The sequence below is a fragment of the Dipodomys merriami genome, unplaced genomic scaffold (genome assembly GCF_024711535.1).
Source record: "Dipodomys merriami isolate MVZ:Mamm:240054 unplaced genomic scaffold, mDipMer1.0.p SCAF_435, whole genome shotgun sequence".
Taxonomy (NCBI): Eukaryota; Metazoa; Chordata; class Mammalia; order Rodentia; family Heteromyidae; genus Dipodomys; species Dipodomys merriami.
The window spans coordinates 665,080-735,458 of NW_027205993.1; the positions used below are offsets into that span (position 1 = coordinate 665,080).

The 70,379-nt window shown below is 44.1% G+C and overlaps 2 protein-coding genes and 1 pseudogene across 11 annotated transcripts in view; 1 reads left to right on the forward strand and 2 right to left on the reverse strand.

The window, feature by feature from the left end:
* Positions 1–636: 636 nt before the first annotated feature.
* Positions 637–45,608, forward strand: LOC138807824 (KAT8 regulatory NSL complex subunit 3). Of its 8 annotated transcripts, none has more exons than XM_069993611.1 (22): positions 637–712; positions 2,417–2,681; positions 5,365–5,535; positions 17,307–17,397; positions 17,517–17,702; positions 23,437–23,568; positions 23,767–23,883; positions 24,305–24,406; positions 24,493–24,564; positions 26,268–26,342; positions 26,536–26,693; positions 29,931–29,994; positions 30,411–30,611; positions 30,761–30,917; positions 32,258–32,335; positions 34,103–34,294; positions 34,969–35,053; positions 35,400–35,527; positions 36,958–37,067; positions 37,449–37,671; positions 37,929–38,062; positions 43,593–45,608. In XM_069993611.1, the coding sequence occupies exons 2-22, from the start codon at positions 2,467–2,469 to the stop codon at positions 43,611–43,613; spliced, it is 2,712 nt and encodes a 903-aa protein (XP_069849712.1). In that variant the 5' UTR covers positions 637–712; positions 2,417–2,466; the 3' UTR covers positions 43,614–45,608. The 8 variants fall into 8 exon arrangements, with proteins under 8 accessions (XP_069849712.1, XP_069849714.1, XP_069849713.1 ...); XM_069993615.1 differs by lacking the exon at positions 637–712 and adding an exon at positions 4,374–4,462 and having other exon boundaries at positions 2,602–2,681; XM_069993616.1 differs by lacking the exon at positions 637–712 and adding an exon at positions 4,374–4,462 and having other exon boundaries at positions 2,602–2,681; positions 5,373–5,535.
* A 9,356-nt stretch (positions 45,609–54,964) lies between these two features.
* On the reverse strand, positions 54,965–55,392 carry LOC138807836 (protein FAM136A pseudogene; annotated as a pseudogene).
* A 12,071-nt stretch (positions 55,393–67,463) lies between these two features.
* Positions 67,464–70,379, reverse strand: part of LOC138807826 (AT-rich interactive domain-containing protein 5A-like) — a 14,215-nt gene continuing 11,299 nt past the window's right edge. For all 3 annotated transcript variants that reach the window (XM_069993620.1, XM_069993619.1, XM_069993622.1), the window contains one exon: positions 67,464–70,379. This exon is cut by the window's right edge and continues 112 nt beyond it. In XM_069993620.1, the coding sequence (XP_069849721.1) occupies positions 69,286–70,379 (1,094 nt within the window). In that variant the 3' untranslated portion in view covers positions 67,464–69,285.

Here is a 70,379-nt window from a genome sequence, read left to right on the forward strand (position 1 = left end):
GAGCCACCAAGTGCCTGGCTTAAAGAGTAAATTCTTGGGGCTGGGAAGGTGGCTTTGCGGGAGAGCATTTTTGCCTAGCATGCATGAAGCCCCAGGTTCGATTCCTCAGTACTAAATACACAGAGAAAGCCAGAAGTGACGCTGTGGCTCAAGTGATAGAGACAGCCTTGAGCAAAAGAAGCTCAGGGACAGTGCCCAGGCCCTGAGTTCAAGCCCCAGGACTGGCAAAAAAAAAAAAAAAATACATGCATTCACATGAATGAGTGCATTCACTAAAACGGGCGGCTTGAATGCAGGTGGTTCTGGACCCTGCTTTCATCACTCTGTCTCTGGGGTAGTGGGGCACAGGATGGAAAGCAACTGAGAGGGGTAAGGGAATGGCAAAAAAAAAAAAAAAAAGCAACTGGAATGAGGGCGGCGATGATTGCACGGGGGCTGTCAGAGCCACGCGGCCCAGGCTCCCTCCCCGCCCCACCACCCCCACAACCAATACAGAGGCCGGAAATGACTCCCTGGGCGACCCAGGCGTCCTTCCCGTTCCTCTCTCCCCAGGGCGAAATCCACCCCTGGCTTTGCCGCTTGCTGCCTTCGCTTCCCAGGCTGTAATCTGTTTCCGCATTTTACTCGGTACTCGGGGCCCTAGACGCAGAGGCGGTAGCGCGCACGCGCGCTGGGGTCCGGCCCGGGCGAGCGCGCGGCGGGCCGACTGCGGGTGAGGCCTGGGTCGGCCTCGGCGGGAGCGGTCGGTGGCGGGTGGCGGCCTCGGCGAGGGCTTCAGCGTTCTCCCGGCATGCGGAGACCGCAGGCCGCGGCCGAGGGCCGGGGTCGGCCGCGCGTGTGGGGCCGGGGGGTGCGCGGGGACCGCGTCTGGGCCGCCGGGACTCGGGGCGCGGAGCGGGCCCGGGGCAGCGGGAGGCGGGCGCCGGGCGGCTCGTCCCCGCCGAGAACTCGCGGTGACCGGGGCCGAGTCGTTCCCGGAGCCACCGCCGGGGTCGGCAGACGGCGCGTTAAGCCTGGCGGTTCTGAGGTTTTTGAGGTGCCCTGGCAGCATCGCCCCTCCTGGGCGGTGGGAGCGGGGCCTTCCCGGGCGTCCTCCGAGCAGGCCTGGCGGGGACGGCTCTCCTTTTCGTGGTTCCAAAATGAAGGAGTTGCAAAACTTTTGTTGAACGTGAATAACCGTGGGGGGAGACGTGGAGGGGAGCACGGGCGTCCCTGCTGTGAGGCGCACCCCCGCGACACACGGTGCCCTGTTGTTTTGGGGGCGCCCAGGAGCGCCTGGTTCTCGTCGTGTGTGTGTGTGTTGGTGTGTGTGTGCGTGTGTGTGTGTGTGTTGGTGTGTGTGTGTGTTTCTGGTACCAGTCCCAGTGTTGTTGTTTGTTGGTCTTGGGACTTGAACTCAGGGCCTGGGGGGCTGTCCCGCGCAGCTTCTTTTGCTCAAGGCTAGAGGTGATTAACCGGAGATGAGTCTCAATGAACTGGGCCGGTTTCCAATGACCATTTTCCCATCTCAGCCTCCTGAGTCGCTAGAGTTATAAGATGAAACCACCAGCGTCCCGGCTTGGTCACGTTCTTTTCACAGAATGGAAATAAGAGACTTGATTTTTTTTTTTTTTTTGAAGAATTCACATCTAAGATTACTGTTGTTCGCCCAGATCCTCTCTACTCAAATGTAGGAAATTGTGGTGCCTACCACAAGTTTATTGTCCGTATAGATAGGTCTTTGTGAACTGTGGTGTCTGTTCAGCTTCCAGCTACCTGGGTGTGTAGCTTTTTTATTTTATTTTATTATTTTTTGGGGGGGGGGGGGTCCGGTCGTGGGGCCTGAACTCTGGGCCTGGGCGCTGCCCCTCAGCTCTTCAGCTCAAGGCCAACGCTCTACCACGAGCCACAGTGCCACTTCCAGCTTTTTTCTTTTTGATTAAGTGGTGCTGAGGAATCGAACCCAGGGCCTCAGGCATGCAAGGCTAGCGCTCTACCACTGAGCCACCTTCTCAGCCCCTGCTTTTTTTATTTTTTGATCGTGGGACTTGAACTCTGGGCCTGGGCGCTGTCCCTCAGCTCTTCAGCTTTTGAGCTACAGTGCCACTTCCGGTTTCCTGGTGGTTTATTGGAGATGAGTCTCACGGACTTAGCTGCCTACTCTGGCTTTGAACCGGGATTCTCAGAGCTCAGCCTCCAAAATAGCTAGGATTACAGGGGTGAGCCACCGGCGCCCGGCGGTTTGTAGCTTTTGAGTAAGGAAGAATTCATGGTCTCATCCTCTTCAGGGTTGTGGTGTGGGATCTTAGGCACAAGTGCTCTCTATATAGCAGGTACTCATCTATGACAATGGGTCACCAAAGTAAGCAGATTAAGAGATTCTAAGTTGGGTGACATTTAGAATATTCAAATTGACACATTTAACTTTTCACTGCAGGTGACTAGCATGCAGATACTCATGCTCTGACCAGCTGCCCCTCTTCTGAAATGGCCCACAGGGGCGGTGAGAGGGACTTCCAGACTTCTGCTCGGCGCATGGGCACCTCACTGCTCTTCCAGCTTTCAGTGCACGAGCGGGAGCTGGACCTCGTTTTTCTGGACCATAGCTATGCCAAGCCATGGAGTGCCCACCCAGATGCCAGTAGTGCCCGCCCCACGCGCATGCTCTTTGTTACACCAAGGCGGCAACATGAGAATACCATGTGAGTTTGGGCTTCCTGCCTAAGGGCTGCCTGCTGCTTCAATTGGTCAATAATCAGATGGTAGGGACTGGAGAGGATTTTCTTTTAGATGATTGGGGGATATCGTATAAGAAGCTTGGCTGTTTAGTTCAGGCATTTCTCTTAAGCAACATAAGCATATCAGACCAAAATGTAGACCTGTACAAGAGATATCTAACAAGAGTTAGAAAAATAAGGTGTGCAAAGGAAAGCAAACAACCCATTCCACTTAAGTTATAGGGCTTGTGTGGAAAGAGGAAAGTAAAGAGAAAGTCTGAAAAGTTGAGTTGTGAAAAATTGCCAGGACCCCTGTCAACTTCATTGTTGCATTTGGTTTGCTTTGACAGCAGCAAAACAGGCAGAAACAGCTTTCTTAGAGTACTTTACATTTTGCTTTTCCTAAGGTTAGGAGGGAATTCTCCAAACATTGTTTTCCCTCATTCCTTACCTTATTACAGAATAGCTACCATGAATTATTCTGATTTTTTTTTTTTTTTTTTGTCGGATGTGGGGCTTGAACTCTGGGCGCTGTCCATTAGCTCTTCACCTCAAGGCTAGTGCTCTACCACTTTAGCCACAGCGCCACTTCCAGTTTTCTGTGTAGTTTATTTGAGATAAGAGTTTCAAGGACTTTCCTGCCCAGGCTGGCTTTGAACCGCAATCCTCAGATCTCAGTCTCCTGAGTAGCCAGGATTACAGGTGTGAGCCACTGGTGCCTGGTGATATTTTCTATTCTTACGATCAATTTGTGTCCTTAATTATAAACTTTTGGAGAAGGATTTTGTTTTCAATCTCATCTAATGTTTAATCTTTTATTTTTATTTTTGTTGGTCATGGGGCTTGCTTGGGCACTGTCTCTGAGCTCTACCACTGTGAGTCACAGTGCCACTTCTGGTTTTTTGGTGGTTAACTGGAGATAAGAGTCTCATGAGGACTTTTCTGCCTGGGCTAGCTTTGAACTTTGATCCTCAGATGTTAGCCTCCTCAGTAGCTAGTATTACAGGTGTGAGCCACTGATGCCTGCCTATATTTTATCTTTTCTCAAGCACAGGTTTGTTTTTTTGTTTTTTGGGTTTTTTGGCCGGTTGTGGGGCCTGAACTCTTGGCCTGGGCACTGCCCCTCAGCTCTTCAGCTCTAGGCTAGCACTCTATCACTTGAGCCACAGCGCCACTTCCGGCTTTTTCTGCTTATGTGGTGCTGAGGAATTGAACCCAAGGCCTCATGCATGCAAGGCAAGCACTCTACCACTGAGTCACCTTCCCAACCCCACAGGTTTGTTTTGTTAGGGACTAGAAGTCTGGTATTTTGCTTCTTTAGATGCTTCCCCATTCCCATTAGTCTCCAGGGGTTAGCTAGAAGAACTATGCTGTAATTTTAGCATGTGTAAAACAGTGGTTTTTATTTCATTTCCGTAAGCTTTTTAGATTTTTGGTGTTGTGACTTTAGCATCATTCTGATGCCTCTGGCCTGGAATAAACTCAAAAGTTCCTTAGAGTAGAATTCAAAAATACTTTTTTCTTGTAATGAAAAGCTTCTTGCTGACATTGAAATTTGTATGTCCATTTTCAGTAGAGTTGGTCTGATACTTAGAAAAGTTTTTCTCAGATAAGCCTTTGTCTTCGTATATTAGCCTTGCACGTAGAAATTTGGCATATTGTAGTAACTCTTTTTAGGTCATTGTGGCGGAATCTGGTGGAAGGCTATAAGTGGGAGATAGAAGTTGGCAGAGGCTACCTCATGTAGCTATTTGATTCTAAGAATGGTAAGAAGTCATTGAAATGAATTATATATTTTTGAAAGATCACTTTGAATTTTCAAAATAGATTATAATAGTATTGTCTAAATGCTAGCCCAATGTCTGGCCCAGAGAAAATAAAAGATAATGCCCACCACCAGATCTTATGTACATATTTCTTTGCTTAATTTCATATTGATGTAATTGTTCTAATCACTGAGAATGTGTGCAATAAAAACATTGAGTCCCAGAAGTTAGTACGTTTAATAGACTACCACAGACCAGTGTGACTGACATAGTATGTCAAGTGAAGGCATTGGTGAAATGATATGTGAGTGAGGAAGAAACCTCAGGCTCCTTGAATTTCATTAATGTCAATTTTTAGATTCACTTTTCCATTTATATTCGTTTGTTTTAGTATCTGTACAAAATGAGTTAGTTAAGGTGTCTGCATTCCAAGTGTACTGTCTTAGACAACTATAGACTTTACAAGCATAGAATTAACTACCAGTTCATTTGCTAGCAGAAAAGGAAAGTTTTATGAATAATTTAAAACTCTAGACAGTATTGTCCAGCAGAAATCTTTGCAGTAGTAAGAAATGTTCTAATCCTGTGATATCCCTTTTGTAGGCAGATGCTACATATATCTGCTGAGTACTTGAAATGTGATCAGTGTGATGAACAACTAATTTTTCATTCTGGTTGATTTTGTTAATTTAAAGCCAGTCATTAACATATAGCTTACATTTGTCTTTTTAAATAGCTGCTTTGTCACTTTTTGTATGGTCTTAAAATGACTCTGTGTTCCTATAGCACATACCAAAAAGTGCAGAGGTCTAGGCAAGTTTGGGAAAGATGAAAATGGTTGTTAGACAGTTGTATTGTGTGAAGTATGGGTGGCCTGGTCCTATTTCCTCACCTGTTTACAGTGAATCAGACATCCCAATAGATGTGGAGACCGTCACGTCAACTCCTATGCCACTCTATGACAATCAGAAGGCACGCAGTGTGATGAACGAGTGTGAAAGGCATGTCATCTTTGCCAGGACGGATGCAGATGCCCCTCCCCCACCAGAAGACTGGGAGGAGCATGTTAACAGGTAGGCGTGTGGGTCTCTGTAGGGTTAATGGTCACCCTTGTCATTATTTTGTATCATCATCTTCATTGAAACACATTAGTTAGGAGTTTATTTGATTTTTGGCACCTAAGTCAGAATGTTCTCACTCTGCATTTTAACTCTTCCGCTCATTCTGCCATGAGCTTCTTGAAAGTAGGGCTTGCATTTCAGCTGTCTCACTGTCACTGCTATTAGAATACTGTCTGCCACACAGAAGGCATATAATGTTGATTGAGAGCAGATGCATTCTTGATATCTATAGTCCCAGCTACATGGAAGATTGAGGCAAGAGCATCACTTGAGCTCAGAAATTAGGAACCAGCGTAGGTAATATAGTGAGACTTCATCTCAGAAAAAAAGGAAATAAGGGTAGGCCAGAGGATGCAGTAGTTCAGTGAATGTTAGAGTGTTTGCCTGGATACATGATGCCCTGGGTTGTATTCCCAGCATCACAAGATAAACTAAAAAGCCCCACACAGTTTACTTTCTGAGATTAATAGCACATGTTTGTAATCCCAGCTCTTGGGAAGATGGAGCAGGAGAATTGCCAAGTTCTAGGTCAGCCTAGGATATATAAGATCCTATTTCCCATCCCCCCCCCAAATGTTTATGGAGTAAATAAATGAGTTAAATGTGATAGATATGACTAGTTTTGATCTTTGCACAATATAGGAGTCATCCTTACTACAAAAAGAATGAAAAGTATGTTTGTAAAAATTGCATTATCCTGGTTTGTGACCAGGATAATGAAAATGTTTTGGAATCACATAAAAAGTCAACATTTTAATAGCTTTAAAAAATATTTTTTCCCATGTAATTGTAACCCCTCTGTATGGTATTTTCACAATAAAAAAAGAAAAAAAAAGAAGAAAAAAATAGATTTTTGCCGGGTGCTGGTGGCTCACATCTGTAATCCTAGCTACTCAGGAGACAGATCTTAGGATCACAGTTCAAAGCCAGCCCAGGCAGGAAAGTTCATGAAACTTATCTCCAATTAACCACCCAAAAACCAGATGTGGCACTGTGGCTCAAAGTGATAGAGCACTAGCCTTAAGCAGAAAAGCTCAGGGACCGCACTCAGGCCTGAATTTAAGCCCCATGATCTACCCCAAAAAAAAGAAGAAGAAAAAAAGATTTTTTCCGGTCACCAGTGTTTGATGCTTGTAATCTTAGCTACACAGGAAGCTGAGATCTGAGGGATTGTAGTTCAGAGCCAACCCAAACAGGAAAGTCCATGAGACTTTATCTCCAGTTAACCACCAAAGAGCCAGAAGAAGAGCTATGGCAAAAAAAGCTCAGGGACAATGCCCCAGGCCCTGAATTCAAGCCCCAGGACCAACACACACAGACACACACACATACACACATTTTCAAGCCAACCATTGGTGGCTCTTGCCTATGACCCTAGCTACTCTGGAGAGTCCTTGTGATTCTTATCTCTAACCACCAAAAAGCTGGAAGTGGAGTTGTGGTTTAAGTGGTTTAAGTAGAGCACTAGCCTTGAGTGATTAGCTAATGAATAGCACCTAGGCCCCGAGTTCAAGCTCTAGTATTAGTGTACCTGTGTGGACATGCAGCTTCTCCCCCCCCACTTGTCAAGAAGTTGGTTGGAGTGTTTAATTGAAATTAAAGTAATATCTTAAGAGGAATGCTTCTGATAGAGGAAAATTGTTGTGAATGAAAGTCTGGAATATTGTCAGGATCAAGGAGTTCAGAAAAAGTGTTTATCCCCATTGTTATAGTCAACAATAATAAACTATACAAAGATAGTAATAACAAAGAGCTACTACTTACTGAGTGCCAGACATTCCTCCAAGTGCTTCATATGCATTCTCTTTTTTAAATCTTCCCAGGGACTCTTGGAGATCTATCCCTTTTTAATCTGTTTCACAAGATGAAGCAGCTCAGAGATAGGAAACCTTAAAAAAACTGTGGGGCAGGGATTTGTCCATCTGGCTCCAGAGTAGAGTGTCCTTGACTGCCAAACCCTCTGCAGTAAAGAGTTAGGCACAGCTCACATCTTTAATCCTGGTTATCAGGAAGCTGAGCTCTGCGGATCACAGTTCAAAGCCAGCCTGGGTAGAAAAGTCTGTGAGACTTTTCTCTAGCAGAAAGCTAGAAGTGGAATTGTGGCTCAAGTAGTAGAGCATTAGCCTTGAGCAAAAAATCTAAAGAGACAGCACCCTGGTCCTGAGCTCAAGCCCCAGCTTCCCCTCACCCCCTCAAAAAGAGACCCAAGGGTAGCCCAGGTTCCTTCTGTCTCTGTCTCCCAAGTGCTGAGGGAAATGGCATGTACTACCTTCATACTTGGCTCACAGTTTCTTAATTTATTTTATCTTTTTTTGGGGGGGAAGGGGGGGTCCGGTTGTGGGGCCTGCACTCGGCCTGGGCACTGTCCCTCAGCTCTTCAGCTCAAGGCTAGTGCTCTACCACTTGAGCCACAGTGCCACTTCCAGCTTTTTTTTCTTTTTGCTTATGTGGGGCTGAGGAATCGAACCCAGGGCCTCAGGCATGCAAGGCAAGGGCTCTACCACTGAGCCACCTTCCCAGCCCAATTTATTTTATCTTTTAAGGCTGACCTTAAGTTTGCTCTGTTGAACAGGCGATCCTTCAGCTTGTGATCCTTCTACCATAGCTTCCCAAGTGCTGGGATTATAAATGCATACTACCATGCCTTCAGCAAGGCAGAAGTGACACTGGGATATTCTGCCCAGAGTGTTCATTTCCAGTAGGAACATCTTGAGCAGCCATTCTATTCCAGAAGTGATTGGTTAGAGTCCAAGGAGACAAGATTTTTTTTTTTCTTTTTGGTCCGGTCATGGGGCCTGAACTCTGGGCTTGGGTGCTGTCCCTCAGCTCTTCAGCTCAAGGCTAGTGCTCTACCACTTGAGCTACAGCACCACTTCCGGCTTTTTTCTTTTTGTTTATGTGGTGCTGAGGAATCGAACCCAGGGCCTCAGGCATGCAAGGCAAGTGCTCTACCACTGAGCCACCTTCCCAGCTTATTTTAGACAAGATAGGCACACTAAATAGGCCAGGGTACCACTTCACCTGACCTGTAGAGAGAAACATTGTAAAAATCTTTGGCTTGTTTTTCTTCATTCTCTGTGTGGACCTCCATGATGTTATGACATTACCACAGAGGGATATGATTTTTTTTTCTAAAATAAAATTTATTTCAGAATTTGTGTGTGTGATGAGATTTAGAGGTTAATAAACTACTTTATTTAGGTCACTTGCGCATAACAGCTGTCATCAGTTGATTTCATCTTCAGAGGTCACCATTTATAACCTGTCTCTGAATTTGTAGCCTGTTTGGAGTTTGCAGATCTGCTTCTCTGATTATTGCCCTTCTTACCCTTGACTTGATTGTTAAGTTGTTGTTTCCTTTGTTTTTGTATAAAGCCATGAAAGAATTACAGTTTTCTACATTGAGAACTCCATGAACTATAGGACAGCTCCCTACAAACTACATTTTTGTTCCTAGAAAGCATACTGATTGCCTTTTATCTATAGAGTCAGAAACTTTTTTTTTAAATTAGAGCTCCTCTTGTCCAGTTTTAAAAAAAAGCCTATAATTTTAGCTACTCAGGAGGCTGAGATCTCAGGATTATGGTTCGAAGCTATCCTGGCAGAAAAGTTCCTGAGACTTTTTTTGGGGGGTCCGGTCGTGGGGCCTGAACTCTGGGCCTGGGCACTGTCCTTCAGCTCTTCAGCTCAAGGCTAGCACTCTACCACTTGAGCCACAGCGCCACTTCCAGCTTTTTTCTTTTTCTTGCTTATGTGGTGCTGAGGAATTGAACTCAGGGCCTCAGGCATGCAAGGCAAGTGTTCTACCACTGAGCCACCTTCCTAGCCCCCTGAGACTCTTATCTCTAATTAACCAGCAAAAACTGAAGAGAGGATGTGGTTCAAGTAGAAAAGTGTCAACCTTGAGCAGAAAAGCTAAGTGACAGCACAAAGCCCTGAGTTCAAGTCTCAGTACTGGCACAAAAAGAAAAAATCCTCACCATTACCAGTTTTCTGTAGCTGATACTTTATTAAATTAGTTTAAATTTCTCTGCTTGATTTACTTTAGGTTGGGGGTTCTCAAACTGATCCATGGGCCTAATGTGGCCCATTGCTTGTGTGTGTGTGTGTGTGTGTGTGTGTGTGTGTGTGTGTGTGTGTGTGTGTGTGTGTGTGTGTGTGTGTGTGTGTGTGTGTGTGTGTGTGTGTGTGTGTGTGTGTGTGTGTGTGTGTGTGTGTGTTGCTGGTCATGGGACTTGAACTCTGGGCCTGGGGTGTGTGTGTGTGTGTGTGTTGCTGGTCATGGGACTTGAACGTGTGTGTGTGTGTGTGTGTGTGTGTGTGTGTGTGTGTGTGTGTGTGTGTGTGTGTGTGTGTGTGTGTGTGTGTTGCTGGTCATGGGACTTGAACTCTGGGCCTGGGTGCTGTCCCAGCTCTTCAGCTCAAGGCTAGCACTCTATCACTTAAGCACAGTGCCACTTCCAGCATTTTCTGCATATATGGTGCTGAGGAATCGAACCCAAGGCCTCATGCATGCAAGGCAAACACTCTACCACTTAGCCACCTTCCCAGCCTTGTTTTTTGTTTTTTAAATAGCTCATAAACCAATAATGTTTTTTGTTTTTAAATGGTTAGACACAGATGAAGAGAAGAATAGTATTCTGATAATACATGAAATTCACACGTCAGGATTTATATTAAATAATTCATTGGAATACAGCCAAATTCATCCAATAAGTATTACCTGTGGCACTTTTCCACTAAAATCCCAGTTAAATAGTTGTGTCAGGGAATATATGTCCAAAAAAGCCTTAATGTATTTACTGTCCAGTCTCTTATGGAAGAACTTAGCTGGCTGCATCTGAGTCATGTTCTTAGTCTGTGTGCCATAATCATATGACTTGGAGATCTTTTAAATTATATTTTTTTGACATAGTAATATGCTCCTGAAGATGTTGGTCCAGCTTTTTTCTCTTTAGATGTTTGGCCCATGGCAAGTTTCACCAGATGCTCAGCTTTTGAAAGATTTTTAACACATGATACTTTTCAGCACTTGCTTAGATGGATTTTGAGACATTTCTCACATTTTAATGAAAGAATCTAGTGTTGAAAAGTAGGCTGACTTAGAAATCAGAACTTCTGGATTCTAGAAAAAAAATACCCATTCTCCTTTTTAAATTTTCCCTAATTATTTCAGAAATGGTACTACATATCTGTGGAGAAATCTTAGGTTGGAGTTTGAAATTTTGAGTTTAAGATCTTTGAGATGCTTTTTCTCCCTTCCCTATTCTTTTTCCTTTTCCCGTTCCTTTTTTTTTTTTTTTTTTTAAAGAAAACTTAGGGGGCTGGGAAGGCGGCCCAGTGGTAGAGCACTTGCCTTGCATGCTCGAGGCCCTGGGTTCGATTCCTCAGCACCACATAAGAAAAAAGCCAGAAGTGGCGCTGTGATTCAAGTGGTAGAGCACTAGCCTTGAGCTGAAGAGCTGAGGGACAGTGCCCAGGCCCAGAGTTCAGGCCCCATGACCGGACCCCTCAAAAAAAAAATTAGAAAACTTAGCAGTGCTTTATTGAGTAAGCAGGCAAGCAGAATCCCATAGACAGAGTTGGGTGATCAAAAGGAGAGACACCTTTCCTTCCTTTTTGAAACTTAATTTTTGTCAAGTTTCTCTAATGTTCAGTTTAAAAATAATTCTATAGACATTTTACTGTTGACTTAGTCTCACTTGAAACAGGGAAATAATGATTTTTTTTTAAACTATCAAGTTTGTCTAGCATGGTGGTACATTTCTGTAATCCAAGCACCTGGGAGCTGGCAGGACAATAGAGTTTGACATTACCAGGACTCTTTCACCAAAAAAGGGGAAGGCAGGAAGGAAGAACAGACCGTGTTTTTCTACCACAATGTAGAATGTTTTGCCTACTTTGAATAGGATGAGCCACAGGTTACTATATCATTTGGAGTTGGTCAGAGCATGGGAGACAATAGATTTCTGATCTCATCTTAGAAATGAAAGGAATTTTTGTCACTCAGGAAAATTGAATAGGTTTACGTGGAATGAGGAAGAGCCAGTTGACTCACCAGTTCCCATCAGCTATTTAACTGTTTAGACTTGTATTTAAAATTCTGTCTCCTGTTTTTAAAATTTGCCTTAATTATATCTTTCCCATGCTCTTTATCTTAATCTTGGGTTAGATCACTTTTTCTGCCCACTTAATTTTATAGCCTCCCACGAAGTTGACAAAATAAAGAGAACATGTTTCAATTCTTAGGATCACTTTGTTATATATCAGTAACAATCCTAAGAACTTTTTCTAGGATTTTAGACTGAGCATTGTGGTTTTAAAATTTAATTTCTGCTCTCATTAGTGTATGGTAGTAATTTCTAAATGTCTTTTAGCTTAAATCACTTTTAGCTTCCCCTGTGTTCACATCATTTTTCTTGTTCTCATCATTTTGTGTTTCAGTAAATATAGAGCAAGAAAAACAAATAGAGAAAACATACCCTTGGTGCTTCATAAATTGTACCTTTTCTTCTGTTTTTCTTTCCTTGGCATTTCTGAACTATGAACTCAGGGCCTTGTACTCATTCAACTTGATTTCTTGGTGGGCACTCTGCCACCTTAGCAATGCCTCTAGCCCAGCCTTTTCTGTTTTTGGGGGGGGGGAGGAAGGAGGACTCTAGCAGACTTTTCTACCCTGGCTGGCCTTTAGCTGTGATCCTAAGGATCCTGGCCTCCTGAGCAGTTAGGATTGCAAGTGTGAACCACCAGTGTCCAGCTTCATTTTCTGTTCTGGAAGCTGAAATTTTCAATGTAAGTAAGTTTTGAGAAGGCTCTAGAAATTGTGGGACAAAACAAAATTCCTTACTGAAACCAGTTGATGATAAATTATTACCGGAAAGTAAGGTAGAGGGAAGAGAGGAAAAACAGCTCAAAGATGTTGCAGTAAAGATTACAGTATAGTACCATTTTAATGATGCTGTGGATTCTTTGATAGATTATTTTCACAGAACTTGAAATTCTGAAATTTTAATCATATAATCTTTACTCTTTCTATTTGACTTTGAGAAAGACTACAATATAGTACCATTTTAATGATGCTATGGTTCCTTTGATACATTATTTTCACAGAACTGGAAATTCTGAAATTTTAATCAGATAGTCTTTACTTTTTCTATTTTACTTTGAGATATTTGTTCTGCAGAGGTACTTGCACAAACTTATAAATGTATATATGTGAATGGAGGGAGAATGGAAAGGTGATCACTACAATTCAATTAAGACTCAACCGCCAGGCACTGGTGGCTCATGCCTGTCTTACAGCTCTGGAGGCTGAGTTCTAAGGAACTCATGATTCAAAGCCAGCCCAGGCAGGAAAGTCTGTGAGATTATTATCTTCAATTAACCATCCTCCCCTCCCCCCCCCCCAAAAAAAACAACAGAAGTGAACTATGGCTCAAGTGGTAAAACACTAGCCTTGAGTGAAAAAGATAAGGGACAGTATCAAGTCCCTTGTAGTTCAAGTGCCAGTACTGGCACAAAAACAGAACAAGAAAAAGGGAGGGAGAGAGAAGAAGGAAGAGGAGGAGTGGGCGAGAGGGACAGTGGAAGAGAGACTTAACCTAAATAGGACAGGACATTAGAGGTCTATTAATGTGGAGGTAGATACTTGTGTCTCCAGAGAGGTTTTCCTATACTATTTGTGAGCATTCTCTCTCTCCTGTTATCCCATCCAATCCTCAATCTTACCCAAGAAGCAGTATACATAAAAAGCATGCTATTCATGTTAGTATGCAATAATATGAAGGAAAATGGGATTGTAAACCAGTGGTCTGGAGCTTCTGGTCTCACAAGCCTCTGAAGTAGTCTGAATCCAATGTGAAGTTGAAGCTTTCACTTTCCACTTTCCAAATCGAGTCTTTTGAATTTTGATTTTTATTTGTACTGGTTCTTGAGGGCTTGGATTGAGTGCCTGGGCACTGTCTTTGAACTGCTTTGCTCAAGGCTAGCTCTACCACTTGAGCCATAGATCTATGTCCAGCTTTTTTGGGTAGTTAATTGGAGATAACAGTCTTCTTACAGGCTTTTCCTGCCCAGACTGACTTCAAGATGCGGTCCTCAGATCTCAGTCTCCTGAATTGCTAGGATTACAGGCATGTGCCAGTGGTGCCTGGCTAAACCAGTCTTTTAATATTAAACCACAACAAAAATGGACTGGATCCTGATGAAGTAATGGGAATTAAACCAGGAAAACTAAAGCACAAGAAGAGAAAGGACAATCCCCAGAAGCCTAGGATTGCTTCTAGCATCCACAAGTGATTATAAAAGGCAAAGTAGCTTTGGAGGTTCAGGAAGGATTTAGCTATAGCAAGCTCTGATGATGCATGGGAAGGCACTGCCAAAGAGGTTACCTGGTTCTATCTCTGCAGTCATGGATTTTAGTTGTTATCCTTACCAGTGGTCATGCTGACCCGTATATTTGATAATGTCAGGGTTATCTGGTCCATATCTATTTTATATACAGGAGACTCAGGTCACACAACCAGCCCTTTATAGATCTGGGTAAAGTCCTGGTTCCTAGTTTAGGATTCTCTTAAGACTGTGTAACTGGTAAGTTGTAAAATGAGAGATGTCTTAGGTAGAGATTCTATTTTAGGGAGAAAATGAGGCCACTGTCTGGTCATGGAGGTACATGCCTGTAATCTCAGCTACTCTGAAAGCAGAAGGAGGATTGTATTCCATGACTAGCTCAGGCAAAAGTACAAAGTGCTTATTTCAAAACCAAACTTAAAAAGTAAAAAACTGGGGCTGGGAAGGTGGCTCAGAGGTAAAGTGCTTGCCTTGCATGCCAGAGGCCCTGGGTTCGATTCCTTAGCACCACATAAGCAAAAAAAGCAAAAAAAAAAAAAAAAAAAAAGTAAAAAACTGAGACATTGTTCAAGTAGAAGAGTGCTTGCCTCGCTAGCATTAGACCTGGATGAGATAAACAGAAAGAATATGGAGGATCTATTAATTTATTATATCCTCATAGCACAGTGGTATTAAACTTTTAAGTTTTTACTTACTTGGTAGGTAATTGTGTGTGTGTGGGGGGGGGTACTACAGAGTTTGAACTCAAGGCCTTGGACTTGTTAAGGTAGGCACTTTACCACTAGTCCTTTTTGCTTTAGTTGCTTTTTGAATAGGATCTTGAATTTATGCCTGGGCCTACCTAGACAGACCTCCGTCCTCCTAGCTATACTTGCAATACAGCTGGAATGACAGGTGTGTATCATTAGGTCCAAGTTTTACTGATGAATATGGGGGTCTTGAGAACTTTTGCACTGGCTGGCCTTGAACCCAAATCCTGAGGAGCTAGGATTACAGGTGTGAGGTGAGATGCTATACCTACCTTTTTTTTTCCTTTAATACAGTCTCATTAAATAGCCAGGTTAGCTTCAAATTCAGGATCCTCCTGCTTTAGCCTTCCAAGTGATGCAGTGACCAAGCAGGCATCTGGCTGTGATCTACCTTTGTATGTTGTTTGTCTGTTGAGTATTTTTTTTATTGTTATTACTGAGGAGTTGTACAAAGGGGTCAGGTTATAAGCACAGTGGTTCTTGGTCAGTGTCATCCCTTTTTTCTCCCCCATTTTTCCTATCCTATTTCTACCCACAAGTTACATAGTTTAATTTTTATATAGTATCTATTGAATATAATGGACTACATTTGCTTACTCCTTCTCCATTCCTATGCCATCCTTTACCCCCTCAAAAAACATGTTTCTATTTCTTAGTATTCATTTTGATAAACAGTACCTTATAGTTTTTCAGAAGATGTATGCCTTTGAATTCTTCCCCTAAGTATACCCTCCCTTAGTTTGTTTGTGTATAAATGTATTGAGCCTTGTATATGTTATCATACATAAGTTGTATTTTAGATCTAGCTTCCACATTTGTTTCATCTTTTTTTTGATAATTTTTCTAGCATTTAAAAGCACTGTCAATTATTTTTCCACTGTTTTGACTTTGTTTATGATACTTCTTTAATAGAGGTTTGAAAAAAAATTTTTTTTTGGGTCCGGTCATGGGGCTTGAACTCTGGGCCTGGGTGCTGTCCTTCAGCTCTTCAGCTCAAGACTAGCGCTCTACCACTTGAGCCACAGCGCCACTTCCAGCTTTTTTTCTTTTTGCTTATGTGGTGCTGAGGAATCGAACCCAGGGCCTCAGGCATGCAAGGCAAGCGTTCTACCACTGAGCCACCTTGGGTTTGAAATTTTATGCAGTTATATTTTTCTCTTTTTACTTCTAAGTTTGGGGTAATCCTTAGTCTTATTCAAAGACAGACAGGTAGAAGTAGGTAGGTAGGTAAGTAAATAATCACTGTTTTTCCCCTAGAACTTTGATAGCTTTATTTTTTAATGTTTAGCTTTTTGCTAAACATTTGAAATTTATTTTGATGTAAAAAGAGGCGTATAGGAATTTGAATTTATTTATTTGTTTTTGTCGGTCATGGGGCTTGAACTCTGGGTCTGGATACTGTCTCTCAGCTCTTCAGAGCGCTCTACCACTTGAGCCACAGCACCACTTACAGTTTTCTGGTGGTTATTGGAGATAAGAGCCTCACACAGTCCTCGGATTTCAGCCTCCTAAGTAGCTAGGATTATAGGCGTGAGCTACTGGTACCCGGGCAGAATTTAGATTTTCTACTGGTTGTCTCTACTTAATAACTTTAATATGAAATGCTACCTTGATCTATCTCACTTGTGTCCACTCTCCACTTCAATTTTCAAAAGTTATTACCAGTTTCTTTTTATTTATTTTTTAATGGCAGAGAACGTTGGTAAACAAATACTGAGTTTCTTATTTTGTTATCTTGTCTCAAAAAAAAAAAAATGTAGATGAAACTGTATATAATGACACATGCCTGTAATCCCAGCTACTCAGGAGGCAAAGGCAGGAGGATTTAAGCCTACACACAGTTAACAAGACCCTGTCTCAAAAACACAATACAAGCAGAAGGGTAGAAGGTCTGGCTAAGTGACAGAGTAAGTGCTTGCTTAGTATGTGCAAGACCCTGGATTCAATCTTCAGTACTATAGGAAAAGTAAAGATATTTCCTGATCCTTTCTGCCTTGGTGTGAAATATAAAACTTAAGAATTTCAACCTCAGCATGGTGGTGTATGGTGTAGTCACAGAATTCAGGAGTCTGAGAAGCAGCACAAATTTAAGGCTGGCCTGAGCTACATAGCAAGATCTTGTCTCAAAAAATAAAATATAAATATAAAAAAAGTGAAGAAATTAAAAATGTCTGCAGTGGAGCCATTTCTTTATTATTGTGATTATTTTAGTTGTTAATAATTAGGTTTATTAGTATTGAAAGACTTGTAGTGATTTTGATTTTTAGTGTGTTGTTAATACAGAGGTGTTCTGATTGGGACAGAAGAAGAGAGAATGATGGAAATGGTAATATTGATCAAAACACACTACTTACAAACTGACATATTGAAACCTCTTTGTACAACTACTTAAAGATAGGTAGGTAGATAGATGGATGGATAGATAGATAGATAAAAAGGTGTGTTGATGTGAGTCATTGGCAAGATTGGGACCAGAATCTGGGTCTCATGTTTTAGTGATTTTAAGCTATCTCAAGTTACACGCTTTCATACTGAGAGCAAAAATGTGGCAAAATCTTCTTTAGGTAAACATACATGGGAACAACTCTAGGGTTTGATTTTAATTCCTCAGAGTTTCCATTATAGGACGGGCTGGACAATGGCCCAGAACAAGCTATTCAACAAGATCCTCAAAGCCCTGCAATCTGATCGGCTTGCCCGCTTGGCCAATGAAGGGGTAAGCCAGAAATCTGCCCACAGTGGGCCTTCCTAGTTCAGGCTTCACTGGCTGACTGACTTGTCTTCCCCATTTTCTAACCAAGTAGAACTCTTGTTCCTTCTGCTTACATCTTTCAGGCTTGTAATGAGCCCGTGCTGCGCCGTGTTGCTGTGGACAAGTGTGCAAGGAGGGTGCGTCAGGCTCTGGCAAGTGTGAGCTGGGACACCAAACTGATCCAGTGGCTGCACACTACCCTCGTGGAGACCCTGAGTCTGCCCATGCTGGCTGCCTACCTGGATTCATTGCAGACACTGAAAGGGAAGGTAAGCTGAGGCTTAGGATGTGGGGTGGGACAGGGTTCCCCATGGATAGCTTGGAAGGCATGGTTGAAGTTGACAGATTTACTATTAAAAGCAGAAGACAGAATCATTTTACATTTGCATCTGGTATAACTGTCTTCAGCCCTGCTTATCTCCAGGATGAGGTTTGAGGCCTGAAAACCAGAATACGCCTTGCAGGTGGTGCTTGAGCATTTGCTAAATTGAATAGTCCTGGAGGTTTACCTAGGAGTAGTGTTGATACAGGTGTGAGAAGCAGATCTGTGGCACTCCAGGCCAGGGGATTATACTGTGAGGTGGTACCTGACACTTAATCCTCTCCTTGGCACCAACCTTTAGGAGCAATGCTTAGACTGCAGTAATTTATTATGAATGTCTCATTAAATGTCCCTGCTTTCATGCACTCAGTATTGTACATAAACTATTTTCCTTGAGATTCTGCTTGATTGTGATGTTAAGGCAGCACTGGACTAGTGTGGTAGAAAGCAGGTTCTGGAGGCAAGGGCTGCTGTGTATGTTTCTTCATCTCCAAAATGTGTCTGGTAACAGTTCCTACTAATTATTTCTTTACGAACTAAGTCAGTTAATCGAGGTAGCTTATAGGAAGGCAACAGCAACTGTTCAGAATTATTTGAGGTATTCTTATAGGACATTAAAATTGTGCTTTGCTCCAATAAATGACGTTAGAGAACTTGGATTCATTCTATTATTCACTTCCTCTTCCCTCCCTATGCTTCCTTTCCTCTCCCCTTCTTACTGGGGCTTGAACTCAGGGTCTTTTAATTTTTTCACTCAAGGCTAATGCTCTAACACTTGAGCTATAGCTCCACTTAGGGCTTTTTGATGGTTAGTTGGATGTAAGAGTGTCATGGACTGTTCTGCCTGGGCTGGCTTTGAACCATGATCCACACATCTCAGCCTCCTGAGAAGCTAGAATTACAAGCATGAGACACAATTACCCTGATAGCAAAAGCTTTTTAAGTCAACTCTGATTAGATCCATTGTCTCAAAGTCATCATTAGCTCACAATTAAATAGGGAATTGTGAACCTACTGGGCACCAATGGCAATTATCTACCCCATAAGCTGGATTGGAACTGTGGCTCAAGTGGTAGAACTCTAGCCTTGAGGTTAAAAAAAAAAATGCAGGAAAAAAAAATGCAGGGTACAATTTATACCTGCAATCCTAGCTACTCTGGAAACTGAGATCCTCAGATCATGTTTCAAAGCCAGCCCAGGCAGGAAAGTCCATGAGACTCTTTTTTTTGGTTGGTCGTGGGGCTTGAACTCTGGGCCTGGGTGCTGTCCCTCAGCTCTTCAGCTCAAGGTGAGCGCTCTACCACTTGAGCTACAGTGCCACTTCCAGTTTTCTGGTGGTTTATTGGAGATAGGAGTCTCACGGTCTCTCCTGCCCTGGCTGGCTTTGAACTGCGATCCTCAGATCTCAGCCTCCTGAGTAGATAGGATTACAGGCGTGAGCCACCAGCGCCCCGCTTCCGTCCATGAGATTCTTATCTCCAATTAACTACCAGAAAACTGGAAGTGAAGCTGTGATTCAAAATAGTACAGCACTAGCCTTGAGCAAAAGAGCTCAGGGTCAGTGCTCAGGCCCTAAGTTCAAGCCCCATCACCAAAGAAATTATGATTTTGTTTTATTTTTTTGTCTGTCATGGGGCTTGAACTCTGAGCCTGGGCACTGTCCCTCAGCTCTTCACTTCAAGGCAAGTGCTGTCTACAACTTGAGCGCCACTTCTGGTTTCTGGTGGTTAATTGGAGATAAGAGTCTCAAGGATTTTCCTGCCCGGGGTGGCTTTGAACCATGATCCTCAGATCTCAGCCTCCTGAGAAACTACGATTATAGGCATGAGCCACCCAGTGCCTGGCTACCAAAGAAAATATAAACACACAAACACACACGCACACATGCACGCACGCACGGTAAAAACACCAGCCAAAAGCAAGAAAGTGTGAAATCCAGAGTTCAAGCCCTGGAGTTCAAGCCCTGGTATGGGCACACAAACACATGATGGAAATTTGAGAATAAAGCTGATTGGAGATGGAAGCAGGGAGTAATTTGGACTGGAGTAATTTGGTCAGAAGCCAAGGGATACCTGGTGCCCCCAGAAGCTGGGAGAGGTAGGAAGGACCTTCCAGAGGCAGGAAGGATCCAGGTGCTCCAAATACTGAAAGACGTGGGAACCACCCTTACAGAGACTCTAGATGGAAGACTTGTGGCCCTACTATTAGACTTCTGGCCTCAGCACTATGAAAGCAGATGTTTTTACTCTTGTATCAATCCAATTTGTGATGCTTTGTTGAGGATGCTCCAGAAACTCAGGGATCTACAATGGCTGGCTGGGTAAAGGGAGCTCCAAGCTGAGAAAATAGCGGTGCAAAGGCCCTTAAGTAGAGTGAGCTGTGGATGAAGATGAAGGTGGAGTATTTGGTATAAGGGTCCTGGAGGCAGAAAGCATGAGGCTGCAGTAGCTAGAAGGCTCAGCTGTCAACATCATACACACACACACACACACACACACACACACACACGGACAGCACACACACACACCCAACACACCCCCAACACACACACACCCAACACACACACACACCCAACACACACACACACCCAACACACACACACACCCAACACACACCCAACACACACACACACACACAAAACTCAGGGACAGCACCCAAGCTCTTAAAAGGGGGAGGGGAGTTACAAAGAATATCCTATTGTGGTAGAGAGCTTTTACAGTTGGGCTTTAACCTTCTTTATTAGTTTACATTCGCCTTCCTGAAGTCCTTGACTTCAGTCCACCTGCCTGGGTAAGCCCCACACATTCTTGCCTGTTACTAGTATCTCTTCTCTCATCATCTTTTGGAATCCTGCCGGTTCTAATAGTCTATTTTAGTGCTTCTTTAGATGAGAAATACCTGTTAACCTCCCCCCTCCATTGAGTGATTCAAATCAACAGTATGGAACTTCTGTTTTTCTCATGGCAGTTATCCAAGCCCCAGTGTTATTTGTGAGTGTGTCTTTCTTTCCCCGTGTAGATTAAATTCCTCTGCAAGGGGAATTTAGCTGGGTGTAACAGCAGCTGCCACACATTTAGTGACTTGAGAGTTAACTGGGACAGGCTCATGGTGATAATTCCCTAATTTCTTGTCCAGAAATCTTTTTTTTCTGTCTGTGTATTCCCCCACCCCTATGATATCCTTGTGTAACCCAGGCTCTCATGAACTACCCTAGCCTTTCAGGCCCTGGGATTACATGCACCTACCAGCATGACTAGTTTTCAAGCCTTACTAAATTTATTTATTTGAAACATACATGTGTATAGGGGACAAACAGATACAAGATTCTGAGTAAATTATACTATAGTGCATTGTCCACTTTTGTTGTTTTTTAATTTCTTTTTTATATTTTTCAATGCTGGAGATCAAACCCAGGGTTTTACAAATGTTAGGCAAGTACTCTACCACTGCACCACATTCCTAGCCTCTAGTGTATTTCTTTTTAAATTAAGAGCAGTTTATCTTCTACCTTTCAAATTTTGCAACATGAATCAAACTATAGTGCTTTTTATTCTGCAGTCTCTAGCCCACTTCCCAATCCCTTTTTTTGGTAAAATTCTGAATGTGTCCTCTAATATTCAAAAACCTTTCCTTGCCCTGAGACTGTTTTGAGCTTTCTGTGGGTAGTGTGGCGTTCACACAGACACTTTTTAAGGTATAAGCACCAGCATATCTGAAACCTATATTTATACACTTGTGAGGTAACATTTTGTGTGGATACTAAAAACACAGGATATAGTATAAATCACAATATCTATAATATAGTAGGATTTGGGGAGGTGGATACAATAATAGGTTTAATTAACATGCTATAGCTTGAAGGCTGTACTCTAGAAGAAATTGTGGATTTTAAAAAAATTGGAAAAATGAACTGTTACTTACTGAAGAAATCTAGAACACACATAAATCTATAAAGGAAAAAGATCAACCATAATTCCATAGAAATAATTACATTAATATTTTGGCAAATTTTCTTACAGCTTTTTTTATTTTGTTTTTGTTTTTGTTGGTCAGGGGCTTGAACTCTGGGCCTGGGTGTTGTCCCTCAGCTATTCAACTCAAGGCTAGTGCTCTACCACTTGAGCCACAGTGCCACTTCCGGTTTTCTGGTGGTTTATTGGAGATAAGAGTCTCATGGAGTTTCCTGCCTGGGCTGGCTTTGAACTGCAATCCCCAGATCTCAGCCTCCTAAGTAGCTAGGATTACAGGCCTGAGCCACCAGTACCCGGCCTTTTAATATATTTTAATTCATCCAGCTCTTACAGCTTTTTTTAAGTAAAGGTAACTTTTATATCTTTTCTATTCTTTCTTGGCAGTACTAGATTTGAGCTCAGGGTTTGAGTCTACTAGGAAAATCCTCTACCACTCAAGCCACTCCTAACCCTTTTTGCTTTAGGTATTTTTCAGACAGAGCCTTGTGCTTTCTGACCACCTAGCTTCTGATTGTGACCTTGCTACCCATGCCTCTCACATAGTGAGAGGAATGCTCCAAGCTAGGAGTGGTAGAGCTAGAGTGGATTTGTCTGCCTGGACTGACTCCCAAAACCTCTATTTTCAGATCTCAGCCTCTTGAATATCTAGGATTTTATGCATAAGTCACTGATGCCTGGCTCCTAGTTTATTTGTTAAATTGCAAGTCTCTAACTTTTTTGTTAACCTCAAACTTGGTTCTCCATATCCTGAGTGGCTATGATTACAGGTATAAGCTACCATACCCAGCCTATATTTTGTTTTACTTATAACATATTAACAAAATTATTTTTGTGTTGCATAAATTTTTATAAATATTTGAAAGTAATTCTTAATACCTAAACATAGACATTTAGATTATTTTTATATTACTATTTACTATTGACAGTGAATTGGTCTCTATATAACTGTCCTTACCCTTCCTTCTGTGTGGGTATATTTCTGTGTATGTATGTGTATGTGGTGGTACTAGGATTTGAATTCAGGGATTCATGCTTGCCTAGGTAGTTATTCTAATACTGAGGCACAAACCTTCAACCCATATTTGTACTGCTGGTTATTTTGAGATGTGGTCTTGCTTTTGGCTCAGGAACTTGCCTGGACTACATCTTCCTGTTTTACGCTTCCCTCTATAGGTGGGATGACAGACATGCTTGTTATTCCCAGCTTCTGTTGAGGTAGTCTCCCAAACTTTTTTCCTACAAGTTGGCATGGAACTATGATCCTTTGGATCTTACCTTCATAACAAGGATGACAAGAACATAATCATTTAGAAAAGGAATGGGAATAAACTTAAGTCCCAAGATGCTTTTTAATGGACAAACCCACTTTCATAGCAGGAGCACTGTTTGTTGGCCACTCCCTTATTTGTATGTTTGCTCCCAAGAAAAGTTTGACAGGCCTCTTGCTGACTCACTTTAATAAGAAAGGTTTAGCCAGATGTGGTAGGTCAATCCTGTAATCCCAGCTGCTCAGGAAGTGGAGATTGGAAGGTGGCAATTTAAGTCCAGTCTGAGCAAAAAAGAAGTTTGAGTGACTCCCTCTCAACTACTGGCTGAGCATGATGGTATGTGGCCGTTGTTTCAGCCACAAGGGAAGCACAGTGACTTGGCATAGCGTTGTGCACCTGCCATCCTGCTTCACACTGGAATCTTCTTTGCTCATCTTTCTAGATCCCAACCTTGATTGACCGGATGCTTGTGTCATCCAACACAAAGACTGGGGCTGCAGGAGCTGAAGCCTTGTCCCTCCTCCTCAAAAGGCCTTGGGACCCTGCTGTGGGGGTGCTTTCTCATAACAAACCAGTAAGTTGGATACTCAGACTTCACTGTGACACATGAAATATTTAGGTCATCTAGAACCGTGGCTAGAAGATGATAAATAGCTTACTTGTTTCATTAGTAAAAAGGTGAGGATGAGAAATGTATTGGGATAGATTCATTGGTATTTTTGTGGATGAATACTTCTCATTCATTTGTTTTTGGTTGGGATTCTCTCCTCAGAGCAAACTTCCTGGCTCGCCTCTGATTCTCATTGCCTCCTCTGGCCCCTCCAGCTCTGTGTTCCCCACTTCACGCCGCCACCGCTTCTGGCAGTCTCAGCTCTCCTGCTTAGGCAAGGTATGTGTTAGGCAAAAGAACTCGGCTAGGTGGGAATGTGATCATGAAGGATTAAAAGAAAGGAGCTTGCTAAGGGTGGGAGTATCAAAATGGATAAATCTAAGGGTGAACAAATGTAGCAATGCTACTCTGTAAACACTGTGTTGAAAATGAACTATGCAACTTGTGGGCAGGGATAGGAGAGAAAAACTTGGAGGGAGCAAAGAAAGGAATGACATTGTTCAAAAAGGAATATACTCATTACCTGACTTAGGAAACAGTAACCCATAAAATTTAAAAACTTTTTTTTTTAATGATGAATTCAATTGTGGAATCGCCCAAATTCATCTTTTATTTGGCATTTGAATGGTGATTGTTCAAGATCGAAGGGATTCAAGGTAAGTTAAGCAGAATAGAAAGTTTTGAAACTTACTTCTTTTAGGTCATCCCTGTGGCCACACATTTGCTGAACAATGGCATTGGGGTTGGAGTTCTGCAGTGTCTGGAGCACATGATTGGTGCAGTGAGAAGCAAAGTATTAGAGGTGAGAATGTGCCATGCCCAGCCTTCTAGGTAGTATACCACTGTTCTGTGGCTTCCTGTTTTACCAGCTGCTTTCCCTTCCCACAGATTCATAGCCATTTTCCACATAAACCTATTATATTGATTGGATGGAACACGGGAGCTTTGGTAGCCTGTCACGTAAGTGATTTCCATCTTATTTAGAGGTCACTGAGAACTGCTGTTACTACTCGTGGCTATACTGAGTCCTTTACTGGTTTCTGTTTATATGGTGCTGAGGAATCGAACCCAGGACCTCATGCATGCGGGGCAAGCACTCTTATCACTGAGCCACCTTCCCAGTCCCATTTACTGTGTTTCAATCCCTATGTTTAATGCTTTGCTAGTATAATTGCATAACAAACTGGAAGATAACCTTTATTCTTTTAACTTTATTTTGGAAAAGCTTAGGCAAGAACAAAGGCAAGGAGACTAGACTAATAAGCCTCATGGGTCTCACACCCAGCTTTACCAGCAGTCATCTCACCAAAAGGCTAGTTTCTTCTTAGCCTGCCTAATTACTTGCTTATTCCTCCTCCCCCAACCCCCATTCCGCCCCCCTTTCCCCACCTCACCTCACCACACACACACACACACACACACACACACACACACACACGTTATTTTGAAGACAGTATCAAGTATATTTCATTTATATATGTTTCAGTATGTAAGATTTCTTTAAACAAGTACCATATGATTTCCCCACCTAAAAAATGAATAATTCTATTAGGCCCAAATTATTAGCTCTCAAATTTCACATGCTCATGTATAATCCCTTTATTAGATACCAAAGAACCTTTTATTTTATTATCTTACATGTATTCATATACCTGCTGCTAGTTTGTGTGTTTCTGAAATGTCCAAGCCTCCATCCTTCTCAGTCTAGTTTAGTATGAGCCCTAGAACGACAAGAGAAAGACAGCACCTACCCATACTCCTTCCCCCCAAGGACAGCAACAGAACTCCATCCTTAGTAGCTGACTGCTTTGAGAAATCTGGGATGTGTGAGAGCTAGCTCCTAAGCCCAATGGAAGAGACTTTTCTTTTTTTCTTTTTTTTTTTTTTTTGTCGACCGTGGGGCTTGAACTCTGGGCCTGGGCGCTGTCCCTCAGCTCTTCAGCTCAAGGCTAGCACTCTACCACTTGAGCTGTAGCGCCACTTCCGTTTTTCTGGTGGTTTAATGGAGATAGGAGTCTCACGGTCTCTCCTGCCCGGGCTGGCTTTGAACCACGATCCTCAGATCTCAGCCTCCTGAGTAGCTAGGATTACAGGCGTGAGCCACCAGCACCCCGCTTTGGAAGAGACTTTTCTTACAAGAGAAGAGCACTATTAGTGTTCTTTCTTCCTCTCTCCCTCCTTTCCCTCCCTTCCTCCTTTCTTTCCTCTCTCCCTCTTTCCTTCCCTTCTCCTCCTCTCTACTGATGGAACCCAGGGCCTTATGCATGTTAGTCAAGTGTCATTTAGCTGTCACTGAGCCCACAACCCAAGCCCAACATTTGTAGTCTTTTTATTGTATGCGCACCTAGTGGAGAAAAATAAAGCAAGAAGGCTCTGGTCTTGGGGATTGACAGAGTTGAAGTATTATACTTCCCATCCTTTGGTACAGATGTGACCTGGGTCCTTTCAGAACCCTAGTTCTCTTAAGTAGTAGCTGCTTGTGGGATAGCACACCTTATATTCTGTATTTTTACTGCTGTCACCATGGCTTATGCAGCTGGGGGTTAGAACAAGGGAGGAAAAGATGGGACTGCATGATGGGTCTGGGCTACTCTTTGATCCTGGGTAGGGGGAGGTGCAATGAAATCACTTGCCCTTCAAACATATGGTGTCCTTATTTACAGGTGTCAGTAATGGAGTATGTCACTGCAGTCATCTGCCTTGGGTTTCCTCTGCTTACCGTGGATGGTCCCCGGGGGGTAAGAGTGAGGTGAAGTTGGTTGCTGGGTCATCAGCAGTGGGATTGGGGGACAATAGGAGTGCATGTCTCATCCAAGTTGGGGTGAGGAACCCAGCTGGTACATAACCTACTCCTTGAAACATCCCCAAACTTTCAAGGTCAGTGCTTCCTGAGTATGAACTGGCCAAATCTAAAACCTGTACTTGTTTTAGGATGTAGATGATCCCCTCTTGGATATGAAGACTCCAGTCCTCTTTGTGATTGGTCAGAATTCCCTACAGTGTCACCCTGAAGCCATGGAGGACTTCCGGGAGAAGATCCGAGCTGAAAACAGCTTGGTGGTAGTTGGAGGAGCTGATGATAATCTCAGGTAAGTAGGCTTCCCCAGAGCTGCAGGGAACAAGTTACAATGTAGAAGAATGCCCGTTAGGTAGCAGTGGAACTATAGACTAATCTGGCTCAGTTAGCAAAATCTGAAAATTAACATTAGTATGATAGCATTATCTAATTTGCTGTTGTCTTCTGATTGTTATTTTTCTGGTATAGGTTCTAGTTCAAGAACACATTAGTTGCATTTTTAATTGTCGAGCCTCAGTCTGTGAATTTGATGTAGTTCCTCAGTCTTTGTCTTTCATGACTTTGATATTTTTGAAGATTACTAGCCAAGTATTTTGTAGATTGCCCCTCAGTTTACGTTTTTTTACATTTTCTTTTGATTATGTTGAAGATACACATTTTTGGCAACAATGTCCATAAATGATTACCCATTTCAGTGCATCCCTTCAGGGGATATATAATACTGATTCATCTTAAAACTACTGATAATAACCTTAGTCACATGATTAAGGTAGCTTCTGCCAGGTTCTCCAGTATGAAATTTCTGTTTTTTCCATTGCAATTAGTTAACTTGTGGGAAGAAGAAACTTGAGGCTCTATAAATACTTTATTTGCTATAGACTTTGACTAGAGTAGGCATTTAAAAATATTTATGCCTTAACTGAGGTGGAATGTGAACATAGATGTTACTTGTTTTAAGTCATATTTGAGAAACTTCGGAGTATAAATACAGGCAAAGTTTGAGAGAGGTTTTAGGAAGATGACTGGTCATTGAGACAGACTTTCCTTGTAGTGATGAAGCATGTAAGATTGTAGTTACATGTTTTGGGGACACTAATCATGTTCAAACTTGGACTTTTGCTTGCTAAACAGGTATTCTACCACTTGAGCCATGCTTTCCCCCCAGCCTTTTTGGCTTTAGTTATTCAAATGGAGTCTCACATTTATGCCTGAACTGTCATAGACCTATGGCCTCTGTATACCTAGGGGGACTGGCATGTGTTACTATGCCCAGCTGCTGACTGAAGTGATGATCTTGTTAATTTTTGCTCAGGCTGACTTGAAACTGCAAGCTTTCTGATCTCTAATTCCCGAGTAGCTAAGAGTTTAGGTGTGGGCCTCTACAACTGGTCTATAGTTACATTCTCATCTAATGTACTGAAAAAGAGGTTGTAGGGGCTGGGAAGGTGGCTCAGTGGTAGAGTGCTTGCCTTGCATGCATGAGGCCCTGGGTTTGATTCCTCAGCACCACATAAGCAAAAAGAAAAAAGCCAGAAGTGGTGCTGTGGCTCAAGTGGTAGAGCACTAGCCTTGAGCTGAAGAGCTGAGGGACAGTGCCCAAGCCCAGAGTTCAGGCCCCATGACCGGACCCAAAAAAAAAAAAAAAGAGGTTGTATTATCTATTTGGCTTCCTTTTTCTATATATTCAGCCTTAGAGATTAATTTTCAGTTACACACTAGAAAACTAAGTACTTGCTCCGAAGCTGTTTTTTTTTTTTTTTTTTGGTCCTTCTGGCCTTGTCATTTGCCAGCCTGCCTTTCGATGCACTGAACAATGTTTTTTATGTAAATACATTGCTTTTCTTGGTAGTTCAGAAAATCTTTTCTTTTTTGGGGGGGGGGGGTCCGGTCATGAGGTCTGAACTCAGAGCCTGGGTGCTGTCCCTCAGCTCTTCAGCTCAAGGCTAGCGCTCTACCCATTTCTGGCTTTTTTCTTTTTGCTTATGTGGTGCTGAGGAATTGAACCCAGGGCCTCATGCATGCAAGGCAAGCGCTCTACCACTGAGCCACCTTCCCAGCCCCAGAAAATCTTTTCTACAGGGGAATAGAGTTTGTTTTGACTTGCTGTGAGGGAGTAAGGAGAACTAGGAATGCTGTTTTCAAGAGTTATGAGGTAGGGCTGGGAAGGTGGCTCAGTGGTAGAGCATTTGCCTTGTGTGCCTGAGGCCCTGGGTTCGATTCCTCAGCACCACATAAGCAAAAAGAAAAAAGCCGGAAGAACTGTGAGGTAGCTTATGAAACATTTCTGCATGATGCCAAGGTCATTGGACTGAGAAGTGAGAGACCTTTTAGGACTTGACCTCTTTGCTTAGAAGTTTGTGTAACTCGAGAAGTTTGTGCAACTCAAGAAGTTTGTGCAACTCCCAGTCTTCTAAAAAATGAAAGTGTTGGGCTGAGAATGTGGCTTAGTGGTAGAGGGCTTGCCTAGCATGCATGAAGCCCTGGGTTCGATTCCTAAGTACCACATAAACAGAAAAAGCCAGAAGTGGCACTGTGGCTCAAGTGGTAGAGTACTAGCCTTGAGCAAAAGAAGCTCAGGGACAGTGCCTAGATCCTAAGTTCAAGCCCCAGAACTGGAAAAATATATATATACAAAATCAGAGCCAACAGCCAGTCAATTGGCTTATCAGAATTTAAAGGTTCAATAATGTTCTCCATCTTGTAACTTGGGGATCTTGTTCTCTTTGCTAGGAGTCTCAGTTTAAAAGTCAGTGATATATATTTTTTTGAGACAGGGTCTCACTATGTAGCCTAAGCTTGCCTTGAACTCATTATATAGCCCAGACTGGCCTAAAACCCCAGATTTTCTTTTCTTAGCCTCCCAGGTGCTAGATTATAGGTATGTATCACCACATCTGTTTTGAAACCAGGGGATTTTTTTTTTTTTTTTTTTTTTTTTTGGTTATGGGGCTTGAACTCTGGGCCTAGGCACTGTCCCTCAGCTCTTCAGCTCAAGGCTAGCACTCTACCACTTGAGCCACAGCACCACTTCTGGCTTTTTCTGCTTATGTGGTGCTGAGGAATCGAACCCAGGGCCTCAGGCATGCAAGGCAAGCACTCTACCACTGAGCAATCTTCCCAGCCCAAAACCAGGGAATTTTAAGGCTAGCTTTTCAAAGAAGAATGCCACTAAGTGAGGTCCTTCCTCCCCCCCCCCTTTAGAACTAACAAAGGGCCCCCTTGAATCTTCTTCCACTAATCTAGTAATCTCGGAGTTGGGAGACTAGGGAGGTAGAAGGTATGGAATCCCTCTATGTGGCCCTGGCAATCCAAGTCAGCTTTACTTGTTAAGTTAGAAGTGTAGGCCTTCTGAAGTGGATAGTCATTTTGTTTAATCCCCATATCTCCCTGAATGGGGTGTTACGATGCAGATATGAAAACAGGCTCATAAAGGTCACATCACCTGCTTTAGGACTCATGTAGTCTTTCCAGGCCTACAAAGTAACACAGAGAAGAAAAGTAAACATTTTTCTCCTTTTTTATTTCTTAGAATAAGCAAAGCGAAGAAGAAATCAGAAGGGTTGACTCAGAGCATGGTGGACAGGTGTATTCAGGTAAACAGGTGTCCTGTACGTGTTTGCCTTTTGGGTTTCATGCTGTTGGCAACAGGCTCATTGGCTTTGGAGTATGAAGGAATATCCACTGAGCCCTCTGTGGGGCTAAATTATAATCAGAAAAAAGAGAAAAAGAGCAAAGGGGAGGTAACCTGAGACATAAGCAAGGCATCTGGGAGAAAGGGTTTGCTGGAGGGGGGGTAGAATGTACCTGCTTCCTCACAGAGCAGAGGTACATGCTAGTCTTTTTCAACCACAGTCATTCAGAAGCATGGGATTTGTATATGCTTTGTGAGTGAGAAAGGACCAGCACATCTAGGAGCCAATGCCCAGGAAGAATCTCGCTTAGTTGCAAACCATCTGGGAAATTCCTGCTCCCCAGAAGACTCATAGACCTGGATTCTTTTTTACATTAGGATGAGATTGTGGACTTTCTGACTGGAGTGCTCACTCGAACTGAAGGTCACATGGGCTCTGAGCCTCGGGATCAGGATGCTGAGAAGAAGAAGAAACCTCGTGATATAGCCCGAAGAGACTTGGCCTTTGAAGTGTCTGAACGGGGCAGTCGGCCTACTTCTCCAGCTGCCAAGCTCCCTGCCTCACCCTCAGGCTCAGAGGTAGTTCAGGCAGGGTAGTTCAGTTCCTGGGTACTGAAGACTACATAGTTGACTTCCTAGGGATACTTGGGAGTTCCAGGGGAACATGCTGACCAATGTCTAAATTCAAACAACATTGGCTCATCTCTTGGCCTTCGTATTCTACCCAGGATCTCTCTAGTGTGTCCAGCAGCCCCACATCCAGTCCCAAGACCAAAGTGACCACAGTGACCTCTGCCCAGAAATCTAGTCAGATTGGGAGCTCCCAGCTGCTGAAGAGACATGTACAGCGGACAGAAGCTGTGATGACCCACAAACAAGCCCAAGGTATAAGCTTCTGGCCTAGCAGTCCCACTGGGGTTCTACGGTTCCATCTTCTGAAGCTGATGTAATGTGGTAGCTGGAAAGTATTAGATCTGCAGCTTTTTTCTGGTGGATATGAGAGACACCCTTTCCCACATTCCTGTCTAGACAAAATTAGACTGAAATGAATGTACGTTAGTGGGGCTTTGTGGTCACTAGTTACAGCTTTGTGTTGGTATATTAGAGAGGTTGGGTTTATAAGCTGACTGTGTGTGTATTGACCCAGCTTTTTTCTAGGGAAGCTATGTCTTTTGCTCCAGGCACTCCTAGCCACTCATGCAGTCAGGGAGCTTTCTAAGTCATGCAGACAGCATGACTAATTTTATTCATCAGATTCTGAGACAGCTCACCTGGCATCATGCCCTTTCTTTGTTTTGCCCTTGAATAGTTAGGATTTCCACACTGAGACCTTTCACAAAGTTGATCAAGGTTTTATATAGGTTTTAGGGAGGCATGTATGATAGATGTTCGGGGCACTAATAGTGCAATATGGAAATCTATAGAGAAGGGATCAAGAAAGAAGTGCACTTGAAATGTACACACACACAGAGTAACTGAGGTGGGTAGCCTTGAGCTAGGGCCTCTTGCACAGTGATATTGATGATATGTCTATGACCATGTATCATCTAAAGTTCTTAGGAATTCCAGTGCCTAGGAAGAGGCACAGCCCTTGCTGACTGTGAAATAGAGGATGTTAAGGGTTGAGAAAGATGATCTACTCACCTCTGCTGTGACTTTTAGTGGAGCCAGAATATTAGAACTTAATATTAGAACTTAAACCTAGGCCTCTTAAGAGTTTTCTCATAAGAGTGGTACTAACAAGAAGCAAAGAAGCCTGGCTCTTCAGGCTTCCATGGATGAGGAGTGGTCAGAGCCACATTCTGGGTGAATGGTGTCCCCTTAGATGATTGAAGATAGCTAGTGATTAATGGAGAATCTCTTGAGCTCTGGAAGGCTGTGACAAACTGGGTCAAAATGGTTCCCAGAGTGTCATGGGGTCAGCAGCAGCTATATCACATGTCTTTAGCAGATATGGGCAAGCAGGAAGTGATAGTTAACATAAACAGAGCCCTTATCAAGTGCCATGCCCTCTTGCACTTAACTTGCCCTCAATGGTTGAATCATGACAATGACCTTTAGTTTGTAGATGATTCCGTGGAACTGCTACATGGCAGAGTCAGGTTTCAAGCTCAGTGACCTCAGAAGGAGCTCCTTTAAGAGACTATTTTCTTCTTTTTCTTTTTCCCACTCTTCTCCTTTTTCTGGCTGGCCATGATTCTGTAATTCTTTCTGATTCATTCCAGCACAGTTTGCTGCTTTTCTGAAACAAAACATGCTGGTGAGGAAAGCTCTTCCTCCCGGCGCCCCCTCCTGTCTCTTTGGTGAGTATCACTCCTTTTCTCACCTACTTGTCTTGGGCTTACTGCTTTTTACCCCCTCCGCTTTATTTCCCCCTCATCATTCTTCAGTGTCTACTTTCTTCCTATTTTTTTCTCTTCTTCTGTTCCCTGTTTCTTTTTTTTTTTTAATTTCCTTTGCTTATTTATTCATTTTTTTCAATTTCTCATGGTGTTTTTCTTTTTTTTTTCTTTCTTATTGTGGTTCTTTTACTATGCTTCTTGATTTCACTTTTCCTTTGTATGCCCATTGCCTGTGAATGAGCCTGAGTTTCCTTGTCTGTTTCTCTACTCCGAGTTCTTGTTTCCATCCTGGCTGCTGCAAGCATACCAGCTACTTAGCAGCCATATGCCTTCCTCTTTTGATTTATTTCCTAAGCAGTGATTTCCTAGCTAGTGATGCCTTGATTGTGGCTCCATGTCAGAATTCTGCCCCTCCCTCCTTCCTCATTGGATTGCTGCCTTCCTCCCTGCCCCAGAACTACTTTGTGATAAGAGTACTAAAGATGACTTCTAGGTTGAAAAAGGAGGAAACCTGGCCAGCCACGGTAACACCAGCCAGTAATTCCAATTACTTGAGAGCAGAGGCATGAAAATCATGAGTTAGAGACTAGCCCCAGCAAAGTTACTGAAACCCTATCTCAAAAACAAAATATAGCTGGGCACTGGTGGTTCACACTTGTAATCCTATCTACTCAGGAGGCTGAAATCTGAGGATTATGGTTCAAAGCTAGCCCAGGCAGAAAGTCCATGAGACTCTTATTTCCAATTAACCACTAGAAAACCAGAAGTGGAGCTGTGGCTCTAAGTGGTAGAGAACTAGCCTTGAGCAAAAAAAAGCTCAGGGACAAGACCAAAGCCCTAAGTTCAAGCCCCATGACTGATTTAAAAAAAAAAAAAAAAAAAGGCTGGGTATGTGACTCAGCCTGTAAGAGTCTAGCATATGCAAAGCCCTGGGTTCAGTCCTCAATGCCAATAGCAACAAAAAAACAAAGAAGGAACCTGTGAGGAAGTCTAAAGGCTTTATTCTGTGCACAGTGAGTCTGTTTGAGTCAATGGAAATGGAGGCTCCTATGTGATAAATGACCTTTCTCTGTCATGGGTACTAAGATGACATGGGTACTAAGTTGTAATATAGCCTGCTGCTCCCCTGTTACCTTTGAGCAGGAGTTGTGAGCTGCCTGTGCTTCAGTGGTCCCTCACCTAATCGCTACCCAGAGTCAGCTTAAAGTTCTGGTAATAGTCTTTCTCTTTGCCTTCATTTGGCAAGCCGACCCTCAACCTTGGGCTCTTAAGAATGGAAGCGCTCCGAGGAGTCCTGTGGAAACTCCTGTTTGCAGAGGACTAGGTAGCCTGCTGCTCCCTGAGTTCCTGGAAAAATTTCCTACCTCCCACCTGTGGAGTGATAGTAAGGAGAGCCAGCAACAGTAATATGATCACATTCCTTGAGTTTGGGAAGGGCTGTTTATAGCCACTGTGGTGAGTCCTCTGTTTGGTGGTACTGGCAGGCCCAGAGTATCTTCTGTCCTCCAAAGCCCCTTCCCATCTACCACTAGGGAAGGGTTCTAGATGGAGAAGGAGATATCCTCTGAGAAGAGCCTGGTAGAGTCTGAGGTAGAATTGTGAAACAGGGTCCTACTTGAGGGGTGGCTCTCCTGTTCCCAAATGGCTGGTCTTTGCTGGTATTGGCTGGCAGAATCCACCGGGCCCTGTTTTGGCTTGTGGAGATTTCACCTCAGCTCCATCTCTTAGTTCCCATTTCATCAGAACCAGTGGAAGAGACAGAGAAAGAAGAGCTTAGGGTCCAGCTGAAACGACACCATCCCTCCAGTCCTCTTCCTAGCAGTAAGACTTCCAAGAGACCGAAGATCAAGGTGTCCCTTATCTCCCAAGGGGACTCGACTGGGGGACCTTGTGCTCCTTCCCAAGGAGGAGTTTCAGAAGGTGAGTTGCTCAGGGTCTGTTTAATAAGAGTTGCCCAGTTCTTGTAGGAACATACAGATCCCCTTGGAGGCTACTTACCAGGTGGGCAGCTCAGCCCCTGCTTCAGAATGAGAAGCCTGGAGCAGAAAAGGCATGAGGTTACACCTGCTGAGTAAGTGGGCGGTGACCTTGCTTAAATAAGGACTGGGGAGGTAGAGTCTGGTGGGAACTGTAGGGCCATTCAGAGTACCATACATTTTCTTCCTTTTTAATTTTATGAAAGATAATCTTGATTAGAAAATGAAAGAAAAAATGATCCAACACTTTCCCTTTTCTAACAAAGCTTCCTTTTTTCATTGTCCAATCTTTGCCTATAATATCTTTTTTTTTGGGGTGGGGGGGTCCGCTCATGGGGCCTTCACTCTGGGCCTGGGCGCTGTCCGTCAGCTCTTCAGCTCAAGGCTAGTGCTCTACCACTTGAGCCACAGCGCCACTTCCGGCTTTTTTCTTTTTGCTTATGTGGTGCTGAGGAATCGAACCCAGGGCCTCAGGCATGCAAGGCAAGCGCTCTACCACTGAGCCACCTTCCCAGCCCCTTTGCCTATAATATCTTATATTTAGCTTGAGTTGTGGAACTCAGAATGGTATGGGCCAAGTAGGACTGACCAGTGGCCTTGGGATTTTCTCTTTTGCAGCTACAGGAGGAAAGCCCATCACCATGACACTGGGGCAAGCCTCAGCAGGGGCTAAGGAGCTCACTGGGCTTCTCACCACTGCCAAGTAAGTGCTCCTTTGTCTGTCTCTAGTTCCTTTTTTCCTTTATCCCTTTTCATTTAGTGCTTCAGGAAGACGGTAGATTCTGGAGTCTTATCAATTATGGGGTATGACTTCTTTCTGACTGGGATCTTTGTCCATTATTTGGGTTAGTTCAGAGGTCATTACAGAACATCCCTGACGTTGCTGTAAGTCCTTTTAGGAGAACAGAAGTAGAGTTCAGAAAAGCGAACTTAAGAAATTGCAGGTTCTTGTGTGTGTCCAGCCTTGCTGTCCCTACTCTGGCCATTCCCTGTGTTACTGGGGTCTGCTGCCTTCTGACCTTGGGATAACAGAGTTCCTTTGTTTCCAGGTCAACTTCTGAAGGTGGAGTTTCAGCCAGCCCAGCCCCCTCAGTGGCCTCCAGCAGCACCACACCCAGTGCCCTGCATACTCTCCAAAGCCGCTTGGTGGCCACATCTCCTGGCAGCAACCTGCCAGGTATCTTAGAGTCTATTGTTCCCCCTACTGGCAAACTCTTTTTGGTCTGCTGCCAGAGAGTGGTCTTTGATGAGCATTCTTGGAGGTTGTGCCTCTGGGCCTCACTGTGGTCCTAGAGGATGCCAGAAAGCTGGAATTCGCTTGAGTGAGGGGAATTCCATAGACTTAACACCCATAATATATAAATGTCCAAATGTGCAAGAGCTGTATACTCTGCTGTAAAAGTGGGAAATACTAACGAGTAAAGTACATGTTTCTTTATTTCCTCTTCAAAAGATGTTTACATTGTTATTACAAAGGTATTAAGCCGGGCGCTGGTGGCTCACACCTGTAATCCTAGCTACTCAGTAGGCTGAGATCTGAGGATCGAGGTTCAAAGCCAGCCCGGGCAGAAATATCCATGAGACTCTTATCTCCAATAAACCACTAGAAAACCAGAAGTGGTGCTGTGGCTCAAGCAGTAGAGCGCTCGCCTTGAGCTGAAGAGCTCAGGGACAGTGCCCAGGCCCAGAGTTCAAGCCCCGTGACCAACCAAAAAAAAAAAAAAAAAGTGATATACAAAGGGGTTACAGTTCATACTGCAGGTAATGAGTACATTCCTTTTTGGACAATGTTATTCTGTGTTTCATTTTGATGCTTTTGTCTTTTTGTTGTCTTTTTGTTTCCAGTATTGGGGCTTGAACTCAGGGCCAGTGTGCTATCCCTTAGTTTTTTTTCCTCAAGGTTGGTACTCTATCACTTGAGCCATCTCTTCACTTCTGGCTTTTTACTTTTGGTTAATTGGAGATAAGAGTCTCATGTCCATTCCTACCCTGGCTAGCTTTGAACCGCTATCCTCAGAGTTCAGCATCCTGAGTAGCTAGGATTACAGGTGTGAGCCACTGGTTCTTGGATTATTTTGATGTTTTAAACATGTCTGATTGAATAAAATTGAAAGCAGGGCTAATTAGCACACCAAGATGTTTTTCTGACTATTCTTGTCCCTTACTTTCTCTAACCCCACTCTGCACAGAAAAGCTAATTGCCCGAGCCCAGTGGGCTGGAATGTAGCAGCTGCCCCTCTCCTTTCTCTTTGCCTTGAGGATTGGTGCTGTGTGTGAGGAAATCCATTTGTCTTAAACAGTTCCTCCTTTTCCCTGGAATTAAAGGACTATGGGGAAATTTTAAGTTTCTAAAAAGTTGGGTTTTTTTCTGATATTGTCCAAAATGCAGGTCTGGTAGTTTGCAACAGGATGGGTATACAGGGAAAATCCAAGGCAGAATCTGGCACTACTGTGCATGCTGGGGGAGATACTCTTGGTGTCTTTTTGAAGGTAGAGAAGGTGAGGGCCTTGGATTGAGTTCAGTATTGGTGATGGTGGGCAGTGTGGATGCTTATGAGTATTTGCAAATGATTGACTAGTGCTGATAACTGCTATGTTCTGTCTTAGGGGCCACATCAGCCAGTAGCCTCCTCCAGGGCCTCAGCTTCAGCTTGCAGGATATTAGCAGCAAGACCTCTGGCCTCCCAGCAAATCCCTCCCCGGGGCCAGCCCCACAGGTACACATCTCCCTTTCACTGGGCAGGCAGGTACAGGGAATAGGTCTCCTCAGCCTAATTGCTTTTGGCAGGGAGACTGGATCAAGAGATAGTGGGTCAAGGACAAACAGCCTTTCCAGCTCCCTAGCTGATGAGCTAACAATAGTTATGGCCCATCACTTACTGTGTGACATTAGGCAAGCTTCTTGACCTTTCTGTCTTGTTGCCTTGTCTGTGAAATGAGAGTTAAAGAAAATGTTTGCAAAATGCCTGGAAGGGTTACCTTGCATGTAATAGACACTTAGTATGTGTTAGCCTTTAATAATATGCTGTGGGCTCTCCAGGCTTGAATTCTGCTGTTGGGTGCTAGCTTCTGATCACCTGGGCTTGTGTGTCCAACAGGCCACCAGTGTGAAGTTGCCCACCCCGATGCAGAGCTTGAGTGCCATCACCACGGGCACCAATACCATTGTTCGTACCATTCCTGTGGCCACCACTCTCTCCTCGTTGGGTGCCGCTCCTGGTGGGAAGCCTACAGCCATCCACCAGTTGCTGACCAATGGGGGCCTTGCTAAGTTGGCAAGCAGCCTCCCTGGCCTGGCTCAAATCTCTAACCAGGCATCAGGTGAGTCTCATGAGAATTGTGGGGATTCCAAGATTGGGTCTTCCCTAGTACCTTCCAGTATCATGAAGTCAAGGTCTGAACCCAGCCCACAGGGTCTTCATTGCCCAGAAAGGTCAAAAGACCACAAACTGTTTCCTGTTGCCTTTCAAAAACAAACAAAAACAAAGTCAGGAAAGGAAAACCTTAGCAGAAACCGAAGGCTATGACCAAGAACCCCCCGCTCTCCCACCTCTACCCCCCCTCTCTTTCTCTCTCAGGCTTGAAGGTCCCCACCACCATTACTCTGACCCTCCGTGGCCAGCCAAGCAGAATCACAACACTGAGCCCCATGGCCTCAGGAGCAGCCCTGTCTGAGGAGCCCACCTCCCAGGTGTTACCCTCTAGCTCACAGGTGAGTCTGTTTGGAGAAACACAGCATGGGCTCCAATACTAGGAAAGTTGGAGCTGGCCAACCAGTTGACCAGAATAGGTACCATTGCACTAGGCCATATTCAAACCCAGACTTTTGGATTTATCACTTTGTCACTTTGAGCAAGTCATGGACCTCTTTGAGTCTCCTTTTTTTGTGACATTCCCTGACTGTTGTGAGGATTAGAAGTAAATACTTTAGAGTAGCTGTGGCTAATATGTAATGTTTCTGTGTACTTTCACTCTTGTTCTCTTTCTCTCACTTCTTGTTTTTAATCATTCACAAGTTGTAAGCTACTTGGCTAGTATTTTGCTTCACTAATCATTTTTCAATGCTACACCTTCCTAGATGTACCATTTATTGCTGTCATTTTAGTGCACAGCTAGGTTTTCATAGCTCTTACTCAGGAAGTCAGTTCTTCTTAGATAACCTAATTACCATTGTGACCTATTCAAGTAAAAAATTTCAAATGGTAGTCTGAGGAGCAACCCAAAGATTGGAGGTTAAATTTAAAAAACAACAACACAAAGATGGTTCTAGTCCAATACTGAATGTGCTTTTCTCCAGTATGCACTGTTAAGCCAGGTCTTCCTTTGTGTGTGTGGACAAGGTGCAATGCACGGGTCATGTAGCAGCAGGCTCCAGTTCCTGAGCCTTTGTTGTTGTTGTTGTTGTTGTTGGTCATGGGGCCTGAACTCTGACCTGGGCACTCTCCCTCAGCTCTTCAGCTCAAGGCTAGCGCTCTACCACTTGAGCCACAGTGCTACTTCCGGCTTTTTCTGCTTATGTGGTGCTGAGGAAGCGAACCCAGGGCCTCATGCATGCAAGGCAAACACTCTACCACTGAGCCACCTTCCCAGCCCTCCTGAGCCTTTTTGCCAGTCCTTCTGGGTCTAAGAAGAGAGATCAGTGCCTGACATTCTTGGAATCATAGTACCTTTGTTTGCACAGATGTAGAAGTGCTTTTATTTATCTTACTCCTTTTTTTTCAATTTCACACAAAGTTGTGTCTATTCAAACACTACAGATAATAGCATTATTTAGGAAGTGACCATAGTGCTATCCTACAGATTATAATTATACTGTAATTGCTTAATATGACTGCCAGCCTTTTTCTTTCTTTCTTTTCTTTTCTTTTTTTTTTTTTTGGTTGGTTGTGGGGCTTGAACTCTGGGTTGGGCACTGTCCCTCAGCATTTCAGCTCAAGGCTAATGCTCTACCACTTGAGCTACAGCGCCACTTCCAGTTTTCTGGTGGTTTATTGGAGATCGGAGTCTCACGGTCTTTCCTGCCTGGCTGGCTTTGAATCGTGATCCTCAGATCTCAGCCTCCTGAGTAGCTAGGATTACAGGTGTGAGCCACCGGCGCCTGGCCAGCCTTTTTCTTATATAATTTTATTTATTTTGAACAAAAAGAGAATCTAGAGTATGGATTATTTTGTATATAGACTTTGTTTTTTTTTTGGGGGGGGGAGTAGGAAGAGTACATTTTTTTTTTTTGGTAAAGATACTATACAGAGGGTTACAGTTACATGAGTGAGGTAATGAGTACACTTCCTCTTGAACATTGTTACCCCCTCCATTGTTTTATAGACTTTGTTTTATAGGTCATTTGTAATGTGTTCCTATTGGTTGCTTAGAGACCTTTCCACATCATTCCAGAGATTGACTGGTATTTCACTGTGTGGGTGTGTGAAACATATATCTCACTGCCTCCTGCTACATAGAATGTTGGAGTATGTCTTGTTTTGTTTTGTATTTGTAAATACCTTTGCTCATGGTTCTTCTGGGAGTATTTCTCAAAGTTGGAAACCAGTCAGTAGAGATGTAGAATACATCTCACATCTAGTCATATGCTGACTAATTACCCTTCAAAATGTTTTGCTTGCTGGGCACCAGCGGCTCGTACCTATAATCCTAGTTCTTGAGAGGCTGAGATCTGAGGATATGGTTCAAAGCCAGCTGGGGCAGGAAAGACTCATCTCCAATTAGCCATTGGAAAACTGGAAGTGGTGCTGTGGCTCAAAGTGGTAGAGTGCTAGCCTTGAGTGAAAAGGCTCATGGACAGCACCCAAGCCTGCCCTGAGTTCAAGCCCAGGACCAAAAAAAAAGAAAAGTTTTGCTTATTTCCAGTTGTAGCCACATTGATGAGATTATGTGTTTTCCTATACCTTTGTCAATTGTGGAGATGGGGGTGGGGGGGTGCTGGGCTTGGGGGGAGGGTTGTTTTGTCTTGTTTTTGTGATTCTGGGGATTGAACCCAGGGCCTCACACTTGCCAAGCAAGAGTTCTACCACTTGGGCTACATTCCCAACCTTTTTTCTGTTTTGTTTTTGTTTCTCAGATAGGATCTTACCAACTTTACCCAGGCTATCCTCTCAGCATGATCCTTCTGCTTTAGCCTACTGGAGCTATAATTATAGGTGTCCTCGTGGAGCTGCTTTCTATTCTTTTCCTTTTGTATATCCTCTCATTAATGTTATTGTGCATTACAGAAAAAAATAAGACTATCTAAAACAACACAAAAGGCAGGCACTGGTGGCTCACACTTGTAATACTAGCTCCTTAGGAGGTTGGGAGCAACAGAGCTCAGGGACAACACCCAGGCCCCAAGTTCAAGCCCCATGACTGACCCAAAAAAAAAAAAATCACAAAATGAAAAAAAAAAAAATAAGCCGCATGTATTTAGAAAGAAAAACATTTTCCTATTCTTTTGGTTGGATTTTATTCTATGTGAGATTTTGGCTTCTATCAGTGAGTGATTAGTGATTTTGACCTGAAATTTATAATTATTTAGATTTGTTATTACTTATTATCACCTACCACTTTTGTATGTATGTGCTATCCTTTGTCTAAAAGAGGTGAGTCTGCCCTTGTAGAATGATATGAGAAGTATTTGTTTCTTTTCAGCCTCTTAAAACACTTGAGCAAAGCTGGGTGCTAGTGGCTCACACCTGTAATCCTAGCTACTCAGGAGACAGATCTAAGGATCACAGCCCAGGCAGAAAAGTCCATGAGACTCTTATCTCCAAATTAATCACTAGAAAACTGGAACTAGAGCTGTGGCTCAAAGTTGTAGACCACTAACCTTGAGTGAAAAAGCTCAGGGATAGTGCCCACGCCCTGAGTTCAAGCCCCATGACCAACACAAAACAAACAGAAAAACACTAGAAATGGCCCCTTCCTTAAGTGCTTTAAGAAAGTGACCTGCAAAATCATTTGGGCCTGTTCGTAGACCATCTTCACCTTTACTGATTCCATCTTTGTACATAACTAGAATATAGATCCTTGCTACATGGTACTTCCCTCTGTAGGGTACTCAGCAGGCTGTGACCTGGGGGAGCTGGTTAGCTTTGGAATGAGTAGAGGTCATTGAGGTCCCTCATTTCCCATACTAAATTGAAGTACAGGACAAAAGCTGCATTCTGACCTTGTACCTAATGGTGTTAAAGCTATATTATTTCTTATGTGTATATAATGGGTATTGATGAATCTCTGAGGGAGATTCAAAGCATTCAATAATCACTTTCATATTCACATTGCCAGAGAGTGTGACACTGAGGAAAGCGCACTGGCTTGTAAGTCAGGCCATCTGTTTTCAGTAGGCTCTGTGATCTGGGAAGATCATCTGACCTCTGTGGGCTTTCGTTTTCTCATCTAGTTTAGTGAGAAACTTGGTCAAATGGTTGTGGTAGTGGAATTAATAGGGCTAAAAAAATCTCAGGCTTTGGGAACATTTATGAGGCAAATGGAAAATGTGAACACTCTCTGTAGTTGTTGATAATTGAAGAACTGTTTAACTTTTTTCTCTCCTGAGACAGTCTTGCAGTCCCTGGAGGACTGGGGTTATAGGAGAGAGAGAGAGAGAGAGAGAGAGAGAGAGAGAGAGAGAGAGAGAGTGTACACATGCACCCATTTGTTCGTGTGTGTGTGTGTGTGTGTGTGTGTGTGTGTGTACATGTACACATGCACCCATTTGTTCATGCGTGCCAGTCCTGGCTGGGGTTATAGGGGTGAGTGTGAGTGAGTGTGTGTGTGTGTGTGTGTGTGTGTGTGTGTGTGTGTACATAAGCTTGAACCCATTTGTTCATGCATGCCAGTCCTGGAGTTTGAACTCAGAACCTGGGCACTGTCCCTGAGCTTTAATGCTCCAGAGTAGTGCTCTAGTGCACTTGAGCCACAGATCACTTTTATCTTTTTGGTAATTCATTGGAAATAAAAAGTCTCGTGGACTTTCCTGTCAGGGCTGGCTTTCAACCATGATCTTCAGATCTCAGCCTCTTGAGCAGCTAGGATTATAGGCGTGAGCCACTGGTACCCAGCTTATGCTTAGCTTTTTAAAAAACAATCTTTTTAAGTATTTTAAGGTTAGTTAATATTTGTGGGTAGAATGAATTTTAAATTAAGGGTTATAAATACTAGTGAAATTACTGTTAGGTCTGTGAAAGCAGATTGTGCACTAATTAGTGTTCACTACCTGTGTCCTTGATGGACATGGACAACCATTGTGCTTTCTGACAGCTGAAACACCATAGGGGAAAGGGAGGACCGAGTTATGACTTGCAGTAGAGTCCTAAGCATGGACTCCTTGCTCATCATCAAAGCTGTCTCTCCTCTCTGTCTCCTGACTACAGTGGGACACTTGGCAGGCAGGAAAGTGGCCAATCTAGCTGTCGCCATAGCAGTGAACCTCAGTGCAGCCTTGCAGCAAGCCCTAGCAAGTAGGCTCATTGTTGAAGGAGCTCCTAATCAGGACAGTGGTCACCTACATTCTGCCCTGCCTTGGGGCTCTGAAAGCTGGGGTGCAGGGAGCTTTTGCATTTTTTTTTTACTGTTAACCCCTTCATCTTCCTCCCTTCCTATGTCCTCCAGCTTCTTCCCTTTACTGAATTTTCAGTTTCCCAAATGTCAAATTGAGAATGATGATAGACTTGGTAAACAATGCCAACTGTCTACCTTGCTTCCTTTTTCCTAAGCTGCAGAATTCAATTGTCTGTGGTATCTTCCACACATGTACAAAATATCCAAGATCTAAAATGATATTGTCAGAATAGTCATGGAAGTCTTCCCTTCAATTCTGATACCCTAATGATTTACCTGTTCCTTCTCTCTGCATTCCCTTTCTGTTTCCATGTATGATAAATGCTAAGAGCCAAACTATGTGATTGAGCACATATTATGTCTTAGGTGATTTATGCAGATTATCTTACTTATCCTTACAATGGCCTACTGAAGTAGGTGCTGTCATTGATGACTTAGAGGTAAGGGAAAGGAGACTCACAGAGCCTGCCAGCCAGAGCCATTCACTGAGTGGCCAGATAAACCTCATTTTAGAGTCAGTATTCTGTTAACCATGTAGCTTCCAAAGCACATGTTCTGGTATATGCACTTTTTTACCCTGATGAGAGTTACTTTGAAATCAGTTCTCAGGAATAAGTTGATTTAGTCGGTGGGTCTGGTTGTGATGGTTACCAGACAAAGCTTTGACCCTTGCTCACTGTCTTCTGTCACAGCGCCTGCCTCCAGCACCCTGAAGATGCTGCTTTAAGGTGAACCTTGTGTGGACCTGCTGAACTATTCCAGTGCTGAAGACCTGTGCAAGACCGTTACTTTTATCTCTTCACCAACTGTCCAGGGTTGAGCCTCTGAGCCTTGAGAAACTATTAGGCCAGTGGTACCAACAAGGGCGAGGCACTTTCCTCCAAGATCTGCACGTCTGATGCCGGAATCAGCCTCCTCAACAGAACTGGTCTACGTGGGTCAGAGGCACTTGTATCCTGCATTGGGGTGATACTCATCCCAAGTCACTTTGGAACTGCTCACTGCATTTAACTGCCAATGGGAGAACTTCCAGTGTTCACTGGAAGGCAGAGAGAACTGGGCTATCATTTTTTTTAGCCCATTTAGCCTCTAGGATACAGAGAGCAACAGGTGCCAAGAAATGAAAACTGGTTCCTTTTTTTTTTTTTCTACCATGTTTTTTGCTATTTTGGCTTCCTGAGAGCATACAGGTCCAGAAAGGCTGAAAATGAGGGGTAGAGCAAGAAAGGAAGTAGCTGACATGTACAGTGAACGTTGTGGTGTAGTTAGTTTAGTTTCGGGGTTGAGTCTGACCCCTGAAGACCTAGCAGATTAACTGTTAATGAAACATGGAATTTGCCTTGTCCTGAATCCAGTACATCTGGGTATAACCAGCCAAAGTGAGTCTTTGACTATCCCAGGAACTTTGATCCTTCTGGGTGGTAAAGCCTGTACTTGAGTTTCTATTTTATATACCTTTTTGTCTTCCTGCCTAGAGATTGTTGACAGTGAATCTGCTGTACACCCTGAGCCTTGCAGGTCATGATCCCTGGTGAAGTAGACACTGAAGACAGACCACTGGGCCCCTCCATACCCTTCAGAACACTTAGGTGCAAAAGTAGTTTTGAGTTTGGCTTTGGACCTGTGTCTATAATAAGCAGGCTGCTTTCCTTTCTGTGCTTAGAACATTTCTAGTCAGGTGAGGAATAAGGCAACCCAAGTGCTCAGTTTAGAGCCGTGGAGCCAAGTGGAGCACATGGTGTTCAGGGGTCAGAGCAAGCAGGGCAGAGGTGTATGTATAGAAGTGGAGAGGGTTCTCTAAGCACCAGGCCTTCCCTCCCTCCATCCTGTGGCGCTGCTGTCAATAATTAATACAGTACGAGGCTGCATTTTGTATTAACTGGTAGGTAACTGCATTCTGAAATTCAGAAGGCTAATATTTAGTGAATGTAAGAAATTTTAAAATCTGAAAAGAGGCATCCAGGGATCAGAGGTTTGAAAGTTTTATAGGTAGAATTGTAACATATCAAAAGAGCAGAGCAGAGAGAAGTAAGGTTGTGAGGCTCTGTGAAGCTTGAAGAACATTTAGAACTAGCAGATAGCCCTGAACAACCCTTCAAACAGCCTAAACTACAATGGGGTGGGTGAGCTGGTCCTGGAGGATGCCACCCCAGGTGTTGGGAACCAAGGACAAAGCAAAGAATACTATTTTTGTGGCAAATGCCATATGCGTCCATGAATAATAACATGCGTCCATGAGGCTGACACATTGAAGAACTCCAAAACTGGGGCAGGGGAGCTGCGAGAATACTGACCTTCACCTTTGAGGGACTGGCCAGCAGAAGAAGGGGATTCTGGACTTACATTCCTTAGATCCCGTTACAAGCCACAGTTCGTGCAATGTGGAAGGAAGTTTTGCCCTTTACCTATCTCTAGCACACCTAGAGTCCATAACCTCAGAACATGATACTCTTGGACAGTGTTGAAGGCTCAAGAAGGCTTTAAATTCTTGCACAACAGATACATGTATGTTGGTGTCCTGTAGATGATGTCCGTGGGCTTGATGTGACTGAGGGGCAAAGACCTTTTGTCCACATTTAGTCCCATCACTACAGCCACCTTGGGCTATATGGGTTATAGGGCTTAGCCACTCTGTTGGATCCATTCTTACATTAGCAAAACAGTTAAAATTTTGCTACTTAGCAAAAAATTAAAAACATTCAACCTTTGGATTGCTTCAGCTTGTTTTCATTTGACTTCACATACATATTCTTGGAATCACCCAGTGAAATGAGATGGGAACAGAAAACATAGCTAATCCATAGTGGTTATGTTAGAGCCAATGCACTATAATTCCAGCTATTAAGGAGGCAGAGGTTTGGTTATAGGCTGTACCCAAGATCAGCTGGGTGCCAGTGGTTTGCCCCTGTAATCCTAACTACTTAAGGAGGCTGACATCTGTGGATCACAGTTCAAAGCCAGCCTGGGCAGGAAAGTTTGAGACTCTTACCTCCAATTAGCCACCAGAAAACTGGAAGTGGTGCTGTGGCTTAAAGTAATAGAGCACTAACTTGGAGCAAAAGAGTTCAGGGACTGCACCCAGGCCCTGAGTTCAAGCCCCATGGCTGACAAAAAAACACCAATGCTAGTGATCCTGTCAGCAATATCTGGTTCTGTGAGATGGGTATTGTTCCCTTTTTGTTGTTGTTAGTTGTGGGGCTTGAACTCTGGGCCTGGACATTGTCCTCAGCTCTTCAGCTTGAGGTGAGCACTGTACCACTTGAACCACAGCACCACTTCAGGCTCCGGCTTTATGGTGGTTTCTTGGAGGTAAGAGTCTCAAGGACTTCCCTGCCCAGGCTGGCTTTGAGCTATGATCCTCAGATCTCAGCCTCCTGAGTAGCTAGGATTACAGGCGTGATCCATCGATGCCAGCTTGTAGTTCCCTTTTGTCAGATGAAATGCACAGTCACACAACAGGAGTGGCAAGTCAAGTCTCATGTCCTGTGCACTTGTACTGTTATGGGGTTCTAGGAAACTCAGGAGTGGATTAGCCTGGGATGGAAGGCAATTGGCTGATCTCCAGGTAACCTGTTAGATGGTCTAAAGAGATCAGTGTTCCTTTGCTTTTTTTTTTTTTTTTGGTCTGTCGTGGAGCTTGAACACTGGGCCTGAGTGCTGTCCCTTAGCTCTTCAACTCAAGGCAAGCACTCTACCACTTGAGCCACAGTGCCACTCCCAGTTTTCTGGTGGTTTACTGGAGATAAGAATCTCAAGGACGGGGCTGGGAAGGTGGCTCAGTGGTAGAGCGCTTGCCTTGCATGCCTGAGGCCCTGGGTTCGATTCCTCAGCACCACATAAGCAAAAAGAAAAAAGCCGGAAGTGGCGCTGTGGCTCAAGTGGTAGAGCGCTAGCCTTGAGCTGAAGAGCTGAGGGACAGAGCCCAGGCCCAGAGTTCAGGCCCCATGACCGGACCCAAAAAAAAAAAAAAAAATCTCAAGGACTTCCCTGCCCAGGCTGGCTTTGAACCATGATCCTCAGATCTCAGCCTCCTGAGTAGGATTACAGAGGTGAGCCATTGCCCAGCCCTTTGCATATTCTATACCTGCTTCCAAATAAAATATTAAAAACTTAAGAGAAGGATGTGGTAGATTCAAGAGTTATCCCTTGAACCTACCATATTTCAGTTAATACATTTGTAAATACTGCATACCACCCAACATATTTACTGAATTCCAACCTTCAGCTTACCTGTGAACTTGAATCCAAGAGGACCTTAGATCCCTAGTTGGTACTTGACGTGAGCAAGTCTGGTGGAGCCGTAGTTGTGAGACTGGTTGGAACATTCAGCACACCTATGCATGTAACAGCCATCCTTAGGAGATCCCCAGTGCATTCCTTCTCCAGCCTTCTAGTCTCACTGACTCAGTCAAACAAATAGAGCATTAGGTTTAAAAGACAGCAGTCTCACACTGCAAGAACACAGGGATGGGTCCACAGCAGCTTTTTCAACTCCATATGTTTGTATAGAGAGGGAGAGAAATTGATCAAGATTCATTTGTTAAAATAGCAACTCCTAAGTCTTCCTCATTTCTTTACACATGATAGAATATCATTCTTTGTAATGGATAAGTAAAATTCCATTGTGTATGCATAACACATTTTCTTGATTCATTCCTTTATTGAGTGGCATCCGGGCTGATTCCATACCTTAGCTATGGTGAATACTGCTTCAGTAAACATGGTTGTGCTGGTGGCTTTACTGTCTCTTGGTTTGTAATCTTTTGGATGAATGTATTAAGCATGCATTTAGTGCAGACTGATAAGTTAAGCAGAAGCCCATTCACTGTGAAGACAGCTGTAAATAGGAATAGTCTCCCAATTAGGCTGCCTTGTAAGACATGAGTTCAGTGTTTGCTGCTTTCCTGTGGCTTTCACTGACAGACGGTAGGGACAGTTTTGATCCTGTTAGAGGATTCTCAATGCAGAATCTGCGATGCTGGGTCTTTCTCAATTCAACTTCTGAACACAAGAAACTTGATTGGCCTAGGCCCACTTAAGGGCTGGTCCTAGTCCTGTCTTATCTCATCCAGTGATAATAGCTATAGAATAAAGTCCCATGCAAACAAGGGCTGAAGGCATGACTTTGCAGTAAATCACTCAGCTTGTAAGATCCTTAGTTCAAGTCCTAATTCTAACAACAACAAAAGAAACTGCTGTTGGTGTAACGTGTGTGCAATTTTGTCACTGCATCTCTGCAACCACAATCAAAACACAACATCCATCGGCCTAGGGATCTTCCTTGTGCTGCTTTTTGTTACTCCCAACTCAATCCCTCGTTTGTCACTGTTAGCAACCACTATTGGCTTCTACATCTCTAGAAATATGATATATAAATAGAATCCTATGGTATGTATTCTTTTGAGATTATCTTTTGCTCACTCAGTATAATTCTTGCTAAGTCCATGCAAGTCTGGGTTCCTTTTATTACTGAGTAGTATTCACGATATGGATATACCACACTTCTTGTACTCACCACCTGGTAAGGAACACCTTGATGGTTTCCAACTGCTGTGAATGAAATGTATTTGTGTTAATCTTAGGGGTTCCCTCCCTACCCCCGCTTGGGGATGAATGCCCAGCATGTGATTGATTATTGGGTTCTATGATAAGTTTTTAGTTTTGTTTTTTTTGGGGTCGTGGGGCCTGAACTCTGGGCCTGGGTGCTGTCCCTCAGCTCTACAGCTCAAGGCTAGCGCTCTACCACTTGAGCCACAGCACCATTTCCGGCTTTTTTCTTTTTGCTTATGTGGTGCTGAGGAATTGAACCCAGGGCCTCATGCATGCAAGGCAAGCGCTCTACCACTGAGCCACCTTCCCAGCCCAAGTTTTTAGTTTTTTAAGGAATTCCAACTTTTCCAGAATAGCTCTACCATTTTACATTCTTTTTTTTTTTTTGTCGGTCGTGGGCCTTGAACTCTGGGCCTGGGCGCTGTCCCTCAGCTCTTCAGTTCAAGGATAGCGCTCTACCACTTGAGCTACAGCGCCACTCCAGTTTTCTGGTGGTTTATTGGAGGTAAGAGTTTCACGGAGTTTCCTGCCTGGGGTGGCTTTGAACTGCGATCCTCAGATCTCAGCCTCCTGAGTAGCTAAGATTACAGGTGTGAGCCACCAGCACCCGGCCCATTTTACATTCTTATGATCAATGTAGGAGAGATCTAGTTTCTCTGCAGACTACCCAGCATTTGCTATTGTGTCTTTTTTTTTTTTTTTTTTTTTTTTTGGCATGGGGTTCGAACTCTGGGCCTGGGCGTTGTCCCTCAGCTCTTCACCTCAAGGCTAGCACTCTACCACTTGAGACACAGTGCCACTTCCTGTTTTCTGAGTGTTTTATTGGAAATAAGAGCCTCATGGACTTTCCTGCCTGGACTGGCTTTGAACTGGGATCCTTAGATCTCAGCTTCCTGAGTAGCTAGGATTACAGGCGTGTGCCACCAGCACCTGGCTCAAAATAAAACATTTTAAGAGGGTGGTGCTAAAGCTGTAACTTCAGGAGGCTGAAGCAAGGGATTTTAAGTTTGAGACTTGCCTGGTTTACATTGCCACTTCTAGGCCAGCATGGGCTGGGCTACATTAGGAGACCTATCTCAAACCTGTGCACACACACCCCTGCCACCCCGCCCCCCCAAAAAAGCAGAGTAGCTGCCTATCATGTACAAGGACCCTGGAGTCAATCTGTAGCACCACCCAGAGATGGGGATGGGGTACAATTGCAAAGTTAACCATCTAAAACCTGATAACGCTATGCCACTTCAGTATTAGGCAAAGCAGCACCATGTCTCTGCTAGCGAGAGTAATATAGGCTGCCAGGGTACTTTGCCAGAGATTCCCTTAGAGCACACAGTTTCTGAAAAGTTTCTCAGTAACACTTGGATCAAATAAAACGGTCACTTCTGGGTGCAGGTCTGCAATCCAACCTGCTCAAGAGGTTGAGCAGGATAGTGGCTTGAGACTGATAAGACCGAGACACTAGCTAAAAAACCAACTAAAAGCAAAGGACTGAGAGAGAGTGTGGCTCAAGTAGCACTTGCTATCACTTAAGAGGTCCTGAGTTAAATGCCCATACCACACACATACAAAAAAAAATCTCTTCTGATGCACCACACCTTCATCTCCTATTTCTCCTATAAGCTGAAATTTTGGACAAGTCCTGTGATTTTCCTTTCTATGGGAAGGCTCTGGTATAGGCATGAAAGATCCATGTAGGACTTGATTTAGGGAAGGTAAAATATTAAAAGCTGTGAGGAAACTGAGTTCTGCTCAGGAGGCTGAGATCTGAGGATCATATATGGTACAAAGCCAGCCTAGGCAGAAAAGATGGTGAGACTAACTTCCAATTAACCATCAAAAAACCAGAAGTGGAGCTGTGACTCAAGTGGTAGAGTGCCAACCTTCAGCAAAAAAAAAAAAATGCTTAGGGACAGAGCTCAAGCACACACACACACACACACACACACACACACACACACACACACACACACACACACACACACACACACACTGTGACAAAGTAAAAAGTGGAATCATGAATCCCTGCAAAGCAATATTTAGCTATCCTATTTAACTAAGGAGACAATAAATGATTTCATTTTGTGGTTCTGAGGATTGAGTTCAGGATTTCTTGCATACTAGGCAAGCACTCAACTGAGCAATATCCCAACATTTGAATTTTTTTCTAATTTTGTTTTTTGAGACAGGGTCTTGCTATTAATTGAAGTTGGTCTTGAATTCGAGATCCTCCTGCGTCAGCCTGTAATTGGAATTATAGGTGTGAACCACCATTCCTGACTGAAAACAATTTTAAATTTTATTTTATTATTTTATTTATTTATTTATTTTTGGTCCGGTCATGGGGCCTGAACTCTGGGCCTGGGCGTTGTCCCTCAGCTCTTCAGCTCAAGGCTGGCGCTCTACCACTTGAGCCACAGCACCACTTCTGGCCTTTTCTGCTTATGTGGTGCTGAGGAATCGAACCCAGGGCCTCAGACATGCAAGGCAAGTGCTCTACCACTGAGCCACCTTCCAATAAATAAACCTAAGAGGCAGAATGATTGACAAGAACCTTAACTCTTTCATATTCCAAGAAAAATATTGTCATTTTAGCATAGAAAAGGACAAATTCTAGTTTTGTGTCAGTATAATGTTTAATACCAAAGTTCTATTTGAAAAGATTATAAAAATGAATTTATCAAATATTAGCTAACATTAACACATGAATAAAATTACTTTTGTAAAACCACAACTTTGTATATCCATATTCTTTTTTTTTTTTTGGTCAGTCCTAGGGCTTGAACTCAGAGCCTGGGCACTGCACTGTCCCTGAACATCTTTTGCTCAAGGTTAGTGTTCTATCACTTGAGCCACAGCACCACTTTTGGCTTTTTCTGTTTATGTGGTACTGAGGAATCAAAACCAGGGTTTCATATATGCTAGGCAAGCACTCTACCACTAAGCCACACTCTCAGAACCCCCATATTCTTTTTTTTTTGTCAGTCATGGGGCTTGAACTTTGGGCCTGCGCACTGTGCCTGAGCTCTTCAGCTCAAGGTTAGTGTTCTATTTGAGCTACAGTGCCACTTTCAGTTTTCTGGTGGTTAATTGGAGGTAAGACTTTCCTGCCCAGGCTGGCTTTGAACCAGGATCCTTAGATCTCATCCTCCTGAATAGGTAGGATTACAGGTGTGAGCTATGGGAGCCCAGGCCCATATACTTTCTTTCTTTCTTTTCTTTCTTTCTTTCATTTTTTTTTTTTTTGTTCTGGTCGTGGGGCCTGAACTCTGGGCCTGGGAGCCCAGCCCCCCATATACTTTCTTTTTTCTTTCTTTTTTTTTTTTTTGGTCCGGTAGTGGGGCCTGAACTCTGGGCCTGGGCACTGTCCCTCAGCTCTTCAGCTCAAGGCTAGCGCTCTACCACTTGAGCCACAACGCCACTTTCGGCTTTTTCCTTTTGCTTATGTGGTGCTTAGGAATCGAACCCAGGGCCTCGGGCATGCAAGGCAAGCGCTCTACCACTGAGCCACCTTCCCAGCCCCTTCCCTCCCTCCCTCCCTCCCTCCTTCCCTTCCTTCCTTCCTTCCTTCCTTCCTTCCTTCCTTCCTTCCTTCCTTCCTTCCTTTCTCTTTCTTTCTTTCTTTCTTTCTTTTTTCTTTCTTTCTTTCTTTCTTTCTTTCTTTCTTTCTTTCTTTCTTTCTTTCTTTCATTCCTTCTTTCTTTCTTTCTTTCCTTCTTTCCTTCTTTCCTTCTTTCTTTTTTTTTTTGTCAGTATGGAGCTTGAACTCTGGGCCTGGGCACTGTCCCTGAGCTCTTCAGCTCAATGCAAGCACTCTACCACTGAGCTACCTTCCCAGCCCCCCCCCCGCCCCCATATACTTTCTTAATAGTTAACCTCTTGAGGTGGCAAAAATGTTTGTTAATAATTATATATACATATGTATATGTATATGTATGTACATATACGTATATGTTGTATATGTATGTTTATATATATTAAATTTGGCAACTTAATTTCTCAAACTAACTGAAGACCACTTGAGCACTGTCATGACAACAAGCTGGGTCTCGGCCCCAGCTGAGCTGTCATCTCTCACAGTCAGCTAGCTGATACAAATAAGGCCAAACAACTAGCCATAATCAACCACGTCCTTGACCTCTCTCCTGTTTCCTGTCCATAAAATACTTTCAGCATTTCAGGCTGAAGTTCTTACAATGTCTTCTGGCTCTGAAGAACCTGATTCTAGAATTATTCTTTGCTCAAACTCTGCCAAATTGGACTTTACTAAGATTGTTTTCATTTAAGAATTTAGTATCAAGGGGCTGGGAATATGGCTCAGTGGTAGAGTGCTTGTCTAGCATGCATGAAGCACTGGGTTCAATTCCTCATACCACATAAACAGAAAAAGCTGGAAGTGGCATTGTTGCTCAAGTGGTAGAGTACAAACCTTGAGCTGAAGAACTCAGGATAGCACCTGAGCCCAGAGATCAAGCCCCACAACCGGAAAACAAAAACAAAACAAAACAAAAAAATAATTTAGTGGGGCTGGAAAGGTAGCTCAGTGGTAGAGCGCTTGCCTTGCATGCATGAGGCCCTGGGTTCGATTCCTCAGCACCACATAAGCAGAAAAGGCCAGAAGTGGTGCTGTAGCTCAAGTGATAGAGCACTAGCCTTGAGCTGAAGAACTGAGGGACAACGCCCAGGCCCAGAGTTCAGGCCCCATGACCAACAAAAAAAAAAAAAAAAAGCAAGAAAAGAAAAAGGAAAAAAGGAAAAAAAAGAATTTAGTATCAAGCACAGTACTCGTGGCTCATACCTGTAATCCTAGCTACTCAGGAGATTGGGATCTGTGGATCTCAGTTCAAAGCCAATCTGGGCAGGAAAGTCTGTGAGACTTTTATGTCCAATTAACCAACAAAACTGGAAGTGGTGCTATGGCTCAGAGTGGTAAGAACACTAGTCTTGTGCAAAAGAGCTCAAGGACAGTGCCTAGGCCCTGAGTTAAAGCCCCACAACTGACAAAAAAAGAAAAAGAAAAAAAAAAGTATTTAGTATCATTATCATTATAAAGAGACAAAAATCCATAAACTCAAAACTGTTCTCAGCTGCAGGTATGGCTTAAGTGCTAGAGTGCCAACATAGTAAGCACATGGTCTTCAGTTCAAACCCGAATATCACCAAACAAAATATATGAAATATTATTTTTTCCATTTCTTTGGATATCATAAGAAATTTATTTCACGTATAACAAGAAGCATATTGGGAAAATTAAATAGTCATCATCTAGATAGTGGGAAAGCAATATAAGGTCATTTAAAAATCATACCACTAGGAAAATATCAGCCTTGTCACAGCAAACAGGCTATATTAAAATTTCAAGTAATAAGTTGGTTAAAAATAAAAAAACATGGTCTCCATGCTATGCTTTGCTAGGGCAGGAACACCACATGTAGTAAAGACTCCAGGCAAACTGGTATTTGGTAATGAGTCTGTGTCTATGTTCTTTGCTATAAGGTTGTTGCAGCTTTTCTTAGCTCAAGTTGCTTAATTTTTGACCTCCCTGTACCCATGGGATGATATCAATTAGGCTCTTCATTCAGGGGCTAAATAAATAATGTTAGGTTTAGGCTTGTATTCCATTCTATTCTACAAAATTGAGGGCTTTTGGATTCCAGTATGTTACAATTCTCTCAACTAGACAATAGTTCCTATTTTAGTGTTTATTATAAAATGCTATATTTATGTATCCCTTTTCCTTGCAATGGGAAGTATTACTGTCAAAACCATCCATCAGTCTGCCACAAAAAGCCTCAGGGCTTATTAGCTAGTGGAGGAAGCTCTGCTTTCCACCCTCAAGTGTGACACTGATGTTTATGATTTTGCAATGGTCTCCAGGCTGAAAAATGCAATGTCAGAATTTCAAATTTATATCTTAATGGCCAAAGGAACCATTCAAGTTCCCATTCAAATTATTGTTTCTTCCAAGTCTATATCTTAAAACTATCTCATGCTCTTGTATATAAAACAAAACCAAGCAAAACTGAAGATCCAGAAGCATTTTTCCCCTTCTAAATTATTGATCTACTGGAATTTGCTTTATAATTCATGGAAATTGGTGTCGTGATACTTATAGTAAACAGGAGTTGGCAACAGACACACCCTCCTCAAACTTCACCAGATTAGAGTTGGGTTATAGGAACGGGCCAACCTGTTGCATCTTGTGTAGTAAGAAGAATCTGGTACTTGGAGGATCTCTAGCTTGGTACATGGAAGATATCTACTGCCAAGAAAAGCACTTGCCACATAAAATTTAGGCTCTAGAACATTCTCCCATGCTATCATGACTGAAATTTTAGCACCAGTTTTTTCCATTTCACTTTCTATAATTAAAACATAAAAGAACCAGGGTCCCCAGGGAAGTGAAATATGCCTTAAAATTGTTGCCATAGTTTCTTCATTTTAAACTTTGCTTAAAAGACTAAAATTCCCATTTTTCTTATTAAATATATCCTCTACCCCAAGCCATATGATCACTAGCAAAGACTTTTATTTTCCAGTGGATGAGAGAGACTCCTTCATCTTCTTGGTCATAGTTGGGATGAGGTGCATGTGGTCATCCACACACTTGGTCACACAACTGTCCAGCTGCCGTTTCACCTGAAGCTCCTTATTCCCTGCATCTATTGAATCTTTGGCTTTGTCATTACAATGCATGGTGCATGGGGCCAAGCGGTCCTGGAACTTTTCCAACTCACTGGTCACCAAGGCCTGTGCTTGAGCCAGAGGTGCACGGCAGCGCTCGATGCACTGGTGCACCTGTTGCATGGACACCTGGTTATCTTCACAGCAGGTGGCACTGCACCGGAACATGAGGCCCTGCATCTTGCAGATATTGTCTCTCTCCACACTCTTCAGCATGGAATCCACCGCCTCCAGCACCCGGAGCTGCTGCACCTCCGCCATGGCAATATTTTTAATATTATTTTTATTTTATTATTTTTAATATTATTTTAAATATTGTTTTTAATAAATTAAGAAAATAAACTGTGCTTAATGTTTCTGTGTTTTGACTTAGAGCTGAGTTGAGAATTGAATGGCTATCCTATCCACGATTGACTCAATTTAGAATTCATCCAAAATTTATTTTTGTTTGTTTTATTTTGGTGCTGAGAGTCTAGGGTCTAAATAAATGCTCCATCACTAAGCTCCACCCCCTGCCAGTTCAAGGTGTAAGGATTTTGAAACTCTTCCATTGATATACTGCAAAACATAATTACTGTTTCTTTTTCCTTATTGTAAATTAATTGTATAAAGGAGTTTCATTGTGCTATTTCCATATCTGGATATAATATACTTTGGCACCATTTGTCTTTCTTTCTTTTCTTTCTTTCTTTCTTCCTTCCTTCCCCTCTCTCTCTCTCTCTCTCTCTCTCTCTCTCTCTCTCTCTCTCTCTCTCTCTCTCTCTCTCTCTCTCTCTCTCTCTCTCTCCCTCTCTCTCTCTCTCCTCTCTCTCTCTCTCTCCTTTCTTTTGCCGGTCCTGGGGCTTGAACTCTAGGCCTGAGCGTTTTCCCTAAGCTCCTTTTGCTCAAGGCTAGCACTCTACCACTTGAGCCACAGTGTCACTTTTGGCATTTTCTGTGATTAATTGGAGATAAGAATGTCACAGATTTCCTTGCCTGGGTTGGCTTTGAACCGTGATCCTCAGATCTCAGCCTCCTGAGTAGCTAGGATTATAGGCGTGAGCTACCAGCCCCTGGCATATGTTAATCTTTCTTTTTTTTATTATTATTAATCTTTCTTAATCCTTCTCTTTCTGAACAATTTATAATATATGTCAGTATGTTATTTTCACATACACACATAATGAACTTCAGTCATATTTACCCTCTCATTACTTGCTCCTTTCCCCCTCTCCCTCTCCATATAATTACAGTTAAAATAAAGTTTGTCAGAGTAACTATTTGTTTACACAAATTTACATTTTTTTACTACCTTAACAAGGAGTAGAAATTATGCTAGCCAGAAGACAGTTTGGAAGTGCATACCCAAGGAAGAAAATGATTATACTTAATACTAAAAGCACAGAGAGTAAAATGTTACTAAATTAGTCTTTTTTTAATTTTGTAAGTTTTTTTTGTTTTGTTTTTTTTTTTGGGGTCCGGTCATGGGGCCTGAACTCTGGGCCTGGACGCTGTCCCTCAGCTCTTCAGCTCAAGGCTAGCGCTCTACCACTTGAGCCACAGCGCCACTTCTGGCTTTTTTTCTTTTTGCTTATGTGGTGCTGAGGAATCGAACCCAGGGCCTCAGGCATGCAAGGCAAGCGCTCTGCCACTGAGCCACCTTCCCAGCCCCAGTTTTGCAAGTTTTTTTAATCTTCATTTTTGGAATGTACTTTTTGAGATTAGCATTTTTAAAAATTATTTTTAATTATCTTTAAGTAGTTATATAAGAGAGTTCCAATTCAACGTGTCAGTTTGTGAAATCTTGGCCAATATTACCCCTTCCATCATTTTTCCCTCATCGCCCCCTACCCCACCCATCCCTTCATGTTAGCTGGCATAAATTAGTCTTTACAAAAGATTTCTATAAATTGTGTGTGTTTGAACTCTTAAAGCACTTTTTCATATTGAAATTAGTAAATTCCTAACTTGGAAGACTTTGGCCAAGATTAGAGGTATTCATTATATGCCAGAGAATTAAATTAGCTCTTACTTATCTCTAAAATAAATCTGACCAAGAATAGCGCTCCTTTCAGAGATACAATCTAACCTATTAATAAAACCATCGTAAAGTAGAAAATATTACAACTCAGAGTAGCAAACAGGCAAATATCTTAATATTTCAATTCTAAAACTTCAGCACAGGTAGAGAATAAACACAAACAAAACTCAGAGTCTGAACATTTCATGTCAGTGAGCTTTTCTGTTTGTTTGGTTTTTTTTTTTTTTGGGGGGGGGTCCGGTCATGGGGCCTGAACTCTGGGCCTGGGCGCTGTCCCTCAGCTCTTTAGCTCAAGGCTAGCGGTCTACCGCTTGAGCCAGAGCGCCACTTCCGGCTTCTTTCTTTTTGCTTATGTGGTACTGAGGAATCGAACCCAGAACCTCAGGCATGCAAGGCAAGCGCTCTACCACTGAGCCACCTTCTTAGCCCTGTCAGTTCGCTTTTCTCTTCCCAGCAGGTACAAATGCCTATGTAATTTGAGCTCAAAATAGACAAACACAGAGTAGCAAGCTGCCTACCTGGTTGTCTCCCTTTACCCCCAGGGCACAACTTCCATAAACCATTGGGTCCACTGGACTTCCTGCCTCCTCCAGTGGCTTGTATGTGAATCTGTGTCATGTCTGGTGACAGTTGGATCTCATACCTGCTTAGTGACAACAGAGAGCTGGGGATGTACTTGATTGATACTTGGATTAGTGCGAGTACTTGGCCTTGAACTCAGGGCCTTATGCTCTCACTTGGCTTTTATGCTCAAGGCTGGTGCTCTATCACTTGAGCCACATCTTCATTTCTGGTTTTTTGATGGTTAATTGGAGATAAGAGTCTCTAGGTTGTTTTCTTTCCTGAGCTGGCTTCAAATCCTAATTCTCAGAACCAGATCTTCTGAGTAGGTAGAATTACAGGCATGAGCCACCTGTACCCAGCTATTCTATTAGAGCGTATCCTTTGAGATGGTACTCATAATGCAGGAGAGGGCCAAACTGGAGAGACCCAAATGTTAGCCATCAGTCGTAGACTCCCTGAGCACTGTCAGCTGCCTTCCTTCTCCTGCCCTTCTATGGTTGCTGCTCTCCTTAGGAGGTCCCAGCTCAGTTCTGCCTCTCCCTCTCTCTCTCTCTCTCTCCCTCCCTCCCTTCCTCCCTCCTTCTCTCTCTCTCTCTCTCTCTCTCTCTCTCTCTCTCTCCTTCTTTTTCCAACTCCACATTCTACATTTGGCTTTCCTTCGCCTTCTGTACATGCATAGATCCACAAAATCCCATCAACGGGGCAAAGGAGCCTGCAGGAGCTTCCTTGTGCATTCTTAGGCATTGTCTGCAAACACGTGAGAGCCAGGTGTTCGCTAGGGAAGAGCAGTCAGCTCTGGTTTTTAGTCTCAGTTCTTGACTGTAGCTGGACTTGCATAATCTTGATGCATAATCCAAATTCTCCACTACCTGGCAAGGCTTCCTTCTCTGTTAAAAACCAGGGAGGGCTAGGAAGGAGAATTAGTGGTAGAGTGCTTGCTTGGCATGCATGAAGCCCTGGGTTTGATTCCTCAGTACCACATACACAGAAAAAGCCAAAAGTGGCAGTGTGGCTCAAGTGGTAGAGTGTTGGCCTTCAACAAAAGAAGCTCAGGGACAGTGCCCAGGCCCTGAGTTCAAGCCCCACAACTAACAAAAACAAACAAACAAACAAACAAAACCAGGGAAGCTAGTCTTACCGTTTGGACCATGTTCTTCCCATACTTGTGAGCTGGAAACCCAGAGTGCCATGCCTCCTTGACTTCAAGAATGTTCTCTGATTCTGGGCTAGGAATGTGGCTTCATGGTAGAATGCTTGCCTAGCATGAGGCCCTGGGTTCAATCCCTTGGTGCCACATAAACAGATTTAAAAAAAAAAAAAAGAAAGAAAGAAAAGAATGGAAGGAAAAAGGAAAGAAGGAAGGAAGAAAGGAAGGAAGGAAGGAAGGAAGGAAGGGAAAGAAAGAAAGAAAGAAAGAAAGAAAGAAAGAAAGAAAGAAAGAAAGAAAGAAAGAAAGAAAGAAAGGAAGGAAGGAAGGAAGGAAGGAAGGAAGGAAGGAAGGAAGGAAGGGAGAGAGAGAGAGAGAAAGAAAGAAGGAAAGAAAGAAAGAAGGAAAGAAAGAAAGAAAGGAAAGAAAGAAAGAAAGAAAGAGAAAGAAGAAAGAAAAGAATGTTCTTGGGACTGGGAAAGTGGCTCAGTGGTAGAGTACTTGCCTTGCATGCATGAGGCCCTGGGTTCGATTCCTCAGCATCACATAAGCAGAAAAATCCAGAAGTGGTAGAGCGCTAGCCTTCAGTTGAAGAGCTGAGGGACAGCACCCAGGCCCAGTGTTCAGGCCCCACAACTGCCAACAAAAGAAAACAACAAAAGAAACAACAAAAGAAAAAAGAAAGAAAAAGAAAAGAGAGGGGAGGGGAGGAGAGGGGAGTCCACATCTTTGTGTTGGCCACAAGGACTTACTACGTAATCCTATCAGACAGCCTAGCTCAGGCCTAAATCTTATGAATCATCCTGGTCATCACTGACTTGGTAGGAGGACAAGTCTATCTCTATAGACGTATACCTTTGCCACCTGGGACTGTTGCAGGGCCCCCCTGAATATTCCTGTTCAGGGACCCCTATATGGCTGATGGTGTTTGACATCACAGAAATTGCATCTGATTGGCCAATACCCAAAGAAGGATGCCTGCAGAGGATTCTGGGAGCTCTCTCTAACCTTAGGAAGGATTTGAGATATTCTAGAACATGCAGGGCTTCCCTAGAGCATAGTCAAAATGTAGATTAATCTTCATTCCTCTGGTTAGGTGGTACTGGGCCTTAGCAAGAGGGCAGGTAATACTGGATCATCATCAGATGGCTTTTTATTACCACAAAGATGTCAGTGGACTGAAGCATTTAGTCACCATGACTACGGCTTAGGCATCTGCAATAAATTTGGTGCAGATCTTTACCTAATCAGGTATCAAACCTGATACTTCCTTCAGGACTTCTGCACTTGAAAACATACCAAGGCTCACCATTCCTGAATGGAATCAGACAGGCCCAAATGTCTATGGTGGGCACTGTGGCACAGGCCAGCCCTGTTCAGTGGCATGGGGAGTCCATTCCTCAGTCCCATTTGTCAACAAAAGCCTCAAGTTGCTTGGAAGCCTGTTCTCAGGGCTCCCCTTTTTCCTCAGAGTCCCCCCCCCTTCTCCCTGCAAAGGTCCATGTGAGCTTATGGACAAGCATAAGGTGCAGACATGTTTACTTCTCAGGGTAAATATGGTGGATGCCCCCAGCCTTCTGTGCAGCAATAACAGTGCCCAAGGCCAGGAAGGAAATTCAGCAGTTATTCACTCAGTGAGGGAAGCTGCAAACACAATCCATTATCCAAACACTGAAATCAGTAAGAAAGAATAAGAAAAAAGAAGTCACTTTAATTACTTCCAAATCACTTATAGGTGACACCTTTGTTGACTTAATTGTCCTTAATCACCCTCTGAGCTAACATCCACTCCTCCAAGGACGGCTCTATTAAGTTGCTCCTTACTTCTGTGTGTGTGTGTGTGTGTGTGTGTGTGTGTGTGTGTGTGTGTGTGTGTGTCTGTGTGTGTGTGTCTGTGTCTGTGTATCTGTGTATCTGTGTGTCTGTGTGTCTGTGTCTGATGGTACTGGGTTTTGAACTCTGGCTCTGTACTTCTAAGATAAATGCTCTACCACTTGAGCTATATACCCAGCCCAAGTTACTCTTGTTGTGACCTATTATAGAAGTCCTACACTGACATTTTGACTTTATTATTTTCTTAGATGAGTCATTAGTTCTAGCTCACACTCAAGAGGAGGGGAATTGGGGCTGGGAAGGTGGCTCAGTGGTAGAGTGCTTGCCTTGCATGCATGAGGCCCTGGGTTCAATTCCTCAGTACCACATACACAGAAAAAGCTGGAAGTGGGTGCTATGGTTCAAGTGGTAAAGTGCTAGCCTTGAGCTGAAGAGCTGAGAACAGTGCCCAGGCCCAGAGTTCAAGCTCCATGACCAGCAAAAAAAAAAAAAAAAAAAAAAAGAGGAGGGGAATTAAGCTCCACTTTGAAAGGAATATGAGCATCTGTGGGCATATTTTAAACTACCACAGTATGTCCTCTGGCCATTATTTACATTCCTCTCAATATTAGTGTTCTGTTGTTGCTATTTTAAATTACCACAAACTCTGAGGCTTAAAATAACACTAACTGGGTGCACATCTATAATCCCAGCTCTTGGGAGGCTAGGATTTGAGGCCAGCTAAGGCTACATGAGACCCTGTCTCAAAAAGCAATCCTCCAAAAAACAAAAACCAAAATGCTGGACACCAGTGGCCCATGCCTATAATCCTAGCTGCTCAGGAGACTGAAACCTATAGGATTGAGATTTGAAGCCAGCCCAGGCAGAAAAGTTCATAAGACTGCCCCTTTCTCTGTCTTGAACTAACTAGCAAAAAAGCTGGGCTGGAAGTATGGCTCAAGTGATAGAGTACCAGCCTGAAGTAGGCAAGCTGAGTGAATGCCAGCCCCTGAGTTCAATTCTTGGTACTGGCAAAAAAAAAAAAACCAAAAATCCACAGGTACATATTACAGCTCTGGAAGTCAGAAGCCCATGATGGGCCTCACCGAGCTAAAATCCAGGAATCAGCAGGGCTGTGTTCTTTCTGGAGGCTCTGTGAGAATAGTTTTCTTATCTTTTTCCAGCTTTAAGAGACTGCCTACCTTCCTTGGCTTGTGGCCTCTTCCTCTGTCTTTTGACCCAGATGATCAGGGTTAGTCTTCATCTCAAGATCAGTTGATTAGCACACTACTTCATCTGCCATCTTATTCCCTTGTGTCATGTTACTTAATACAGTCATGGGCTTTGGGATTCGAATGTGGACCTCTTTATTCTACCACAGTCCCACATATAGAATATGCTTACTCCACTTAAAGAGTCTCTCAAAGTCTCAGCTGCTAACATCTTCAGTTTGAGATCTAGATGTCCTTCCTCATTTAAAGCCGGTATCACCAGGTATAGATAAGGCTCCTTCAGTATAATTTTTCAAGTACAGTCTCTCTGGATCTGAGGACTTGTGAAGTAAAAATAAATGACAACACCCCCCCCCCCAGCATATACCTGACCTATGATGGTGGGACAGGCATAAGACAACTGAAGAAGACCTTGTAAATGAGGAAACAGATGTGGCTGGGTGAATTTGGGAAGTCCTTGATGGGGATCACTTCAGAAGTCCTCCCAGCAGATTCCCCTTAGATCTTGTTCTGTTCAGCCCAAGCAGACATAACATACCACAGGCAAGGGGCTGAAACAGTGGGCACTTGTTTTCGCAGTCTGGAAATCCAGCCTGCAGGGCAGGTTTCTAGTGAAGTCTTTCTTCCCAGCTTGCAGATGGTACCTTCCTACTGTGTCCTCTTGTGGTCTTTCCTCTGTGCATGCTGGGACTTGGGGGGAAAACAGAGACAGAGATAGCGACAGAGACTGGCTTATACTAGCTCTGTCCTTTGATCCCCAGGGGCAGATCTGCCTGATGCTTCCCAATGCTTGGCTGTTCCCTCATCCTTCACATCTGTGAAGGATGTATAAGGATAGAGCATGTATAAGGATCTAGGTGAATCCCCAGCCCTCCCTGCCAAAGAATACTACTAGATATCGTATTAAAAATAATAGTTGAGGAAGTGGTGCTGTGGCTCAAATGGTAGAGTGGTAGCCTTGAGCTGAAGAGCTGAGGGACAACGCCCAGGCCCAGAGTTCAAGACCCATGACTGCCAAAAAAAAAAAAAAAATACTTGGAGCTAGGCCCTGGTGGCTTACAGCTGTAATCCTAGCTACTTAGGAGATGAGATCTGAGGATCACAGTTCAAAGCCAGCCAGGATAATAAAGTCCAGGAGCCTCTTATCTCCAATTAATCATCAGAAAACCAGAAGTGGAGCTGTGGTAGAACACAAGCTTGAGCAAAATAGCTCAGAGACAGTGTCCAGGCTGTCAGCTCAACTTGGAAAAATAACGTAATACTTGGTCAGCCCACGCAGACTTATATTCAATTAACCAGCCAAAAGCTGAAGTGAAGATGTGGCTCAAGTGGTAGAGCACCAGCCTTGAGCAAAAACTGCCAAGTAAGAGTGAAAGGCCCTGAGTTCAAGCCCCAGTACTAACAAAGATTAATTAATTGATTAACTATTTTTATTTACTTCTAGGAAAAGTCTCTTCCATAGGACTCTGTGAATAAGAACAGAGGGGAAAAAAAGGAGAAATTATATTCCAGAAAAAGAGAGAGAGAGGGGGACAGAGAGAGACAGAGAGACAGAGAGAGAGACAGAGGGGGGAGGGAGGGAGGAGGCAGAGATGTGGTGAAGGTCATTGACCATAGATCCATTTTTTTCAAGGGCTTCCAGTTTTAAGTAAGTACATTGCCTGTAAGTTTGATATTCTTTCTAACAAAACACACCAGAAATGCTCTACTCTCCTTCTGAGATAAGACAATAAGGAGGATTAGAATCCAGGTACCAGTGACTCATGCCTGTAAACATAGCTACTCAGGAGGATGAGATCGGAGGATTGTGAGTCAGAGCTAGCCTAGGCAGGGAAGACTGTGAGACTCTTATCTTCAATTAACTACCAGAAAACTGGAAGTGGCGCTGTGGCTCAAGGCCTTGAGCAGAAGAGCTCAGGGCTCAGGGACAGGGCCCAGGTTCAAGCTTCATGACTAAAACAAACAAACAAACAACAATAACAACAAATCAATGTGATCACACTGAGGGCTAATGTCTTAAAAGTTCTTACAGAGTCAATATTCTTTTTTATTTAATTTTTAATTGTTATTATAACGGTTATATACAAAGGGGTAAAGAATACACTTTTTTGGGGGGGGATCCAGTCATGGGGCCTGAACTCTGAGCCTGGGCACTGTCCCTCAGCTCTTCAGCTCAAGGCTTTTGCTCTACCACTTGAGCCACAGCACCACTTCCAGCTTTTTTCCTTTTTGCTTATGTGGTGCTGGGGAATCGAACCCAGGGCCTCAGGCATGCAAGGCAAGTGCTCTACCACTGAGCCACCTTCCCACCCAAGAATACATTTCTTTTTAGACAATGTTACCCTTTCCCTTGCTCTCTCCCAGTTTTTTCCTCTCATCCTCATCTACAAGTCAGAGTCAATATTCTATAGGAAGTAGAAACAAAAACAAAAGATTGTGGATTTCCATGGTGACATTCAAGGTCATCCTGGTCTGTCCATAGTCTAGTTAGTCATTAATTCAGTTGATTATCTCAGGATCAGTCATAGGGACATATTGGTGGCAAGAATGTTAACCAGGTGCTGCTGGCTCATGCTTGTCATCCTAGCTACTGAGGAGGCAAAGTTTCAGTAAATTATAGTTCCAAGCCACCCAGGCAGAAAAGTCTTTGTGACTCCATATCCAAAATAACCAGCAAAAATCCAGGTCAAAGGTTTGGTTCATGTGGTAGAGTACCAACCAAGTAAGCAAGCAAGTGGAGCAAGAGTGAGGCTCTGAGTTCACATTTCAAAAACAAAAAGAAGTCACAGACTTTGCTGCCTGGGCTGGCTTTGAATCACAATCCTCAGATCTCAGCCTTGAGTAGCTAGGACTTTAGGCAAGAGTCACCAGTGCCCAGCTTCTTCCTCTTTCTTTTTTGGAATAGCTAACCTGGACTTCTCCCAAGAGGCTGCCTCCCTGATTACTATCTATCATCAAAGTCTGCAGCTCAAGCGCAAGTGATGTCAAGCCACTTCCCCACAACCCTTGCACATGTAGGAGGAAAAGCAGCAGCACCCCACTGGGGCTGTGGTTGAGATGTGGCAGTGAAATCAGGAACCTGTGTTAAACGGTCCATCATCAGGTACCACTTAAATCATTGTACACACAAACAGAGATGACACCTATGTGGCATATGAGCTTATACTCCCCTTCCCAGGGCTGTGGCAGACATTACTAATCAATTGCATCAGACTGAGTCAACCCAAAGCTTCAGACAACTATGATCAACTAGTCCCGAGTTGGTACCCAGGGGGAAACTGACTTGCCATTTTGACCCAAACATAGACAAGACCCCAAGGTCAGAATGACTGTGACTCAGAAGCCAAGCTGGAAGATAGTGGTCAAACCACAGACAGGAATTTCAAAAGCTGTAAGGTAAAGGGCAGGGCAAAGGGTGGCCAAGCAGAACCTTGGGCAGGGAAAGGAGGTGACTCATGTTCATCCCAACTTGAGTTTACACAGCACTTTTACTAAATACCCACAGCTCTGAGGTTAAATGACTCACTTCCATATGAAAGATGAGGAGACAGAGATGGTGGTGCACCTGGTGATACTCAGTGATCTGGTCCACCTGGCAGACACGCTTTGATGCAACAGGCCTTGTCTGCCCTCAGGAGCACAGGCAGGCAGGGAACTCAAGGTCAGCTTCTCTCCTGACAGTTCATCCCAGAACTGAGATTCATTGCTTGAGCCAGCCATGACTCCAACCCTTCTGTACTTTTTATTAAAAAAAAAAAAAGTTTCAGCAAAGATGTATGCTTGTATAATAAGATAGGGAAACCAAGCACCAGTGGCTCATGCCTGTGATCCTAGCTACTCAGGAGGCTGAGACCTAAAGAGTGTGGTTTGAAGCCAGCCTAGTCAGAAAAGTATCTGAGATTCTTATCTCCAATTAACCAGCACAAAGCTGGAAGTAGAGGTGTGGCTCAAGTGATAGAGTTCCAGTCTTGAGCAGAAACTCCAAGTGAGATTGTGAAGCTCTGAGTTCAAGCCCCAGTACCAGCTCACACAAAAATAAACAAATAAAAAGGATAAAGTAGGTGGGGAGAAGTAGGAAACAAAAACATTTCCTGTCCCCCATGTAGGAAATAGAAGTTAAAGACTCCCCTTCTGTGTCAATACCAGGGTTTGAACTCAGGGACTTGTGTTATTGCTAGGCTTTTTTGCTCACCATTGATGTTCTATCAAGTGAGCCACACCCCTAGTCCTGCACTTTGCTGGTTAATTGGAGATGGAGTCTGGTAGATTTTCCTGCCCAGGCTGGTTTTGAACTTCAATTCTCTAGGTATCAGCCTCCTGAGTAAGCAGGATTATAAAGAGCTACTAGTACTTGATCTCTTTTGCTTTTTAACTAGTTTTTCAGATTGGGTCTTGCTCTTTCATTTGCACTGGCCTCAGACCTTGATCCTCCTACCTCAGCCTCCTGAGTAGCCAGGATTACAGGCACGCACCAACATCCCTGACATTTTTTTTCAGGTGTGTATCAGACTCTCACCTCTGCCTAGTTGAGGCTACTAACACAGTGTGATGGAGTACCAACAGAGAAGAGATGCCCATGGTGCTCTCTACACCAGGAAGAGCCAACTCCAGCTCACCAACGGCAGCATCTGAGAGGGACCCAGTACAGACACTCCTACCTCTGCCATGCCTGATGCTCCACTCACTCTACATGCATGAGCCACTCAGGCTCTTTCCTGTCTACATTGGTCTGTCTTTGTTTCTACTGCTTGCAACTAACAGACTGAAGAACTGTCACTGATATACTAAACCTTGGGAAAGCCCAGTCTCTTGGCTACCTGGGCCCTGGCATGAAGCCAGGAATCTCAAGTTGGGCAAGGGAGGCATGAGTCCTTTCTCTCTGTTCTCCTTCTAGCACCCCCGTCCCTTTCTCCCCATGGGAGCCCCACAGAAAGGGCCAAGTGGCTGCAGAGACCCTTGCTGGGGCAGGTGATGCTGGCTTTCCCGTAGTGGTTGGGGTCCCCTGAGAAATTGGGGAGACAGAACTTCCCCTGGAGGCGGCAGAGCATATGCACACCATCATCTGCCTTTGCCAATCTCCAGAACTGAACTCTACCACATTCCAGGACAGGGAGCATTCAAATTATCTTGGTCATTGTGCTGCTGTGCACATACACCTAGAGCAGATGCTGCTCAAACCTCAGGAGTGGGGAGGACAGGGGCCTGAGCTGAGCTGTGCATGGGGAACCCGTGACTCCTCTGAGCTCCTGCTCTGAAGGCCTCTGTACTGCTGATCAGTGCCATTCTCCACATTCTTGCAGTTATTTGCTTAGGAAATTGCCCTGGTCTATCTCAGGACTCAATAGCACAGAAGCAGCCACCTAGTGACTGGACAGCATCAGCATTCCAGCATGAAGAGTGGGACCCAGGGTTCGTGGTATGGGGCTGTTCCTTCAGTTTTGAGCTTGAAAGGGGCTGTCCAAGCAGCAGTCACCACTACTTACCTTAGGAAATGGTTCCATGTAGGATAGAATTCTGGTTATCCAAGAGAAACCCAATAGCCATTTTTCCTTGAAATTATTATTTATTATTATTTGCTAGAGTCCGATGCTCATGAGAAGTGTATTTCCTAGGCCTGCCTCCAGAGGGTGCCACTGTCACAGCACAGAGCAATCTGCAAGCCTTGCTGCCCTACCACCTGCCCCCATTTGTGCGAGTGAGGCCAATGGCACTTTGTAGATGGAGACTCCAGTGACCCTGCCACATAGCAGGCAGGACCTCATGCATAACAGCCTTCACCTGTCCATTATCTGACTCCAGGATCTGCAGCCCAGTTACCAGGACATTTGTCAGGAACCTGGGAAAACTCAAGCGCTCCCCTTCTTTGCCAATCACTGGGCTCCATAGGTTGGGACAGGTTGGAGCAGTGGGCCAGTGCATGAGTCAGGAGCTCAAGGCTGGTCAAGCAGATACTGGCCTCTGGGGAGCATGAGAAAGACCATGCTTGAAGGGTGCCTGTGACTGAGCTCCCATCATAGACAGCTGCCACTGGTACATATTGTGTGGCTTAGCTTGAATTCTGTCATCCTCAGTGCCCCTTCTCATCCTGGCCAGCCTCTCTAGTTGTGAACTAAGGGGGGGAGGATATCACACAAGACTTCCCTGCCCACAGTCCGAGTTTGGAAGCCTGGTGAGTTCCCATGATAGTCAGAGTGGTCTGCTGACCTACATTGGCACAATGCCATCACTTGGGCCATAGTGGTACTGCCTTTCTAGGTACAGGTTTAAAGCTGTTCTGAGGACAGACTTCCTGGAGAACACCTCTGAAAGGGACCCCTTGTCTCTACTGCAGGAAGGAGGGCCCAAGGCTTCAGGGTCTCACATGCCCCTAGAGCCATTTCAGAAACCCCGACACCAAGATGCTTGGGCACAGGACTGATTTTTCGTTTCCCTGTCCATGACCTTTTTCAGTGAATTCAGTGAGTCTTTTGTGTGGGGCAGACAAGGGGCGGGGGGCAAGGGATTGCTGAAGAGCATTCAGCAGCAGGGCTCCCAAATCTGTATCTGCCTCCAGAGCACCTTCATGCTTACACCCTTAAAAGTCCCCTCTTTTTGTGTGTAGTGGCACGTGCTAATAGTCCCAGCTCTGGGGAGATTAAGGCAGGCAGATCTCTTGGACCCAGGAGCTCAAGACCAACATGGGTAACACAGTAAGACTCTTGTCTCGAAACAAGCAACTCCCCTCCCAGTGCTGGCTAGCAGATGCAGGGCACATGTGGTAGAGAATCTGGAGTCTTGCTGTTTAGCCAAGTACTGGAGTCACTCAAGCCTATGCTGGAGCACACCTGCCTGAGGCTTAGCAATCTGGGAGTGGACTGAAGACCCAGGATGCACTGCAAGGCCTACTGAACCACACCCAGGCTGAGATTTGCTGTGGGTCCACTCCTCAGAGGGGTGGTGGCAATGAGGCCCCTAGATGTCATTTGCTTGTCCCCTTTGCTCAGACTGATAACCCCACCCACGAGCCTGGTCCCAGCTCACCTGCACTCACGAGAGTCCTTGTGCATGGCAAGGCTGGGTGCAATCCCACTTTTTATTGGACTTTCTGTGGGCAACTTGGGTTCTTTGAGCTGCCATCTGACTCCCAAGACCCTCACCCAGATCCTGGCCTCTGTTGGGGGGGGGGGGCGGCATTATCCTCTTCTCAGGTCTTGTCACAACTCAAGCCTCTGGGGCTATTTTCTTGAAACAAATCCAGTTTTCCCATTGCCTCTCCTTGTGCCAGCCTGCCCAGCCCAGGTGTCCTGGACAATGGGCTCCGGCCCAGGGTCTGGGCAGTGGCTGCCCATTTTGGGCCATATCAGACCCTCCACAGCAAAGTACATGCCATAGGTTAGAGCCTATAGCCTGGTGTTGAGGTGGAAGAAGGGGGGTGCTGTGTAGGTAGTGACAGGCGGTATGTGGCAGGCAGATGGAGCAGCACCAAGTCTGTGGCGGAGGGCACTGTCGAAGTAGGTAGGGGGGAAGTGCATCAAGCCAGTGGCCACAGGTGAGTGGCTTGTGGCCAGGAAGTGGGCTGGGAAGGCTGGGATGACCAGGGGGCTGAAGGGGAATGTGGCCTGGCCTTTCAAATGCTCTGGGGTGCCAGCAAAGTTGAGCGGGCAATGCAACATGGTACCCCTGTAGGCCTCTGGGGCAGCAGGCCCCAGGCCTGGGCCCAGCAGGCAGGAGACAGCCAGGCCAGGTGCTGTAGGCTTAACCCCACATTCCTTGGTATCCACTTCCTTCAGAAATGGAGTCACTGCCCTCAGTTTTTTACCACCATGGGTAAAACCATCTTCTTCCAGGCTGCGCTTGTGGCCAAGGCCTGAGATGTTGTGGTGGGTAGACAGGGGCAAGAGGCTTTCAGCGGTGCCCTTGGCCATGGGGGACACCCAGCAGGCTTTGGGCTTAGGGTAGAAGCTGCTCTTCCTGGAACTGCTTTTCTGGAATGCAGAGGGGCGGCTGGCATCCCCACCCCACCCCAGCTGGGGCTCTTGGGTTGGTAGCCCCTCCTCTTTGCTAGAAGGCCCCAGGAGTACTCTGTCTTTCAGGCTGGAGAAGTCCCAGGGGTGCTGGCTGACAGGCTTCAGAACTCCGGTAGGGTAGGCGTGGAAACAGCCTGTGAAGATGGGGGCGGTGGGGCAGGGCCCTGCCTGAACCTCAGCCTTGACGCTGCTCCCAGGGGCCTGCAGTCTCTCCTGAGGGGTCAGCTGGTGCTCTGAGTGCTCAGCTAGCCCTCTGAGGGTCTGAGGACTCTCTGGGGCCTCCTTTTCAGAGCCATCTGCCCCATGGCGACAGCCCTCCTCGTGGCACTGCAAGGCCTCGACTTTGCTGACCTGGGCCAGGAGCTTCTTTTTGGCCAGTGGTGACATGATGCCATGTGTCCCTTTGTAGTAGAAGTCGGACAGGAATCGCTTGTAGGCTTCAGGACAGCTGCTGGTACCTACGAAAG

What these genes read in the sequence shown, in the direction of transcription:
- LOC138807824 (XM_069993611.1), top strand. Translation starts at nt 2,467, where the DNA reads ATGGCCCACAGGGGCGGTGAGAGGGACTTCCAGACTTCTGCTCGGCGC. An exon ending in GGAGCTGATGATAATCTCAG is followed by an intron (nt 26,694 to 29,930) that starts GTAAGTAGGCTT and finishes TTTATTTCTTAG; the next exon opens with AATAAGCAAAGCGAAGAAGA. An exon ending in CCCCGGGGCCAGCCCCACAG is followed by an intron (nt 37,068 to 37,448) that starts GTACACATCTCC and finishes TGTGTCCAACAG; the next exon opens with GCCACCAGTGTGAAGTTGCC.